This window comes from Lycium barbarum, chromosome 11 (assembly GCF_019175385.1).
Source record: "Lycium barbarum isolate Lr01 chromosome 11, ASM1917538v2, whole genome shotgun sequence".
Classification (NCBI taxonomy): Eukaryota; Viridiplantae; Streptophyta; class Magnoliopsida; order Solanales; family Solanaceae; genus Lycium; species Lycium barbarum.
In genome coordinates, this window is record NC_083347.1 from 7,236,869 (window position 1) to 7,297,816 (window position 60,948).

The 60,948-nt window shown below is 35.2% G+C and overlaps 4 protein-coding genes and 1 pseudogene across 4 annotated transcripts in view; all 5 read right to left on the reverse strand.

Annotated features, from left to right (window-relative positions):
- The window catches only part of LOC132620280 (cytochrome P450 CYP72A219-like), a 10,357-nt gene extending 6,380 nt beyond the window's left edge, over nt 1-3,977 (reverse strand). The window contains exon 1 of the mRNA XM_060334953.1: nt 3,597-3,977. Within this exon, the coding sequence (XP_060190936.1) occupies nt 3,597-3,867 (271 nt within the window). The 5' untranslated portion in view covers nt 3,868-3,977. The remainder of the gene's footprint in view (nt 1-3,596) is intronic.
- Nucleotides 3,978-19,495: 15,518 nt separating this feature from the next.
- LOC132620279 (cytochrome P450 CYP72A219-like) lies at nt 19,496-25,303 on the reverse strand. The gene is made up of 5 exons (XM_060334952.1): nt 24,932-25,303; nt 22,434-22,651; nt 21,498-21,742; nt 20,981-21,365; nt 19,496-20,166 (listed from the first exon to the last, which is right to left on the reverse strand). The coding sequence occupies exons 1-5, from the start codon at nt 25,215-25,217 to the stop codon at nt 19,741-19,743; spliced, it is 1,560 nt and encodes a 519-aa protein (XP_060190935.1). The 5' UTR covers nt 25,218-25,303; the 3' UTR covers nt 19,496-19,740.
- Nucleotides 25,304-27,294: 1,991 nt separating this feature from the next.
- Nucleotides 27,295-32,109, reverse strand: LOC132617618 (cytochrome P450 CYP72A219-like). The gene is made up of 5 exons (XM_060332664.1): nt 31,689-32,109; nt 30,431-30,648; nt 29,070-29,314; nt 28,552-28,936; nt 27,295-27,899 (listed from the first exon to the last, which is right to left on the reverse strand). The coding sequence occupies exons 1-5, from the start codon at nt 31,972-31,974 to the stop codon at nt 27,474-27,476; spliced, it is 1,560 nt and encodes a 519-aa protein (XP_060188647.1). The 5' UTR covers nt 31,975-32,109; the 3' UTR covers nt 27,295-27,473.
- A 21,464-nt stretch (nt 32,110-53,573) lies between these two features.
- Nucleotides 53,574-56,004, reverse strand: LOC132619382 (cytochrome P450 CYP72A219-like; annotated as a pseudogene).
- A 1,033-nt stretch (nt 56,005-57,037) lies between these two features.
- Nucleotides 57,038-58,247, reverse strand: LOC132616944 (epidermis-specific secreted glycoprotein EP1-like). The gene has a single exon (XM_060331734.1). It carries the CDS (start codon nt 58,194-58,196, stop codon nt 57,306-57,308), a length of 891 nt encoding a protein of 296 aa, XP_060187717.1. The 5' UTR covers nt 58,197-58,247; the 3' UTR covers nt 57,038-57,305.
- Between the last annotated feature and the right edge of the window lie 2,701 nt (nt 58,248-60,948).

Here is a 60,948-nt window from a genome sequence, read left to right on the forward strand (position 1 = left end):
GTCAAAGCAGAAAGTGTTTGTTTGTGGGATATCCATTTGGTAAGAAGGGGTGGCGGTTGTTTGATCTTGATACGAAGGATTTTTTTGTCTCTCGTGATGTAAAGTTTATGGAGGATGTGCTTCCTTTTGCTTGTCCGCAAACCACTGCCCAACCAGCGTCTGCTGGCAGCCAGGCCGAGCTACAGCCAGCGGCCACTGTCCAGCCCGCTAGGAACCCAGCGCCAGCTGGAAGCGAGGCTGAGCGGCTGCCAACAGCCACTGCACAGCCCGCTGGGAACCCAGCGGCCGCTGGCAGCGAGGGGGGGGGGGGCAGCAACACCGAATGTGGAAGGTGTCTTGGGGCGTGATTTTCGGGAGAAATTTCCCTCTGTTGTGCTTCGTGATTATGTGACACACTCAGTTTTTGCTAATAGTCCGTCCCCTACAACTCCTGTTAACAATCAATCCTCAGGTACTCCCTATCCTTTGGCACACTATATTAATTGTGACAATTGTTCTGTAAATTATCGTAAGTTTCTTGCAGCTATTATTTCGGGTAAGGATCCTAAGACCTTCAAAGAAGCCATGAAACACGAAGGTTGGAGACATTTAATGAAAGAAGAGATACGTGCATTGGAAGACAATGGTACATGGACTTTGGAACATCTTCCTCCGGGTAAGAAAGCAATTGGTAATCAGTGGGTGTACAAGACCAAGTTTTTGTCAAATGGAGATGTGGAACGGCTCAAATCGCGATTGGTTGTGTTGGGAAATCATCAACAAGCGGGGATTGACTATAATGAAACTTTTGCTCCGGTCGCCAAGATGACTACTGTTCGAGCCTTCCTAGCCATTGCAGCATCCAAAAATTGGAAACTTCACCAAATGGATGTTCATAATGCCTTTTACATGGTGACCTTGATGAGGAGGTGTATATGAAGCTCCCTCCCGGGTTTGAATGTCCAGATCCTACGTTGGTGTGTCGTTTGCGCAAATCGCTATATGGGTTGAAACAGGCCCCTAGATATTGGTTTGCAAAATTGGTGACTGCTTTGAAAGGGTACGGTTTCCTTCAATTTTATTTTGATTATTCTCTTTTTACATTTACTAGAGGGAATATTCAGATTAATATCTTGGTTTATGTTGATGATCTTATTATTTCTGGGAATGATTCCGCTGCACTTGCAACTTTCAAAGCCTATTTGAGTGACTGTTTCAAAATGAAAGACCTTGGGTCTCTCAAATATTTTTTGAGTATTGAAGTAGCTCGTAGTTCATCAGGGTTGTTTTTGTGTCAACGCAAGTATACTCTTGATATTATCTCTGAAGCAGGATTGTTAGGTGCAAAGCCAAGTGGGTTCCCTATTGAGCAAAATCATAAACTTGGCCTTGCAAATGGAGATTTGTTGTCCGATCCGGAGGTCTACCGTAGATTAGTCGGGCGTTTGATTTATTTGGGGGTCACTCGACCGGACATGGCATATTCTGTTCATATTTTGTCGCAATTCATGCAAGAACCCCGGATTGAACATTGGGAAGCGGCCTTACGAGTGGTCCGTTATTTGAAAGGCACACCAGGACAGGGTATTTTGTTACGTGCCGACAGTGAGTTGAATTTGCAGGGATGGTGTGATTATGATTGGGCGGCTTGTCCGCTTACTCGTCGTTCGTTGACAGGTTGGCTAGTATTTCTATGTCAATCTCCCATCTCTTGGAAGACAAAGAAGCAACACACAGTTTCTAGATCTTCTGCAGAAGCTGAATATAGGTCCATGGCTGCGGTCACTTGTGAGTTGAAGTGGCTGAGAGGTCTGTTGTTGAGTTTAGGTATACAACATCCCAAGGCGATCAAATTGTTTTGTGATAGTCAGTCCGCTTTGCACATCGCAAAAAATTCGATTTTCCATGAACGAACAAAGCACATTGAGGTAGATTGTCACTTTGTTCGTGATGCAATTAATGAAGGTTTGATTTCTCCGTCACACGTTTCAACATCTTCACAATTGGCAGACATTTTTACCAAAGCTCTCGGCAAAACTCAGTTTGACTTCTTGCTTTCCAAGTTGGGCATTTTTTATTCCCATGCTCCAACTTGAGGGGGGTATTGCGGTATAATATCCTTATATTATTTGATATTATTTGGTAGCATATTTGTAGGCAGATAATTACCATATATTAGTTAGTTTCCTTGTTTCACTAGGATCTTAGTTTCCTTGTTTCACTAGGGTTCAAGATTGTATTCTATATATATTCTCTCTTGGTGAATGAATGGAACAAGTCAAGATTGTATAGTTTCTACAATTAGCCACCTAGCCTTTTATCCTAATCTGAGTCCTCCACAACCTCCTATCTAAATCTAAAAATAAAATAGGTTCAATGCTAAAAAACAATAAATATTGAACCCATAAAACTTAGCTCTCGTTTAGCCATAGATTTTGGAAGCATATTTTGAAGATTTGTTTTCAAATCTTTGTTTGGCCATAAAATTTTGACAGATTTTGAAAACGAATCTTCAAATTTCCAAATTCTGGCTCAAACCTATTTTTGGGCCAAGATCTATGTTTTGACATTTTCAAAACTTTTAAAAACTACCCAAACTTTTGTATTTTACAAAAAAAAAAAAAAAAAAAACTATCTATTTATGAACTGACTAATTCTATCTACCATGTTCTTCCATTAAAGTTGTATCTACCATGTTTCCACAATTAACGCAGTCTCTTCTATAAAGTGAAGATTGTTCGTACAATGTGGGAAGATTATATTAAAGAATAACTAGTTACTACCGTTATTGTTTTCTTGCACAATGGATCTTTGTATTGTAATTTGAATTGTAATAGCTAGTAAGTGTGTGATCATCAATTGTTGTTAAAATATCATGTTCTGCATAATTTAGGATTAATAAGTATGTATGTTTTGTATGATTGGATATTCTTGATAGTTTTTAGAACTTATGAGTGTAAATAATGTTTCATGTTTTCCAAAATAAAAAGTGAAATATGTTTTGAAAAAGGGAAAAGGGTCAAAAATGTCCCTCTACTTTGAGAAAGGGCTAAAAATATCCCCGTTACAACTTTGGGTCAAAATACCCCTCCCGTCATTAAATTTTTCAAATATACTCTTGTCTTAACGAAAATCCCCAAATCCCCAAACTAACCTGATTTCATTTTTAAACCAGCTTCATTTAAACCCGACCCAACTACATAAAAAAACCTATAGGCAACCAACTTGTTCCCTAGTCTTACATCTAGAGCCACTAGGCACAGGAGCGGGTAACCCATATGTGTTTTTTTATTTAATTACGCCAGATTTAAAAATGAAATCAGGTTATGTTGGAGATTTCCGTTAAAACAGAGGTATATTTGAAAACTTTAATGACGGGAGGGTATTTTTGACCCAAATTGGTAGTGAAGAATAGCCCTTTTCCCAAAGTAAAGGGGCATTTTTGACGCCAAACACATTTTTAAAACTTGAAAAACTTCGCCCAAATCAAGTTTTTCAAATTTTTTTTGAGAAGCTATGGCCAAACGCTAGCTTAAATTCTAGATACGTCTCTGCCCGTAATTATTGAATAAGTAACCTGATTGTATAAAATTATTTTTGTTTTTTTGAAAACATACCATATTTCTTGATGGTTTCAAGAAAGAAAGGCATCATTCTTGGGGCTACATCATCATCAGACAGATTCATAGGCTTTGAGGTAGCTTCCTTAACCATCCCAGAAAGTTCTTTCATGTCCCCATACAATATTCTGTAAGAATTCCCTTTTAGACCTTGTTTTCTCAACAACTTCTCCAACTTCTTTGGAGTGAACCAAATCCAATTCAGCACTCTCCATGCACACACAAACAGAGTAATTACTATGGCAGCACAACATACTTTTACTATCATTTTGTGTGATCTTTAAATAACTAGCTTCTTGACTTGGTTATTAATTTCTATCCCTATAAATATATCTACCATGTCCCTAGGGAATCAATAAAACGACGTCGTCATTAATGACAAGCAAAGGAAAATATCTAAGGTTTCCAGTGTGAGCACGTAATGGGACCATTATAGGCAGAAAATCTAACCACTGTCGGTTTTCTTCTTTTTCTCACAGCTGAAGTAGGCTGCTCCATGTTTCACGTGCTGTTTTGGCTATCGTATTGTAATGTATATTCCTTCAGTCTCAATTGTGACACGTTTCGAGATTTGAGAGTCAGAATCCGTGAATTCGGATATGAAATTTTTGAGTTTTTTGAAATAAAAATTAAATATTTGGAGACAACTTAAGAAATTAAAGTCATTGATAAGGAAAAAATTATAGTCAAAAGAAAGACTTGTATGAATTTCAAAATCTAAAAGGTGCCGAGACGGATGGATTATTATTTTGTAGATACAATATCTGGATAGGTTGTATCTTTTGTTATTGTTTAATACTCTATTCGTTTCAATTTATGTGATATAGTTTGACTTGTCACGAAGTTTAAGAAATAAAAGAACACTTTTGAATCTTATCTTCTAAAATAAGCCAAAGATATTTGCGTGGTTATAAATTATCTTGTTAAGCGTAAAAGGTAAAGTTTAAAGTTAAGCCAAATAAGGATATGTATCAATCTTTTTGGGACAAACTAAAAAGAAAAGTGTATTACATAAATTGGGACAGAGGGTATACTTCCTTTGTCCCATATTATTTGTCATGTTTTGTTCTCAAGAGTTCATTTAACTAATCTTCGAAGCTGAATTGGAGTAGATTAGTTTAATATTTTAAAATTATAATTTAGATATGAGATAATGATCAAAATCACACCTCAAGTTTACCTGTTTGTAAGTTTCGTACCTGAACTATCAGGTGTTTGCATTTTCTACCTAAACTATTCACTAATTATTTATCAAAACACACATCCACTAGTATCTGATGGTGCGTGGTGTACATTATTTTTGTTTTTGAAATAATGGTGCCAAATGGCACTCTATGCGGATAATTAATGGAATTAACTAGAAAATTAAAAAATAAAATAAGAGATAATGGTCAAAAATATCAATTTATTGTGAGTTTCTGGCATTAGTCGAGGTGTGTTTTGAAAAATAGTTGGTAGTAGTTCAGGTAGGAAACACAAACATTTGATAGTTCAGGTGTGTTTTGATAAATAATTAGTAATAGTCTGGTTAGGAAATGTAAACAACTGATAATTCAGGTGGAAAACTCACAAAAATGTGATACTTAAGGTGCGTTTTTTACTATTATCTCTTTAGATATTCAAAAACTATATGAAACTACAGGCTACAATTCATCTCATATCAATATGATTAAAAAATCTTAAAATATTGATCAAAATTAATCTAATTTGACTCGCGAAAAATAAAACATGACAAATATTACGAGCCATATGAATTATGATTTTCTCCTATGCGCAAGTGTGCCTGTTGTGCTTACTACAATGTAAAAATGCTTCAATTTTTTGCGCGGATTACCCTTCTTTTGGGGTGGTCTTTTATTTTTGTCCCTCAAATTGGTGGTCTTTAATTTTTGTCTTTCGCTTAAAACTCTTTGATTTCGGGTTCGAATCCTCGCTCATTCATAATAAAATAAATCGCAAGGTAGAGTTTGGATTCGCAAGGCAGAATTTTGCTTGCAAACTCTGCCTTAAGTCATAAGTTGGACCCCAACTTATGCCTACTCTGACTTAAGCTAGAGTTTCAAACTATGCCTTAAGGTCCAACTTATGCCTTAAGGCAACCAAAAAATAAATAAATTATTTCACTGGAATTTTGCAAACATCTGCCTTAAGGCCTAACTTTTACCCGTCCAAAATTAGGCCTCAAGGCAGAGTTTTGTCTTAAGGCCTAATTTTGGGTAAAAGTTTGTCTTTAGCCAAATCTCTGCCTTAAGGCCTAACTTTTGCGGGAATAGGCCTAATTTTGCTACCAACTTCTATCTTGCGAAATCCAAACTCTGCCTTGGATTTTATTTTTTTAAAATTTTTAATTGAGCGGGATTCAAACTCGAAACTCATTAATTTTAGATGAAGGATAAAAATTAAAGACCACCAATTTGAGGGACAAAATTTAAAGACTCCCCCCGCGAGAGACAATCCTGCAAATTCTTTACGACCAAAAGCTCAACTACTTTTTTCATAATTCTTTAGCTTACACGTAGGGGTGTTCAAATGAGACCGAAAAACCGATCCGAACCGTTAAACCGAATCAAACCGACTTGATAAACCGAAAACCGGTTTGGTTTGACTTGATATGGTTTTAAATTTTAAAAAACCGATAACATTTGGTTTGGTTTGGTGTTAAACCAAAAAAAATCCGAACCAAAACCGAACCAAACTGATATATATATATATATATATATATATATATATATCAAATCCAATAGAAATTCAAATAATTAGTAAGAAAAGTGTAGCCCATTTAAGTTTAAGGTAAAATAAAAAGAAATTACTAAAGGTAAAATAGAATTTCCCCCTTATTCAGTTTTATGGTTCCTTCATTTACATGGTATCTGAATTACTACTAATAAGCTAGCATTTTATCCGTAACAAATTAAAGGGAAGAAAACGGCATAATTGGAATTTAAAAAAATTTGGTAGATGACTTTGTCTTTTTGTTTATCATTTTTTGTTTTAACTTTTGTGCTTTCTTCTCAATGCTTCATAAACACGATGAATCTAGATAACAAAAATTTCATAGGGGCTGCGTAATATCAAAAGGCTATATATAGGGAGGTAACTACAATCATAAAAAGTAAATGTTATGCTTCTATAATTCCTATACCCATAGCCATAGGCCTATACCTAAATAAAGTTAATGAATTAATTAAGAAGATTCTTAGATTTGAATGGATCACTGTCAAAGCCGTATTTAGTTACCTTTTGATTCAAAGGTTCTTTGTATTAATACATTCTTAAAATCCGAAAAAACCCGCAAAAATCGAACCAAATCGATAAAACCGACAAAACCGAAACTGATATAATTTATGCTTTAATGGTTTGGTTTGGTTTGAATATTAGAAAAAACCGACTTAATTTGTTTAGTTTGGTTTTAACTAAAAACCGAGTCAAATCGGATCATGAACACCCCCTACTTACACGTGTTGTTTCTAGAATGTCCAAGGGCTGTTTTATAAATTTATCATAACAACAAAGCTTTTCATTGGTTGTTAAAGAAAGCAATTATTTGTGCGTTTTTGTCCTATATATGCCCTTAAAGCAGCTGTGTTGTGCACAGGACAACCATTGAAATATCACCAGACTAGATACATTGACGAGGCATTAAAGATAAGAAAATGACTGAAACTAGTCTGCAGCAACATTTATTTTTAATTTTTTTTTATTATCAAGTAAGTAGGAAAGTTACAGCTCAAAGAAACATGAATGCAGGACTGGACTGGCCCTAGATATTAATCAAGTGAGGCTCGAAAAAAAAAAAAGAAGGGAAAACCAAAGGCCAGCAATGGATGAAAGCTCATTGAAGGCTAGAAGGAAGAATTAGTTATAGGTGACCTTTTAGTTGTGAAATTAGTATAGGTGACTCATGGGACTACTTAAAAACAAAACCCAATTAAATTTGGGATTAAGAAAATTAGAATCCAAAATGTATGTTTTCAAACGTTTTAATCTTTTACAAAATATAAAAAGATCCCAATTTAATTCAAAAAACCCACCAACCCCCTTCTCCTCCTCCCACCCCTCCCCCGCCCCACACACCCGCCCCCCCTCAATTTTTTTTTTAAAGTTTTGAATTTTTTATTTGCTTTTTCACCAGCCACCCCCTCCCCCTCCCCCTCCCACCCCTCCCCCCACCCCCACCAAAAAAAAAATTTAATTTTTTTTGAATTTATTTTATTTTCTTTTTCACCATCCGCCCCCTTCTCCTCCTCCCACCCCTACCCCCCAAACATTTTTTTTTTTAAGTTTTGATTTTCTTTATTTGTTTTTTCATTCCCTTCCTCCTCCTCCAATCCCCCCCTCTCCCCCGGCCCAAAAAAAATTACTTTTTTTACCAGCCCCCACTCCTCCTCCTCCCACCCCTCCTCCCCTATTTTTTTTTTATTTTCTTTATTTGTTTTTTCACCCCCTCTCTTCCTCCTCCCAACGCTCCCCCCAACCCTTCCCCCTCCCCGAATTTTTTTTTATCAGCCCCCACTCCTCCTCCTCCCCCCATTTTTTTAAAATAATTTTTTTTTACCAGCCCCCACTCCTCTTCCTCGCCCCCAATTTTTTTTAAATTTGATTTTCTTTATTTGTTTTTTCACCCCCCCCCCCCCCTCCTCCCCCCAACCAATTTTTTTTTTAAATTTTGAAAAGTTTTTCTTTTTGTTTTTTTGTACCCCCACCCTTTCGGAAAAAAAATTGTTTTGAATTTTTTTATTTTTATGCACCACCACCCCCCCCCCCCCCCAACAAAATGATTTTTCTTGAAAAAAAGTTTTGATTTTTTTTTTGGTTTCTTACTTCTCCCACCCACCGAAAATAAAAAGTTTTGAAAAGTTTTTATTTTTGGTTTTTTGCAACACCCCTCCCCCCCCCCCCCCCCCCCAACTCCAAAAAAAAAAATCTTGAAAGGAAGTTTTGAATTTTTTTTTTTTTGGGTTTAGGAAAAGTTTGGATAAAATCTAGGTTGTTGCTGTTATGTGTTTGTAGTGAAATAGATGGTTTTTCTATTGTTGTCCTGTTATGGTTCAGGGTTTAGAAAAATATATCCAACAAATAGTTTTTTGTTCTTGTCCTGGTATTCATATGGTTCTATTCGTAGAAGATAACCAACAGATTTGTAGTTGTTGCAACAAATTCTACATTTCTTGCAACAAGTAAACAATCTGTAGCAACGACTCACTAATCTGTTAGACATAGCTTCAGTTATTTGCTTCTGTTTGTAGAAGATATCCAACAGATTTTTAGTTGTTGCAACAAGTTCTACACTTGTTGTAACAAGTAGACAATCTGTTGCAACAACTACAAATCTGTTGGGCATAGCTTCAGTTATTTGGTTCTGTTTGTAGAAGATATCCAACAGATTTTTAATTGTTGCAACAAGTTCTACACTTGTTGTAACAAGTAGACAATCTGTTGCAACAACTACAAATCTGTTGGATATATCTTCAGTTATTTGGTTCTGTTTGTAGAGGATATCCTATAGATTTGTAATTGTTGCATAAAGTTCTACACTTGTTGCAACAAATAGACAATTTATTTATGAATCAGCAAATGTTGAGGAAAGATATAGTCAAATTGGCAGTCAAACTGACAATCAATCCTCAGAAAGAGATGAAGAACAGAGCCAAGAAGCAGTATATACAAATGACGAAAGTGAAGAAACTGATGATGAAGAAACTGATGATGGAAATGAAGGAGATGAAGTAGATCAAGGAAATTTGCTACACCCCAGAAGGTAGTTGCTAAAAAAATTATTACTTAAGTTGTCGTATTTGGAGGCTGTTGAACAATTTCTGTACTTTTTTTGTCCTTTATGTTATTTGTGAATGATGTTTATGAACTTATTTATTTTGATTAGTTGTGGTATTTGGAGCCAAGGTGGCTGTTGAACAATTTCTATTTATGAACTTATTTATTTTGCTTACTAATTATTGTAATAGATGCATACAATAGATTGCTTAGTTGCTTAGTTGTTGCAACAAATTACTCACCTTGTTGGAAAAAATCAAACAATTCCTTAAATTATTGTAAAAACTAAAAAATATGTCGCAACAGATGAGTTAATTGTTGCAACAGATCATACATTTGTTGAAGAAGTTGCAACAAGTTACTAATCTGTTTCAACAGATGGATCAGTTTAAACAAGTCACTAATCTGTTTAGACAAGTTGCCTAAATGATTGCAATAGATCATACAGTTGTTGAAGAAGTTGCAACAAGTTACTAATCCGTTCCAACAAGTAACTAATCTGTTTAAACAAGTTACTAATCTGTTTAGACAAGTTGCCTAAATGATTGCAACAGATCATACAGTTTGTTAAAGAAGTTGCAACAAATTACTAATCCGTTTCAACAAGTTACAAATCTGTTCCAATAAGTAACTAATATGTTTAAACAAGTTACTAATTTGTTGCAACAGATAGTACAGTTGTGGAAGAAGTTGCAATAAATTACTAATCTGCTTCAACAAGTTACTAATCCGTTCCAACAAATAACTAATCTGTTTAAACAAGTTACTAATCTGTTGCAACAGATCATACAGTTGTGAAAGAAGTTGCAATTACTAATGATTTTAGTATATATATATATATATATATATATATATATATATATTGATCACTAAAAATGGTTGATTTCCACTGTTTAACACTAAATATGGATGAATCAAGTAGTTCACACCAATTCACTCCAATGATTACTCCATTTAGTGGGTATTTTTCACGCCCCGAACCATGGCCTAGGCAGAACATGGCACTCAGTGCCTTGCTGCATGTAATTGAGTGAACCGCATGACTTGCTGAGTCTACATGGGACATGATCTGATGCAGAATATAAAGTAAACATGCATGAATTGTGAGAACATGGAATTCAGTAATCATAAGTCTGAAAATATTATTATTATATCATGAACGCGGAACTATGGTAATGTAGCCATTGAGGCTAACTCAATTGAACATGACAATTGACTAGTCTATGAAACCTCTAACACGAATCTGACTGCTAAACTGTTCACCGGGACAAGGCCCCCGGCATACCTTAAATGTATAACTGACAAAAATAGAAGTAAAGACACAACCCCGAATGAGATGGGGCTCACCAAAAGCTGATACGAGCAATGTCCTAACGAGCAAATCTGATGTCCTGTAAATCAATACCTGCATCGTGAAATGCAGGCCCCGGGCAATAAAAGGGGACGTCAACACATTGAGTGTACTAATATGCAAAGCAACTGAATGAAATAAACGTAGGGCATGAAAGTAACATGATAAGGGCGGAAACTGAAACTGAAACCTGGTAATGAACATGAATGCACATATAACATGAGTAAAAACATTTTAAGTTGGGAGAGCATTAATATAACCGACATGTAACCACCATGTTAACACGTGGTGTCTGATCTCTGCCCGACCAGCTAAGCCATCTTATACCTTGCCGAGGTACAAGACATGAACATGACATGAATGGATCCAAATCCCTCAATGAGGAAAACATGAAGGAATCGTCCTAACTGGGCGGAGCGATCCTTATCCTACAGTGGCAAACGTAGTTTCAGGTTGTCTGAGCCTTCTCGGTAATCTGTGCAACTCCCAAAAACATGAACATGATATAGTTAGCTAAGAAGCCCATGATTTTCGTGAAATAACTTGTAAACAACTTGTAATCATGATTTCATGAACTAACTTGTAAATATGGCTTCATGAAATAACTTGTATTTAGCATGTATGTATCTTGAATCATGGTATGAATATAATTATATAATACAAGTGTATGAAAACTTGTAGACATGTAGGATATTCATGAAATAAGCATTTTTATTTAAAAACATGCATGCAAGAACCCATGGAATACGAGATATGGGTTTTCATGGATTACGGACAGATTCTGAGTAATCAAAATGAAAAATCAAGAACAGAACAACGAGATTATATTACAAAGCTTAAGATAATATAGTATATGGACCTAGGGTTATCATGAACATGGCTAGAACCCTAGTTTTTGGAGAACTTATGTATAATCATGGAAGAAGAGCGTGGGGAAGAACGATGATGTTCCCACACGTAGATAGAAACCCTACATACCTTAGTCGCTCCAAAACTTGAAGAAAAGGTCTGAACTTTGAAGAAGAAACCAAAGCTTTGAACTTGAAACCTTGAGAAGAGTTTTCACTGATTTTCGTAGCTACTGTTCGTGGCTCAAAGGGTATTGCTCCGGACCTCATAGGTCCAATCTCCACCGTTCATATTTTAGACTTATGTGTTATGAACACTCAGTTAAAATTTGGGCTCGATCCAATGGTTGGATTATCGGAAAACACCAAATTAATGTGGCTGGTCGGAATGAAACTCAACAGAAAAATACTAGAGTTTTCTCCAACTTTTTACAACTCTTGATTTTTATAGGGTGACGGGATGGATGGATTTATTCTACTCTTTATAAATGATAAATCTTGTAGAATACAAAGGTTCTTGATTAAAATATTTACCTTGGAGGAAACCTTAGGAAATTAGATTACCAAACCAAATTCTTGAAGGTTTCTTGATTGCAAGAATGGGTTTCTTGAAAGATTGAAGTGCCTAAGTTCTTTGGGGATGGAGGTAGAGAGAAAAATAATAGTATCTTAGGGTTTATAATAGTGTTATGGACGTTTTTGATTCATAAAATAATAAAATAGGGAGTCCCGATTTGAGTAGGAAAAGGCTAAAAAACGTAACCCAAAATCTGAAAATTCTGCTCTAACTGGCGTTAGTAAAATAGGCATAACTCTTAGCACAGAACTCTGTTTAAGCTCTAAAAGATACCGTTGGAAATATATTCCAAAGGGCTACAAATTTCATGTTTTAAGTTTTCTCAAATTATCAACTAATCAGGGAGTTACGGGTTCCCGAAGTAGGTTGGTCAACCACTTTCGTAATACGGACAAACTTTCAAATTTTTCGCTAAAACTCTAACGATACGAGTCTAACATGAGTTCTAAGATACGGGGTGTTACAATATTGGACTTACTTAATCATCTATACTGACCCAAAACACCATCAAATTGCTTAAGTATATATATATATATATATATATATATATATATATATTGATCACTAAATATGGTTGATTTCTATTGTTTATCACCAAATATGGGTAAATCAAGTAGTTCACATCAATTCACTCCAATGATCACTCCGTTAAGTGCGTATTGGACTTAGTTGATCATCTATCCTGACCCAAAACACCATCAAATTGCTTAAGTATATATATATATATATATATATATATATATTGATCACTAAATATGGTTGATTTCCATTATTTATCACCAAATATGGGTGAATCAAGTAGTTCACATCAATTCACTCCAATGATCACTCCGTTTAGTGCGTATTGGACTTAGTTGATCATCTATCCCGACCCAAAACACCATCAAATTGCTTAAGTATATATATTGATCAATAGATATGGTTGATTTTCATTGTTTATCACTAAAGATGGGTGAATCAAGTAGTTCACATCAATTCACTCCGTTTAGTGCGTATTGAACTTAGTTGATCATCTATCCTGACCCAAAACACCATCAAATTGCTTAAGTATGTATATTGATCAATAAATATGGTTGATTTTCATTCTTTATCACTAAATATGGTTGATTTTCATTCTTTATCACTAAATATGGCTGATTCCCTTTATTGATCACCAAATATGGGTGAACCAAGTAGTATCTGTTGGAACAACTGTAGTATTGTTAGAACCCGTATTTTTGTACAGTGGAATAATCCGGATTTATTTATGATAAGCTAAGGACAAAATTATTTCGGGACATAAATTCGGGATTCTTGACCTTCGAATTTATTTTGAGATATACGCTGTGCATGAATTTTTTTTTTTGGTGTGGAACAATTAGGAAATTTGGGACCAAAAGTGAAAAATTGGAAGAAGAAAATCATCCACAATTTCCATGGTTGGCCCACACAAATGGTGTTCAATTTTAATTGGGACAACACATTAATGTGGGCCAAGGGACCTTGACCAAGTCTTGCTAACTTAAAAGATGACCACTAGTCTTATTTTCTCATTCCATCCAACACTTAAAAAGAAAAAGAAAAAGGAGCAAAGCTGAAAACCCCCCAAGGAGGCTCACGACCAGCCCCTCCCCAAAATTTACCTCCATTTCTTGTCTTTCAAAAATTATTCCATTGGTACAAACCCACCATATTGAGGTCCCTAAGTATCGTGGAGGCATCGTTGGAGCGATCAACCTATTATTTTTCATCTTTTGAAAACCCTAGGCTATTGGAAGTTGAAGAGAAAAAGGTAAGATTTGATCTTGTTTTTGTGTTATGAAGGTTATATTCATGTTGTAGTATCTTATAATGGAGGAAAAATCATGAAATATGGGATGTTGGAGATGAGTTGGGTTTGGGTGCTTGAGCCGTGTGGTGTGTGTGTGTGTGTGATGTGATATTGAATTGATGAATTAATGCTTAGTTAGTTTATTATGATCATTGCAAGATGAAGAACAATTGGGAATCATCCATATATGTGTATGTGTAGTGTTGATTGAAATGGGTCACATTATATGACAATGAAGGAATGAATGTCGCTTAATGCGTTAGTCGTCGTCGCTATGAATTCTAGGTTGGAGATGAATGGTTATTGATTCAAAATGATGTTGTTAATGTTGCGGACTGTTTTAGAGGTTATTGTATGTTTAATGTAATTGGTATATTGATGAGATAGCATTGTTAGAATGTAAATTGTAGATACAAACCATGATTTGGAAATGAAGAAAAAGTTAGAGGGGCTGTCTCGGTTAGGGGCTGTCTCGGTTAGGGGCTGTTTCGGGTAGCTTGGGAAAATTTATGGATTGTTGGAAAAGTTGTATAAATTGCTTAGAATGTCTTGAAATGTTTTGGTATGGGTTCGGGTTAGTATGTGAGCATATAAGCGTCGATTTTGGCTTGAAGGTAAGTCGTCAAATTGAATTTATGAAAGTTGATAAATGATGGCAAGAGAGCTATTGTTGTTGAATTACCTTTCGGATTAATTATTAATGTTGTTAGGTTGGTTGTTGTGGTTGTTGTTGATTGAGATGGCCGAGTTAAATTCTCGGGGCAGCCTATTTACAGGGGAAATGCTGCCCGAATTTCTGTAGAATTAGGGCGAAATTGGAATTTATTGCCCAATAAGTCTTTAGCTGATGTTTGGCATTTTATGGCTTATTTTTAGATCGTGGGCAGCCCGAAGCCTAGTTTGGACTTAGCTTGAGCTGGATCATATTGGAGAGCGTTTGAGGTATGTAAAGTAACCTTTCTTTTGGCATGGCTTAGTTAAAGTAGGTCATGATACGAGCCTCTAGGAAACTCTATTCTCGCAAATCCGAGCTTGTCTATGATTCGTATTTGTTTCCTTGGTATTCTTGGGCGCATATGCCATAACATTGATCCTTTTATCCTCGGAGTTTATAATTTGTAAAGATTTCATGAAAGTTGATTTTTTGGTTTCAAAGCTTGTTCTTTAGCGATTCCAAAAGTTCAAACGCCCATAACTTCCGCAGAAAAGCTCGGTTTGCTTCGAAATTTTCGTAGGAGTTTGTATGATATAAAATGAGTATGTTTTTCATAGGCGGGCTCAGTTCGGGTCTATACTCGTCCGTGAGTCCCGCGACGCCCTTTATGTAATTTCGGTAACTTTGGGAAGAAAATGTTGTAATTATTGTTCCGATTTCAAATATGACTATTTTACTTATCTTTTGGATTTATGATAATGATTTTATGCATATGATTCCTCACTACTCCGCTCGTGCCCTATGATATCGTTCGCCGGTTCCCGGGCCGGTTCGGTTGTCGTGCGTATTATGATACATTCCGGTGTTATGCTGTGTTTATGGTTCACCGAGCTCCTCGCTCGAGGGCCGGGTTCCATATATGTTTGGCGTTATGTTGTGATTGGCGTTATGCTGTGTTGTGATGTGTGCCGGGAATTCGGAGATTTGAAACTTTCTGGTGTTATGCTGTGTTATGGCGCCATCGACAGGCGGGCGGCCATATTTTCCTGTGCCCTATGCATAATTTATACTTTGGAAATAAACATTTTGATATTTTTGGATATGTATTATTTTCCATACTTCTGATTCGATTACTGTTCAAGATTTATTTCTGTACCTTCTGCTTTGCATACTCAGTACATATTTCATACTGACCCCCTCCTCCGGGGGCTGCGTTTCATGCCCGCAGGTACAGACGCACAACCTGGTGATCCACCTGTTTAGGACACCCCCTTCTGCTATTCGGAGTGCTCCTCTCATCCCGGAGCTTATATTTTTGGTATATATACTTGTTAGTGCATTTATACATATTCGTTCATGGGTACGGCGGGGTCCTGTCCCGTCATATGATTCTGTCGATCTGTTTAGAGGTCTGTGGACATGTTTGTGGGTTAGGGTCTTTCTGTACGGATGCGTGTATATGTTGTGTTTGGGCGATCCCATTCGCCGCGGCGGCCGGTCCACATATGTTTACATGTTGCTTTGTTGGCCCTGTGTGGCCTTTGTTGGTATTATCTGTGCGCAGGGTTAATTTGGATAGTCTGTAAAACAAAGGAAACTCTGCCGAATTTTTTCTGGAAATTATCTAAATTTGAAATATAGCCTTGTCGGCTTCTGCTATATACTTGAATGCGTTGGATAAAATTTGAGATAGCATTTGATAGATGTGTTTGGGTGCCCAGATCGGGCACTAGTCACGGCCTACGGGGTTGGGTCGTGACAAGTATCCTTTGTAACAACTGTAGTATCTGCTGCAACAACTGTAGTATCTGTTGCAGCAACTGTGTATCTGTTGCAACAACTCTAGTATCTATTCTAAGAATACACTTAGAATTGCCCATCTAATCCATGAAATTACTATCTAATCCATTAAGGATGTTAGTAGATATATATATATATATATATATATATATTTATCACTAAATATTGTTGTTTTCATTTGTTTAACACTAAGTATGGGTGAATCAAGTAGTTCACATCAATTCACTCTTAATAATCACTCGATTTAGTGCATACTGACTTAGTAGATCATCTTTCCTGACTCAAAATACTATCAAATTGATTAAGTATTATATATTGATCACTAAATATCGTTAATTTCATTTGTTTATCACTAAATACGGGTGAATCAAGTAGTTCACATCAATTCACTCTAATGATCACTCGATTTAGTACATACTGACTTAGTAAATCATCTTTCCTGACTCAAAATACATCACATTGATTAAGTATTATACATTGATCACTAAATATAGTTGATTTCCTTTGTTTATCACTAAATATGAGTGAATCAAGAAGTTCACATCAATTCACTGTAATAATCACTCGATTTAGTGCATACTGACTTAGTAGATCATCTTTCCTGACTCAAAATACTATCAATTGATTAAGTATTATATATTGATCACTAAATATTATTGATTTCATTTGCTTATCACTAAATATGGGTGAATCAAGTAGTTCACATCAATTCACTATAATGATCATTGGATTTAGTGCATATTCCTGACTCAAATTACCATCAAATTGATTAAGTATTATATATTGACCACTACTTATTATTGATTTCCTTTGTTTATCACTAAATATCATTGATTCTCTTTGTTGATCACTAAATATAGGTGAATCAAGTACCATTCGTTGCAACAACTATAATATTTGTTGATACAAGTGTAGTATCTATTGCAACAACTGTAGTATCTGTTGGATAAAACACAACAAGTTACCTACTTTCTGCAACAAGTCACTCCACTTGTTGGAAAAACCCAACATGTAACTTAGTTGCTGCAACAAGGCCTGTCAGTTGTTGCAACAGATTGCTTATTTGCTGGAAATCTTTTAGCAGTCGGATAAAACACATATTACTAGTTGTTGCAACAAGTCCTGTTACTTGTTAGATAAAACCCAACAAGTTACAGAGCTGTTGCTACAAATTCATTACTTGTTGAAAACTGTTCAACAATTTATTAACAACAATACACACATTTGTGATTTGAACACGATCAACATATCATATTAAACAAGTTCACAAGCAGCAAGAACAGAAATTACCATTCTAAAAAAGAATAACATTAAAGTGTCATAAAGTTCCAACAAATAACTATTATTACAACACAGTGCTATTAACAACTATGGAGCATTTTGGCTTGGACAACAACTACAAATCTGTTGGATATTTTCTACAAATAGAACTAAATAACTGAAGCTATGTCCAACAGATTTGTAGTTTTTGGAACAGATTGTCTACTTGTTGCTACAAGTGTAGAACTTGTTGCAACAACTATAAATCCATTGGATATCTTCTATAAACAAAACTAGATAAATACCAGGACAAGAACAAAAAACCATCTATTGGATATCTTTTCTTAAACCCTGAACCATACCAGGACAACAACAGAAAAACCATCTATTTCACTACAAACACACTACAACAACAACTTGAATTTTATCCAAACTTTTCCTAAACCCAAAAAATAAATAAATCAAAACTTCTTTTCAATATTCTTTTTGAGTGGGGGAGGGGGTTGGTGCAAAAAAAAAAAAACTTTTCAAAACATTTTTTTTAAACAAACATTTTTTTGGGAGGGGTGGGGGTGGTGGGTGCAAAAAAAAAAAGAAAAACTTTTCAAAACTTTGTTTAAAAAAGCAATTTGGGGGGGGGGGGGGGGGGGGGGTTGTGAGGGGTGGGAGGAGGAGTGGGTGAAAAAATATCAAAAATTTTTAAATTTTTTTTGGGGGTTGGGGGTTGGGGAGGGATGGGAAGAGGAGTGGAGGCTGGTAAGAAAAAATCAAAACTTTTTTTAAATTTTTTTTGGGGTGCAGGGGGTTGGTGAGGGGTGGGGGGAGGATTGCGAGGAGGAGGAGGATGAGGGGTGTGAAAAAATAAATTAAAAAAATCAAAAATATTTTTTTTCGGTGGGGGTAGTGAGGGGTGGGAGGAGGAGCGGGGCTGGTGAAAAAACAAAAAAAAATATCAAAACTTTTTAAATTTTTTTTGGCGGCGGGGGGAGGACGGAGGGTTGCGAGGACAAGGACGAGGAGGAGGGGGGGGGGTGAAAAAACAAATAAATAAAATCAAAAAATTTTAAATTTTTTTTGGAGGGTGAGGGGTGGGGGGAGGGTTGCGAGGAGGAGGAGGAGGGGTGAAAAAATAAATAAAGAAAATGAAAAAAAATTATTTTTTTAGGGGGGGTGGGGGGTTCGGGGGTTGGGAGGAGGAGGGGAGGGGGTGAAAAAAAATAAAAAAAAATAAAAAAAAAAATTGGTGGAGAGGTGGGGTGAGGGACGGAGAGGGGCGTGGGGGAGGGGGTCAAAGTGTTAAAAATAAAACTTGAGTGCAAAGTGTTAAAAATAAAGTTGAGGGTCAAAGTGTCAAAATGAAAACTTTTTGGCAACTTCAAAACCCCTTAATCACTAATAGAAAATTATCACCTCCACCTAATAATTAAAACTTGAGTCACCTCTCCTAAAATAAAAAAACTAAAGAGTCACCAATAATTAAATGCCTCAGGCTAGAAAGGGTACATGTAATCCAGAATTCACGTCTTAGATGACTTGTAGAGTAACTACAACAAGTAATCAGTACGCAGACCTTACCCCTACCTTAATAGATAGAGAGATTATTTTCTATAGATCCTCGGCTCAGAATAAAGCAATAACAAAGCAGGTCAAATAGGAAAAAGGAACAGTAACTACACCGATGAATAAGAGACAATAAATAATACTCTGTAACATGAAACAAAGGACAAGGACCTGCGGAGTAACTAAAGAATATTTAAAAAAAAAAACACTAGCAAAATAGTGAGAGAGAGAGAGAGAAGAGGAGGAAGTGAGAGATCCTCTGATCCACAGTAGCAAAATAATATATTTCTGGTAGAAGATCCAGAATTTCAAGTTTATGGATTCTGAGTTTGCCATCAAATTCATAGCTCATTGTAGTTACCTGGTTTCCTAATACAAATATAAGGTTTAAGCAAAAGTTATTTAACTCGTCCAAACCCATATCTAATATTGTAAATCCACCCTGAACCGAGTCTGAATAAAATGTATTACTCCATATTACAAGAACCCTCTCACAAATACTACCAAATTATAGTTTCTGGAAAATAAGCGGAGCACCATACTGAGGCTGAACAAATACCATAGGCAGAGGAGCATGTGTGTAAGATGGAGACAGTTCAAAAGAGAAGCTTTGTAGAATCATAGACAAAGCCATCTTTGCTTCTAACATGGCAAAATTTTGTCCAATGCATATTCTAGGACCCCAAGCAAATGGTAAATATGTGACTTGACCCTTTGTTGCACTTGATAGTCCTCCTTTAAATCTCTCTGGATTGAACTTGTTTGCATCTTCACCCCATATCTCTTTATCATGATGCAATAAGATCACTGGCATAGAGACTATTACACCAGCTTGTAGAGATAGTTCTCCTAGTGCAGTGTCTTCATTAGCCCGTCGGGTAAGTATTGTTACCGGGGGATATAGCCTTAATGACTCGTACAGGATCATCGTTACCTACAACAAAAATTCCCTCCATCAGTTATATCTAGCACGAACGAGACACATAAAAAGTAGTAGGGATCTAGTAACTCAGTTGGTTGGCTACCTGAATTTTCACCTTATTGGTGAGGATTTGAATCCCCACACTGTAATCCCCTTCCCTATTTCCCCTCCCCTACCCCCATGTAATAAAAAAAAAAAAAAAAAAAAGACACATAAAAAGTTACCATTATAGTTACGGTCACCGTTCACGGGGGCTTCGGTCGCCGGCTCCCGTATCATAAAGTCACCAATTTCCTTAACCTTTTGCAATGGGCAGGCATCAACTCCCATACATGGTCTTACGACTTTGCTGAGACCTGTGTTTTTGGTAAGTAGTCGCCAGGCCTGGTCGCTACGACCCCTTTTTACCGAAGTTACGGGGGTACTTTGCTGACTTCCTTAAATTTTTGGGGCTAAACTAATTCCTATGGATGGAGTAATCCTCTATCTTGTAACCAACATAAAGAGAAGTTCAAGAAATGAGATTATCCACGCTATTGAAGACATAATTCTCTAATAGCTTAAACTGATGGATGAGATGGTCACACAATTCAACACGGTGCTAGAGCAAGAAGAAATCATAAGCTCAAGTCTCACACCACCGATAATCAAAAGAAGCACGTGCTTTTAGAAGAGAACCCCCCCCCCCCCTAAGGAAACCATGACATCTTCTAGTCCAGCGTCATAGCTTCAGCTTTTTAAAATTCAAGCACTCGAGAAATAGCAATAGCAACGAAAGTAAATACCCATGGCACATAAATTGAACCAACAAAACTAGAATACTCACAACTTTTAGACGATTTAATCCATCAAAATCTGGTTTCTGACTCCCAAACACTTGCAAGACTTCTTCTCTGGCCCGTGTCTGCCAATCTTGATACCTGCTCAACAACACGAGAGTCCATAGGAGCCACACTGATGTAGTTTCTGCGCCAGCAAAATAGAATAGCTTGCATTCTTCAATGACTTCTTCGATGCTCATTCCAAAGTCCTTGTTTCCGTGCTGTTCAATTTCTTTATAATTCGATTCAAGCAATATGCCCAATAGATCCTCATTATCTGCATCCCCTGCTTCCATTTCCTTCAATCTCTTATCAATAATACCTCTTATTAAGGACTGAACGTCCCTTTTTATTTCCTTCATTCTTCTGTTCCTCTTTGTTGGTAAAAATCTTTATAAAACAGAAAACCAAAATGCATTCACAAAAATTAGAACTAATCAATTTGCATTTCCTAATGAACTCTGTTTCTTATAATAGAGTACAACAGCTACAATTACCAAATTCTTAGGAGAATTAAGTTACCTCCCGCCTGGGACATAAACGGAGCGTAGAGCGTTGAGAAAATGCTGTCCTTGTTCCTTTTGAAGTTCAAAAATCTTTCTACCTTCTTCATAACTACTGCCAAAAGCCGTCCGAGAGATCACATCACCACTCAATTTCTGAAGGTGAGGCCATATATCTATCTCATGTGAGCCCTCAACTGCAACCATGTCTTCCCATTTGCTCAGCATCTCACTGCAGCTCAAGTAAAAAGCTGGAAGCATATGCTGTTCGAGAAAATGGTGAAAGAGGAAACATGTCAATGACACAGCACTTGAAACATATTAGGAATACATAGTAGTAAAAATGTGATAGAGAAGCAAAAACATAGAGGCTGGAGCAATAGCAATTCAAGAAGCAATGAGGTATTGTAAGATAGCCAACATTACACAAATGATTCTGGGAACTGACAGATGTGCTGGAAAAGATTCAGAATATCATGGAGGAACTGCAGAGTCATATTGTTCATATATTGAGAGAAGGAAATCAGCTAGCTGATTATTTGGCAAATTATGCAATGGAGAACACACATTTACTACAGTTTACAGATTTTACATGCTTGCCAATACAAGGAAGAAGAATTCTCAACATAAACAAGACACAAATTCCAAATTTAAGGATCAAGACAAGAAGGATTATGCATAGAGTTGCATTAGAAGTTTCCTAGCTTTCATTTTGCTTCTTTGAACCTTTTTTTCCTTTGTTTTGTTTTTTGGACTTCTGCAGTTTTTTGATTGTATATAAAAATTTCTGTTAGGGTGAATCCTAACAGAATAAATTGCTTAAAAAAAAAGATAGAGAAGCAAGATCCCGCATGTTATCCATAGGTGGATTAATTAGGAATTGCGAACATAATAATTTCTGGTTGACCAATCACGAAGTTGAAGGAAGAAGAGGGGAAGGAAAGCAATGGCAAACCTTTAACTTCTCTAGATGGAAGGCAGGATTGATGATTTTTCTATGTTTGGTCCATTTGTCTTCCTCATGGCTTACTAGTCCTTGTACAAATAAGGTGGCGAATGGATTTGCATGAAGCTTTTGATACAAGTAGTTTCTGGAGAGTACTTCCTTTATAAGCTCAGGTTCCATGATCAATACTTGTGGTCTTGGACCAAACCATATAAAAGATTTTTTCCCTGCAAGCATATGTTCAGACTTTCAGGTATAACTATTAGTACAAATTGGAAATGAACATTTATATAACCAAAAACTAGAAAGACATGAACAGAGTTATCTTCAATAGATCAGCAAATCAGGAGAAGAAGGCTAATTAAAACTTCATCAAATCCAATCTTTCAAAACCTTCACTTTCAAAGAGGAAGAACCAATCTTTTAATTAGAGTAAGGACAAGTTTAATTTGGATTATGTTAGCTGATATGACCATCTTTCAATTAAATCAGCTTCATTAGTCATAATCATTGTTTGACTAACCTGATTATTTTTAGTGCTAACAGTAAACCGTTAACTTCAAAAAGAAGGTGATTTTTTAATAATTTATCTCTTCAAATAATCAGAACCATTATGATAACCAAGACCATACAGGCAACATATACAGTGGTTTCTTCATCAACTTTTCTTAAAGAGGTTTCACTTTGTTTTATTATGGAAAAGTTAAAAGGAAACACACCCTGTAAACTGTTCCTAGGCATGAAGGACTTTAAGTTAAATCATGCAAGCTTGTTTATGCATATTTACACTAATGTATTTTTTTTGTTTTTACATTATCAGTATATTTTAACTTGTCGTAGCGAGCACGCTGTATGTTAATTGTCCCATTTTTTGTTTTTTTTTTGTTTTTTAAAGAACGGTTAGACGTAGTCACTGACTATGTTATAAAATTTGAGGTCCAGCATGTGCACCTTCATAATATAAGATATAGAATTCCACAAAGTGGACACTGTTGGAGAGATGACCATCAATAATTTTAGCTCTACATGTTCAAGAGTGTGACCTTATCTAAAAGCCTAAGATATTAGAGGGGCACACCTTTTATTGACATAATTATGTCTTCTACACAACCCTCATGTGCGGGCTTAGTTCTTTTTTATGAGTCAAGCACACGTATAAATTCTTGTCGACAATGGGTGTGTGGCCGTGAGACTCTCCGCCTGCTCCGATAAAGCTAAAAACGGTTTAAAGAAGCACACTTTTTATTTATTTAGAGTGTGTTTGGCATAACGGAAAATGTTGTTTGGTTGCACTAAAGATTAAGGAAAATGTTTTCCTCCAAATAGGTGAAAATGTTTTCCATAAAAATTTGAGGGAAAACATTTTCTGGATTAACAAAAGCACACTGATGCATTCCCCAACCACCCCCCAAGCCCCACCCCCCGCAACCCCCAACACTGATGCATTCCCCAACCACCCCCCACCCCCACAACCCCAACTCCACCTTCACACCAACAAACCCAACCCCACCCCTCCCTCCCCACCACCCCACTCCACCCACCACCCCAAAACCCCTCAACCCCACCACCCCACCTTTCACCACCCATCCCAAACCCCACTCCAATACCCCCCTCCCCCCCCTTTGAATTTTCTTTTTATATATTTTATTTTACTTTTATAAAAATTTATAAGAAATGGAAAAAAAAATTCTTACCCCCAGCACCACCCCCCAACCCCACAAAAAAAACTTTTTTTTTGGTTGGATTTTTACACCACCCAGCCCCTCCTCCCACCCACCCCCACCACCCTCCAGAAAAAATTAATTTTCATTTTTAAAAAAGTTTTACAAGTTTTCCTTTTTCTTGGTTTTTACACCCCCCAAACCTCAAAAAAGTTAGTTTTCATTTTTAAAAAGTTTTTACAAATTTTTCTTTTTTTTATTTTTTGCATCACCCAACCGCCCCTCCCCCCAAACCGGCCTACCCCACCTTCCAATCCGTACTCCCCACCACGAAAAGTTGCACTCCTTGTTCAAAAACTTTATAGTGTTTTTGCTTTGAATATATGCAAATACTTTTAAAATGACATTTTTACAACTTACTTACCAAACCCAAGAAAATGAGTAGGAAAATTACTTATTTTCTGAGAAAACATTTTACTTCGTACCAAACACGCCCTTAATTATGTCTTATCTTCTGCAACATAGCATTCTTCTCCTCGGCATAAGAAGCAACTTTGAGTACACACTGTACAGTAACTTTTGCTTAAACAATATATTTGTGTTAGAAAATTAATTAAACATGTAAACAAACCAGATTTTGAACCCAGTTATTAAGACTTGAAGTCATCATTCTAGAATCCAGACCCATAAGGTTGAAATTCTTGTTCCGCCTCTAAAACGTGATTCTTTCCACACAACTAAAGCAAAGTATAATTCAAAATCTTGATCCAACTCTTCATTGGAAAAACTCATAGAAAAAGAGATTTCATACACAGGAATATGAATGAGGGATTTGTGAAAACATACCATATTTCTTGATGGTTTCAAGAAGGAAAGGCACCATTCTTGGGGCTACATCATCATCAGACAGATTCATAGGCTTTGAGGTAGCTTCCTTAATCATCCCAGATTGATCTTTCATGTCCCCATACAAAACTCTGTAAGAATTCCCTTTTAGACCTTGTTTCCTTAACAACTTCTCCAACTTCTTTGGTCTGAACCAAACCCAATTCAGCACTCTCCATAGACACACAAACAGAGTAATTGCTATGGCAGCACAGCATACTTTTACTGTCATTTGAATTGTGTCCATTTATACACGAGCTCTCCTCGGCTTCTTGTTATAATTCTGTCCCTTTCTTAATTATGAACACTCCTATTTATAGTTATAGGATGGAGAAGGACACTCATTTCGACCAATCTGAAGGTAATATTTGATTGGTCATGACATGTCACTAATACACGTGATGCATTTTTATTAGTTTTTTATTTGACTAGGTTATACTTTGTCATTTTGACATGTGGCATAATCCTATCGGCTCTTTTATTTGACTTGACATGCCACGTCATTTTGACACGTGTCACTAGATTTGGCCTCTTGAATAAGATGACATCTTAGACTTAGCAAAGTGGGCTCATCAATTATAGCCCAAATCAATAAACTAGTCCAACGCAATTGGACCATTAATTAAATTCATATTGACTGAACTTACATAATTAATCCACAATACTTATGTGGACTAGTATATTTTGAATTTAATATACAATCCGAATTTGCTGTGGATTTGAATTCAGTAAAATTTTGTTATCCACACAACTCATTCACTTCGTTAAGTATTACTTCCGCCCCTACAATGATGTCTACGGAGTCGTCATCAGTGATCAGTGACGAGTTTAACCACTATCAGTTTTTTTCCCAAGACACCATGAGTGGCTCTGATTTTATTTTATTTTCTAACAAATCAATCATACTCCCTCCGTTTTAATTTATGTGAATTCATTTGATCGGGAGTGGAGTTCAAGAATTAAGAGAAAACTTTTAAATTTATGGTGTTAGATGAGTCACATATATATTGTGTGGCTGTAAATTATTTCCTAAAGTTAAATGAACTCTTAAGGAAATAAGTTAACATAAATTGAAACGAGGAAGTAAATGGTAGTATATGTATTAGTAGTACCATCTTATAGAGATTATAGTAAAGGAATATAATTTATTGATATTTCTACGTTATGTTTTTCAAAAACCTCGTTGCAATTTTGGTGAAAGAATTATTGAGTCTCATTAAGTGCCGATAGCTGGTATACACATTTACTTTATTAGGATTTAGCTCACTAGATAGACATAGAATAAAATTTATTTTTATTTATTTCAAATCAATAAATAAAGATATCTTTTTTATATACATATTTATTCTCAGGTTATTTTATATGAATTTTCCAAACACTTGTTGGAAGTTACTCAACTGATTCAATACCTTGAACGCTGCATTCTTTTGTAGCTCTGTTTATTAAAGTTCAAAATATTTTAAAATCTCCCTTTTAAGGGAAGTGTGGCTTTGTCATTTACAGATGATCTTGATTTTTTTCTTTGATGTCTCTAGGTGACACTTTATAAGCTGAATATATGTTCCACCGGCAGCAAAATATTCGAATTTGAATCTTGACATGTCGGTGGTTGTTAACTGTAGGCATTTTGCAATTGGAACACGGGGACCTGGCCCCACTAAACTAAAGGACAGGGTCAGCTCAAGGCCAAAGCCACTAAGGCAATGGCTTTACGCCGCCAAATTTTTTGAGCCCCATTTTTATTAAGTTTTATGGCTAATTTATTTAAAAAATTATTGTGACTTACATTATTTTTATGTAGCTTTAAATATGTAAATTATTTTTCAAAAAACTTAAAAATTATATGTCCGAATTCACGATAAAAATAAAAAAAATTGACTCTCGAAATCCGAATTGTGTCATATAAATTGAACAGAGGGAGTACAAAAATTTTATCAAAAAAAGAAGAAGAGAGAGAGAAGAAACTTTTTTGACGATTATATAACAGTAATTAATGACTTCGCATCTAAAAAAAACTATAAAAGTAGATTTTAAATAAAAATATATTTGACTATCTATTTTTTTTTTAAAAGAAAAATTAGAGCCTATCTGAAGTTTGACTTTAGGCCTCCAATCTTATTGAGACGGCCCCGCGAAAAGGATAAACATATTGAGGTTTTTTCCTCTTGCAGAGGAGTCTGAACCAAATCTTGATGCTTCCATCTCTCCATGAACTCCCAACACTAAAACCATGTGAAAAGCATGTAACCAAATCACCGTCGGAATTGAAATTTAAAGTTTAGGAGTTATGAACTTGCCACCGAACCAATAGTTCATTTTAGTACTGAGGTTGCAACTAAATATTTATACATAGTTAATGAGTTTCCAGATACAGATACAAATACAAGATTTAAGCAAAAGTTACTGAGTTCATCGAAACCCGTATCTAATATTGTAACTCCGCCCACGATGAGTCTGAATAAACTCTAATATATTACAAGACACCTCTCACAAAAATACCAATTTATAGTTTGTGGAAAATAAGTGGAGCACCATATTGAGGCTGAATGGTTACCATAGATTGAGGAGCATGTGTGTAGGATGGAGACAATTCGAAAGAGAAGCATTGCAGGATCATAGACAAAGCCATCTTCGCTTCTAACATGGCAAAATTTTGTCCAATGCATATTCTAGGACCCCAAGCAAATGGAAAATATGTGACCTGACCCTTTGTTACACTTGATAGTCCTCCTTTAAATCTCTCTGGATTGAACTTGTTTGCATCTTCACCCCATCTCTCTTTATCATGATGTAATAAGATTACTGGCAAAGAGACAAATACACCAGCTGGTAGAGATAGTTCTCCTAGTGCAATGTCTTCATTAGCCCGTCGGGTAAGTGTTGTTATCGGGGGATATAGCCTTAATGACTCGTACAAGATCATCGTAACCTGCAAAAAAAAATTCCTCCATCAGTTATATCTTACCATGAACGAGAAATGTAAGAAGTTACCAAAATAGTTATCGCTGCCGTTCACGGGGGCTTCAGTCGTCGGCTCCCCTATCATAAGTCAAACTTCCTTGACCTTCTAGAACTTAGCAGGCGTTAGCACCCATACATGGTATTACGATTTTTCAAAGACCTGTGTTTTTTATAAACAGTCCCTCGGGCCTGGTGAGGGGTCACCTCTTATCCCGAAGTCGGGGCTTCTTTGCTGACTTCGTTAAATATTTGTGGCTAAACTAATTCCTATGAATGGAGTAATCCTATAGTTTGCAAACAATATAAAGAGAAGTTCCAGAAATGAGAGTATCCCCCTATTGAAGACATAATTATCTTATAGCTTAAACTGATATGAAATGGTCACACAATTCAATATGGTGTCGTAGTAAGCAGAAATCATAAGTTCAAGTCTCATCCTACCGATAATCAAACGAAATTCACACGTGCTTATAGGATAGTCCCCGTCGTTCCTAAGGAAACCATAGCATCTTCTAGTCCAGTATCAAAGCTCCCGTCTTTTAAAATTCAAGCGATAGCACTAACAATGAAAGTAAATACCCATGGCACATAAATTGAACCAACAAAACTAGAATACGTACAACTCTTAGACGATTTAATCCATCAAAATCTGGTTTCTGACTCCCAAAGACTTGCACGATTTCTTCTCTGGCCCGTGTCTGCCAATCTTGATACCTGCTCAACAATATGAGAGTCCATAGGAGCCATACTGATGTAGTTTCTGCGCCAGCAAAATAGAATAGCTTGCATTCTTCAATGACTTCTTCAATGCTCATTCCAAAATCCTTGTTCCCGTGCTGTTCAATTTCTTTAAAATTCGACTCCAGCAATATGCCCAATAGATCCTCATTATTGGCGTTCCCTGCTTCCATTTTCTTCAATCTTTTATCAATAATACCTTTAATTGAGGACCAAACATCTTTGTTTATTTCCTTCATTCTTCTGTTCCTCGTTGTTGGCAAAAATCTTTTATAAAACCGAAAACCAAAATGCATTCACAAAAATCAGAACTAATCAATTTGCATTTACTAATAAACTTTGCAGTTTGTAATAGAATACTGCAGCTACAATTTCCAAATTCTTAGGAGAATTAATTTACCTCCAGCCTGGGATATAAACTGAGCGCACAGCTTCAAGAAAATGCTGAGCTTGTTCCTTTTGAAGTTCAAATATCTTTCTACCTTCTTCGTAACTACTGCCAAAAGCTGTCCTAGAGATCACATCGCTACTCAATTGCTGAAGGTGAGGCCATACATCTATCTCATGCGAACCTTCAATGGATACAATGTCATCCCATTTGCTAAGCATCTCACTACAGCTCAAGTAACAAGCTGGAAGCATAAGCTGTTCGTGAAAATGGTTAAAGAGGAAATATGTCAATGACACTAATGCTTGAACAGAACTAGGAATACATAATTACATATATAGTGGTACCATCACCCTCTAGTCTAAGTGCTGGTGCAAACAAACAAAATTGTGTTCAAATAACTATTAAAGTGAAGCAATTTGGAATAACGAATCTCTTTATAATCAATAAATCCACTTTGATGTAGTACATCTAAGAAATTATTCCACCGAACATAGTCCTCTCTGGATGCAGGAAAAGCAACATGGACCAAATGCCCTGCCCAAGCCAAGGAACTTACGCAAAAAAGGTTCCTGACAAAGGATGATCCAAACAAGATTCGACTTATTTGAACCATAAATTTGTTGGTTGTAAAATAAAGTACCACATTGATAGCTGAAAAGAAAAAAGAGCTACTTATAAGGTGTTGGATACTCTTAATGATGTGAGGCCTTTTGAGGAAAATCATGCGGGCTTGGCCCAAAGCGGACAATATCAAATCATGTTAAAAGTATCTTTGGACCGTTAAGCCCAAAAATTGGGCGAAGAGCCAATGGTTTAGCTGGACGAGTATGAAGATGGCGGAGTGTGGACGCAGTTTCTAGGCTTCGGTGACTGTGAATACTTTGACAAGAAAAATGAGCTACTTATAAGGTGTTGGATACTCTTAGTGATGTGAGGCCTTTTGGGGAAAACCATGCGGGCTTGGCCCAAAGCGGACAATATCACATCATCTAAGAGTATCTTTGGGCCGTTTTAACCCAACAAAACTAAACCTAGGTTAGCATGAATCACTCAATATAGTCATATGCGGAATATATGCAAGTCCAGGTTGAAAATATGGCGGATGAACAATCTAGAACATTGAACGATGCTCTAAACGAGATTCGACGCTATAGAACCATAAGAGCCTTCTTCGCCATTCTAATTCAAGTCAGATAACAAAAATTACTCGAAATAGTCATATGCAGAATACATAAAAGTTTAGATTGAAAGAGATGCAAGAGCCCGCATTTTATTCAAGGTGGATTAAGTACGAATTGCGAACATAATAAATTCTAGTTGACCAATCAACAAGTCGAAGGAGGAAGAGGGGAAAGAAAGCAATGACAAACCTTTAAATTTTCCAGATGGAAAGCGGGATTGATGATTTTTCTATGTTTGGCCCATTTGTCTTTCTCATAGCTTACTAGTCCTTGTACAAATAAGGTGCCTACTGGATTTCCATGAGGCTTTTGGTACAAATAGTTTTTGGAAAATACTTCCTTTATAAGCTCAGGGTCCATGATCAATACTTGTGGTCTCGGACCCAACCATATAAAAGGATTTTTCCCTGCAAACATATGTCTCACGATTACTACTAGTACAAATTTGGAAATGAATTTTTATACAACCAAAATTAGAAGGAAATGAACAGAGTGATCTTCAAGAAATAAGCAAATCAGGCTCGTTAAAACTTCATCAAATTCGACGAAAGTTAAAACAAACTACATACGCCCTGCAAAAGTTTCCTACACATAAAGGTAAGGAATTGAGTAAAATCTTGCAAGTACCTAAATCTTCTTTCAACATTAGTGCCAGTGGCGGAGCCAGGATTTTCATCCAGGGGTTCAAAAATTCTAAAAGGTAAATGTACGAAGAAGTCAGGGGGTTCAACATCTATTATATATACATAATAAAATAATTTTAACTTTAAAAATAAACTGTAATTTTTCGCCGAGGGGTTCAGATGAACCGCCTGGACATACGCTGGCTCCGCCCCTGATTAGTGCCTAAAAACAAAGTTGAGGCGGTCAACTAAAAGAAACAATTTCTAATTACGCACTTTACATGTTGTCAAGACAACTATACTTTACCTCAACAAAAAAAAATGGATGTCTCCGAGATGAAACATGTTTTTTTTTTTTACACAAGAAAAATAAACTTTAATTCAAAATCTTGACAAATTAACCTCCGTATACAAGTCAGTTGGAAAAATTCATCAGAAAAGGATATTTCAATACAGGAAATGAATCATTTCAAATGATTGTAGAGCTACAGGGTTCTTATGCCTAAACTCCATATTTGTATTTGGTAGTTTATTAAGTATGTATATATGTTTAATTGCGAAGTAACTAAAAAGAGCTGCGGGTTTGATTTCAAGTTCATAATGGAAAAACTTCAAATCCTACCTCCGTCCACGTAAACGAATGAGAGATTTGTGAATGGACTTAAGTTATATACACTGACCGACGGTGTAAAAGTTAGTGAATTTAATCGTATATAACAAATTAGTTAATGTTTTCACAAGAGTATTGTCAAAAGATTTACCTGTATTTATCTGAATAAGTGATATGATTGTGTAAAAATCTTTTTGAGTTTTAGAAAACATACCATATTTCTTGATGATTTCAACAAAGAAAGGCACCATTCTTGAAGCTATATCATCATCAGACAGATTCATAGGTTTTGAATTAGCTTCCTTAATCATCCCAGATTGATCTTTCATGTCGCCATACAATAATCTGTAAGAATTCCCTTTTAGACCTTGTTTTCTCAACAATTTCTCCAACTTCTTTGGACTGAACCAAATCCAGTTCAGTACTCTCCATAGACACACAAACAGAGTAATTACTATGGCAGAACAAGATACTGTTACTATCATTTGAATTGTGTCCATTTTGTCAGAATAAAAACTAGCTTCTTCACTTCGTTAAGTATTTAAGTTCTGCCCCCCGACAATCATATCTACCAAGTCGTCATCAATGACGAGCAAAGGCAAACATTTCTATCTATCTACTATTAAGAAAGCCGGTTGTGCTCACTTTGTCCTCGTCCGTCCCAATTTAAAAAAATTGTGAGTAGCATATATATTAAATAACAATTAATATTGAAAAAGATTGTGAGTCTCATAATTCTAATATATATATATATATATATATATCCATCCGTTCCACCATATATATTAAATAACAATTAATATTAAAAAAATGTAAATTAATAATGTTAAAAAAAAAGTGCACCTTATATTAAAAATCAAACAATATTCACGTAATTTTCAAAGTATCTCATTAAGTCAATAATGATGGATTCATTGTCACATGCGTATTCATAGCAAACACTAATATAATAAAGTTTTAAATACGGAACACAAACTATAATGTTATATTAATCATGTTTTGAATATAGTATCTCATATTAACAAAATCAAGCAATATATAAAAAAAAAAAAAAAAAGTGAATCCCATATTAAAAAAAAACAATGTAAAAAAAAAGTGCAAAAAAAAATTGTGGGCCCCATAATTCTAATATATATATATATATATATACTATGTTCAAACAATGTCAAAAAAAAAAGTGCAGACTTTGTATTCATAGCAAACACTAATATAATAAAGTTTTAGATACGGAGCACAAATTACAATGTTATATCAATCGTGTTTTAAACATAGTGTGTGTGTATATATATATATATATATATATATATATATATATATATATTATATGCATAAAAATAGTGCAAACTAATAATGTTCAAAAGGGTGGGCCCATACTAAACAACACCAAGGAATATAAAAAAAAAACTATATAAAGCATGGATTTAGACTCATGCTTCGTCGTCCGTTGTCCCTTAAAAAAAGGGTGGGCCCCATACTAAACAATGCCGGACAATAAAAAAAAGTGGAACTCACCGTCTCCAAACTCATAGGAAAAAAAAAGTAGACCCTATATTATCAAAATCAAGCAATATAAAAAAAAAAGTGAACCTCATATTAAAAAAATATAATGTTAAAAAAAAGTGTTGGTTTTGTATTCGTAGCAAACACTAATATAATAAAGTTTTAGATACAGAACACAAACTACAATGTTATATTAATCGTGTTTTGAACATAATATATGTATATATATTATATGCATAAAAATAGTACAAACTAATAATGTCAAAAAAAAAGTGCACCCCATAAAGAGTGGACCTCATACTAAACAACATCAAGCAATATAAAAAAAAGGTGGAATCCATCATCTCCAAACTCACTGTAAATCGGTCACTCTTGTTCAAAGTGGTTGAGGGAGTTCTCTCCACATCACTAGGTCATGAGTTCAAGGGTGGTACAAAAAGAAAAAAGATGAGGAAAAAAACTCACTGTAAAAAAATGTAGATCTCATATTAACAAAATTAAGCAATATAAAAAAAAAAAGTGAACCCCATATTAAAAAAAATAATGTCAAAAAAAGTGCAGACTTTGTATTCGTAGTAAATACTAATATACTAAAATTTTAGATACGGGTACAAACTATAATGTTATATTAATCGTATTTTGAACATAATATATATATATATATATATATATATATATAGTGCAAATTAATAATGTCAAAAAAAAAAAGTGCACTCCATATTAAAAATTCAAACAATATTCATAAAATTTTCAAAGTATCTCATTGAGTCAATAATGATGGATTCATTGCCACGTGCGTATCAATCCATAAGTGGGAGCAAATGAAATTGCTTTTCTTCAAAAAGTTAAATAGTCAAACCATACAGTTTTTTTTATATTAGCCTCAGATCTAATCTACATATTAAATTATTGTATTTGCTTCAGCCATGTCATTTATTTGTTATGTTCATTAAAATAAATATACTTAAAATATTTATATTTTAAAATAAGATAGAATTTAATTATTTTTTATTTTTATTCTTACTTTAATAAATGTGAAAAGAGATTAATGTCGTAAAAAATATATCAAATGGAGATCAAATAATGAATAAGATAAATTAGTCAAATTATAATTCTAATCGACGTTTTCTTAAAAAACCATCCAAAAGACAACATGATAAGTAATATGAGCTAAACCGAGAATATTTATCAAAAAATTAAAAATAGTATTTCTTCGTTTAAATAGAAAATCAATTTCTACTTTGTTTCATTTTAAACATGTAAAATTAATTTAATAATTTGAATTAGAATTATCCAAATCAAAATTTTATAAAAAAATAATAAGTATTTTACACCTTTAAATTAATCGAATTAAAATTGAAAGTATCAACTGATGCTTAAATATTGCTATTGTTTTATCTCAAAAAGAGAAAAATAGTTTCCTTTTAAACAAGTCTTCTCTTTTAAAAAATATTAATAAATTTGCCGATTTTGTATTCGTAGCAAACATTTATATAATAAAATTTTAGATACGGAGTACAAACTACAATGTTATATTAATCATGTTTTGAACATAATATATACTCTCTCTCTCTCTATCTATGTGTGTATATATATATATATATATATATATATATATATATATAATCACTATTCAAAGACAACTACATACACATAAATGCACTATAATCTAAAGTGTTGGCCCGTACGCGGACCGTTTAGTTTGTTTATTATAGGCACAGATTTCAACACACTGTCGGTTTCTCTAAGACTTTATAGACACTATTTGATTAGACACCAAACCTAACTTTAAGAACAAAATTTGTTTTAAATGTTGTTGGAGTTTTAAGAAATAAAAATAAATTTTTTGAGTGATCTAATATAAGTCTTAAATATTTATGCAGTTGATTCACTCATAAATTTATATTATTTTTAAATATAAAAGAATGACATTCTGTTTTAAATAGCCTAAAAGAAAAAAATTGTCACGTAAATTGTGAAGGAAAGAATATTTTATTTCTTCCGGCAAAGTCGGTGTACGAACAGGGCTACTGCAAGAATCCCGCATTTACTCAGGGGTAATTAGGTAAATAAATTCGATTATTGGACACGTGTTACATTTTTCTAAAAGGTGGGCTTTTGCTCGAAAAATGAAAAAAGATTACTGTTAGGCAAGTCTAAATAGTCCCTGAAATTTATCAGTTTTCATCATTTAAATTTATCAAAAGTAAGAATTTTTTATTTCCGTCAAATTAATATTAAAGAAATTCTGATTTTTATATTTAGCAAGAATTGTGAGAAAATTTAACGAGAACTCATATTTATAGGTATATTAGATAGTGATGCCCGCGCTAAGCGCTGGCCCGACATTCTGGCTTAAATGTACTTTAATGCGAATAATATCACTTCACGGTCTGATAATTTAGAAAGTGATAATTATAAAACTACAATAAGTTAAAAATATGATCCTATAAGAATAGGATGGTAGCAAGCACAAAACAAAACGAAGCTTAGTAAAATTAATCAACTGATAACAATTCTAACTCTTAAGAATGAAAAACATGTTATGACTGCATATCCTTCTGTTCAAGATGTGTTTAAATGGGAGCAACAAGCCGAAATATATTTTTCCCATCAAGACTAATTTACACAAGAAAATGGTGAAATTTTCTAAGAATGTCTTTTTGCTTGCTGCTTTTGCTTTAGTTGAAGAAAGATTTGTTCAAAGACCAAAAGGCATAACCAGCTCACAAGTATCTTTCAAGACATGTCCCTATCTATTTTAGTTTTCTGAAAAATGGAGAAAGAAGGTGCAACACGTTAACGTTGCAATCTCAGTTTGATATAAAATACCATTTCAAAGAGTCAAAGATTGAAGCACCAGTAAATTTATACATATAGTTTTTTTGCCCATGTGAACCACCATGTCTCTCGAAATAATATAGCTTATGATTTTTGTAAAGGAAGAAATTACAGAAGGATGCAACTAAGCATATTAGAAGAAGCACAGATGAAAAGCTCAAAAGTTAAACTAAAGTTTGACAAGAACACTGATAGAGCGTGCCCGTGCTCAATATCTGACAGACTCATTTTTTTCAACTCTACTGCGAAAACATAACAAAACTAAAGAATTAACAAATCAGAATTCTTCAAATTCTTTAATGTATGAGGATATGTCCTCATCTGGAACTACCACATGGAGCCTTGAAGCTTTTAAATCTCGGGTATCAGTCTGCATCAACTGCTAAGAGTTTTCAAATCTTTCGACGCATGAGGGCACATCCTCATTTTGAACTACGACATGAGCCTTCAGCTTCTAAATGAAGTGTCGACCCTGGTATCAATCCGGTAAATTGGCCGCTTCATTTCAGTATCAGCAAAATATATGAGCACTACCTTTATATGTTACCAATGCTCTCTGGAAACTCCGTCCTCTTAAGTGTAGCTGAATGATTTGTTTATCATCATCCTTCTTTTTCCACGTTTCTCCACATCCACTATTAACCAAATAAGTGGGAAAAAGTGAAGGTGATCAATGAAACAAATTAAAGATGATACTGTAAATGAAGTCAACTGATTTCATGATGTAGAACAATTTTCAGAGTTCCATAATTTTCACATGGTGAAGTATTAGAAATTATGGTACCAAAACTAATACCTTTAACTTGTTTGTGGCACAATTTCCTCTATAACAGAAGATTAATAACTTGCAGTTTCTTCTAATTATTCAAAAGTCGAGAATATAAAAATTCTGAAAGAAAATGGGAAACAGTCAAATTTCAGGAGTTTTATTATCTCAATAGTGGAAAACTCAACATGATACGAATTGAATACATCCTCAATTATCATTTGGCCAAAGCATTAGTTTCAGTGAGCTCAATAATTCACAAACAGAGTGCCATATAAAAAGTTGGGTGTATACCTTTACCTATCCGGTACAACTTCCACTAAAATAGAGGATGTATCAATTAGTTTTTTTTTTTTTTTTTTTTTTTTAGTAATTAAAAGCTAAAAACATCAAAAATCTTGGAGTAATATTTTGTCTGCATTATTGCACCATTTAAGCAAAGCTAAAAAATGATTTCTGAAGCAAACTTTCAATTTCTGCCTTATATTAGTACTAACTACCACAATAGTTTCCTTCAGTACGCAGGGATATCTCCTCCACAATCCCACGACGATGTAAAATAGCTGCAAATAGACTAACATTAATGGGTGAAATTTCCTTCACATATGATGCATATAAGTTGAAGATCAAATTAAAAAGTAATAAGTCAATGTCAATGTAAAAGCTGATCGTGAGTTAAACTTGACGATAGCTATGGACATACAGAGAATAGATAAAAAAAGTCGAGGAGGGAATGATCCATTTATGAGTTCACAACTTTTTTTGGTTCAATGGTCCTATGTTAGGAATATTCACAGGCCGTGGTAAAAATTGTATTCAACAGTTGGATTCTTCTACAAACAGCTCCTTTTGCTGCAGGCATGGTCCATTTTAGTTCGACCAGAGAGGAACATTTATCATAACTGAAAGGATAACGCTTCCTAGATAAGCATGGTCTAACCTGTATGCTTATAGCTGAAGTGTCTTGGTGGCAGTCTAGATGGCCTGTATGAAGTCCCCTGGAAAAAGTCACAACCAGAACAGATTATTTACGCACCCGTTCTAAATGTTTTCTAACTTGAGGGTAAAACTATATAGATCAGAAGTTTTAGTATATCCACTAAATAACCCTGTCAATTAGCTTTCAAGAATCTGTGAACCAACTTTTGCATTTTCTCAAGGTAAAAATAATTCAACAACACCAGTTCACTTATATAATAAAACATATCCGAGGATGCAAGGCTATGAAAATGCATTTTCAGTAGCTAGAACGTGTAACTGTCGATATGTCAAAGAAACTTTACTCACTCATTTATCACTTAACCACCAGAACAACATCAACTACATGGAGTGAACCCAAACACCAAGTCCACAACTTTATTAAATATATAGAGAGCATATTGATGCCAACCGGCATCTCATGGAGGCACAGAGCAGCCATGGCAATGTCATATTCTCCCCAACCTTGTACTCAGGAATGTAGTCTTTGGTATTATTGTTCATTTTTTCGAGTCTATGGTTAAGCAAACCAGCAGTATCTCATATAAAAGGCATGATATAATAGCATTGACCTTATATAACTTTTCATGCCCCATTGCTTGGTCAAATTTTGGCCAAATTTCTACTAAATGCATCAACAACGACCTGCAGAGAGAGAGAGAGAGAGAGAGATTACATGAACAAAATTAGATTATTCGAGAGTAAAAATGGAAAATATCCTTGAAATCCTCAGCTTTCATAACCAGCAATCTAAAAAGAGTAAAATTCAATAAATTGAGTTCATTCTTTACCTGATGTCTACTTAAAACATTACTTTATTTTCTGATTCTTTTCGATACAGAAACCTGCATTTCAAGAATAACCAAATGATAGAACTTTCTTTTGTGGACAAAGTAAATGATTGAACTTGAACTACATATAGGCTAAGATAGTACTTATGCTCCAAATCCACACATCACATGCTTACAAAGATTATAACTTGCTGCCATTTTGAGCTAATATCTCCATACAAAAATTAAGAAGTGCAATGTACGCTTTCTGGTAAAAGAAAAATATTAAAGTAGAAAGAAAAGTAGCATCTTTACTTAACAAATGCAGTATCATGTATTGTGAATCGTACTTTAATGCTTTATTGCTAATTAGCACCTCATAAATCCCGAATTTAGTAGCCTGAGTCAAAATTATGGAACCTCAAAATGTGCAATCAGACTCACAGTTTAAAACAATAACATATAGATCATCCATAAAACTTTGGAACCATACGATTACTTACCTTAATGGAGCATATTGAAGCTACAAAGTTATGACGAAACCCAATTTTCTTCTGTCTAAAAAAAAAAAAAGTGTCGAAGATTCCGTAAAGTGAACTGCCTTTTTAGTTATGGAGATGAAAATAAAATTATTCTAAAATAAAACAGGGAGCTATTAATTAAAAGAAAATGAAATTAAAGAATACACCAAATGAGGCAAAAAAAAAAAAAAGAACATAATAAATCAGTTAAAAAATTAGTTTAAGTGCAGAAACACGGATGAAAACAATTTGTATTTCACATGTTGAGTCGCATATCCAATTAGTAAAGCATCTTTCTTACCTTGCAGTTAGTAAGGAAGTGGACTTGTTAGCCAACAATTAGTTTCTCTGGTAATTCAATTTTGGCTCGACTTTTGCTATGGCGATGTACTATTTCTGACTAACAGGTAGGTATTCCTGCTTTGAGTAATTTTTGTCTTCTCTTCCAATCACTTGGTGATTTCATGGTTTAATGTTCTTTGTATACGAACATTTTACCCAACAACAACAACAACAGCAAGCCCAATATAATCCCACCATGTGGGGTCTGGGGAGGGTAGAGTGTACGCAGACTTAACCCCCACCTTGAAAGGTAGGGCGGCTGTTTCCGAAAGACCCTCGGCTCAAGAGAGGAGAACAGGAGAGGAAAAACAAGACAAAAGGTTAGATAGGACCAAGCATATCGAAAACAATATGAAAGCAAAGAATAATAAAAGCGAGAAAGTCATGGTAGAACAGTCCGAAAAGAAAGGAGCATTAACTACTATAGATAACTAAGATAACCAAAGTACAACGGCCCAACAAATATAAGCAGCAATCAAATGCAGAAATCAAATGGCAATAAACAAATGAGCAAAACTACAACTACTATGGTGAAAGGATTAACCACCTAGCCTTCTATCATAATCTGAGTCTTCCACAACCTCCTATCTAAGGCCATGTCCTTGGTGAGCTGAAACTGTGCCATATCCTGTCTAATCACCTCTCCCCAATACTTCTTCGGCCTCCCTTTGCCTCTCCTGAAACCGTCCATAGCCAACCTCTCACACCTTCGCACTGGGCATCTGTGTCTCTCCTCTTCACATGCCCAAACCATTTCAGCCTCGCTTCCCGCATCCTGTCTTCCACCGATGCCACTCCCACCTTGTCTCGGATATCTTCATTCCTAATTCTATCCCTCCTAGTGTGCCCACACATCCACCGCAGCATTCGCATTTCCGCAACTTTCATTTTCTGAACGTCAAATTTCTTGACTAGCCAACACTCCGCCCCGTACAATAAGGTCAGTCTAACCACCACTTTGTAGAACTTGCCTTTAAGTTTTTGTGGCACTTTCTTATCACACAGGACTCCAGAGGCGAGCCTCCATTTCATCCAACCTGCACCAATACGATGTGAAACATCATCGTCGATATCCCCATCTCCCTGTATAATAGACCCAAGATACTTGAAACTTTCTTTCTTTTGAATGGCCTGAGTACCAAGCCTCACTTCCTCGTCAGCCTCACGTGGTAGGCCACTGAACTTGCACTCCAAGTATTCTGTCTTGGTCCTACTCAATTTAAATCCTTTAGACTCCAACGTCTGTCTCCACTGAACATTTTACCCAACACAGGTTACAAATGGCAAGTGCAACCCAGGGTAGAGAGCAATCGCTTCATAACATGACAAGTGATAGTAGTATCCACACACGCTCAAACTAATACATATAAACTCTATTAAAAAAAGCATCTGTAAAAAATGTTCTCTCTAACTTTTCACTCTGACTTGGGAGATGTGCCCACCTTTTCTCTCTCCTTCTAAAACTTTTTTGGAAAGACCTTCTGGTTCTTACCATGGGCAAGCAAGCATTTTTCATTTCAAGGGAAAAATCTTTTGAACTCGTCAACATGGGGGACACAGAGAATAGATGGTTCTCCCTCATCGAAAGGAGCAAACAATTCACCAGCAGAATCAACATCGATGAGAACAATCTTCGGTGGATATGTGATGCTATGAGGCAAGCATCACGGGGGGCAGGGGATCTCTACAGAAGATGGGGTAGAAAACAGCAACAATATCTCTACAGGGTGTATCAGAATTTCAATATCTACGGCAGATTTCTTAGAATTGAGGTATGGTGCGGTGAAAGGAAGTCGGCGGTGATCATTCCAGAGGTGAATTACAACAGCGGTTGGGTGGATTTTGCAGGAAAAATTCTTCGTTTTGTAGGGCACTCCAACATCACTGGTCCTTTTCGTCCAGCATCCCCACTTTTGAAGACATTTTTTGAAGCGGCTAAAATTGAGAGCTGGCCAGATCTGTCTTCATCATCCACTACTAATCTCAAAGACCCAGAACACCCACTCTCCAGATGTTTGATAGGTATCTTCAATGACCCTTTCAACATTAGCCCTAACACAAAAACCATTCAAAAATGGTTCCTGGGTCGATGGAAAATTACAGCTGGCCTGAAAGTTACCCCAATGGATCGCAAAACCTTTCTTTTCGAACTTCCTTCGAGACAAGAAGCGATGAGAATTAAGGCTGGGAGCTGGTTCTGGAATGGGAGACATTTGGATTTGCAATGGTGGTCACAGGACCTTGGTACTAAATCAGAATCCAGCTGTCCGGAGTTTCTTTGGATCAAAGTTTTTGGCATTCCCCTAAGTGCATGGACAACGGAAACCTTCAGAAGTATTGGGGATCAGTGTGGTGGCTACGTCGGGGAAGATGAAGACACTAGAAAGAGAAGTCACCTTATTTGGGCTCGTTTATGTGTTAAAAATACCGGCAACCAAGTTCCGACGAAGGTCAGATTAATCCAGGGGGGATGGAATTTGAAATTGTGGTAATTACGGAGATCCGGGCAACCCCATTACCCACTGGTCCATGCCAGCATCACTTGTCAACAGATACAGCAGAGATAAACTCAGGAATATTGGGTAGCGTGAAAGTTGATAGGGACAGGACTTTGTGGGACCCAATTCCAGTGAAGAAGCAGGTAAGGGGACCAAATTTAAATTCATCTGGCCCTACAAAACCCATTCTTCAGCAGCAGCCTAAATACCAAGGTGTTAAAGGAAAAAGTTTATTGGGCCATCAAAGTGGTTACTACCCAAAAGGCCCAAAACAAAGCAAAGGAAAAGGCCCAACTATTATCCAACCTGGAAGGCAAAGTCTGTTATTAATAATAACGATCCCTGTTTGCTAAGGGATTATTCCATAGAGCATCATAATTCTTTCGATCTTCTCTCAGAAGAAATTCTAGCATCATCTATTCAGGGCAAGGAAGAAAGGGGGGAACCATCCTATTCCCAATTCGATGCAGATGACGAATCGGAGCCACCTTCTCGCCCCTCTGAGAATGACTTGGATTCAGATTTTTCACTACATTCCTTTAGTGAATTTCTCCCTCTTCCCTGGCATGATAGAGAAGATATTTGCATGCAAGCGGTAGACAAGCCAACAGTGGTGGAAACATCAAGGTGGACTAAAATTACGATGGTTAAAGCTTGCAAATTATTCGGCGTAAACGCCACAGGTTTTGAGCATGACCTCTTTGATATTATTCTAAGGATGGAGGAGAGGCGCAAGGCACAATTATTGGCTCAACAAAAACAGGAGGCACAGGGAGCTGCCAGTCCTAAAAAGGGGAGAAATAAAGGGAAAGCAGAGCTAAAAAAACTGGAATGGGGTCTTCAAGACAATTGTGAGAAGAAAGGCCGGGGCAGGTTCCACAATTCTCAACCTAGATAAGAATAAAAATCTTGAGTTGGAATATGCAGGGGCTAAGCGACAGAAATAAAAGGACTTTGGAGTCATTGATTCGTAAATGGAGAGTTGATATTGTCTGCCTTCAAGAGACTAAAATCGAAAACTGGACCAGCTCTCTAATTAGAGAGATTTGGGGCTGCAGATGGATATCTTGGGTTGAACATAAGGGTATTGGAAGCAAAGGGGGAATGTTAATTTTATGGGACAAAAGGCAGTGGCAATGTGTTGATACTCAAACCGGGGAATACTCACTGACCTGCAGATTTGAGAGTCTAACTGAAGACTTCAAATGGGCCTTCACAGGGGTATATGGTCCTCATTCTAATCCAGTAAGGAAAAAGTTTTGGCAGGAGTTATCAGCAGTCAGAGGACAATGGTCGGATCAGTGGGTAACTGGAGGAGATTTCAATGTATGTAGGTACGAAAGTGAAAGACTCCACTGCTCCACAAGGTCCAGGGCAATGTGTAAATTTTCCAACTTAATTTTGGACTTGGGATTAATTGACTCCCCTCTAGAAGGAGCACAATATACTTGGTCAAGAGGAGAAAATCATTCTCAAGCATCAAGAATAGATCGATTTTTATTTTCTAACGAATGGAGTGATGCATTTAAAGATGTGAAGCAACTAGCGTTGCCAAGGGTGGTTTCAGATCACAAACCTATCATCCTGGAGTGTGGAGATTGGGAACCTTCACCCTCCTATTTCAAATTTGAAAATATGTGATTAAAAGCAGATGGTTTCATGGACATGATAAAAGAATGGTGGCAATCTTACTCTATCACTGGCTCCCCTGATTTTATTCTTTTACAGAAGTTCAGGTCCCTAAAGAAGGACATATCTGTCTGGAACAGAGAAGTGTATGACAAGCTAGAAACCAGAAGGAGGAAAGCATTAGATCATTTGCAGCACCTTGATCAAGCTGCTGATCAAAGACCTCAGTCAGCAGATGAAAAGGAAAAAGCTTTTACCTTAAAAATGGAATTGCATCAGATTGCCTTAGCTGAAGAGATTTCATGGAGGCAAAAATCCAGATGCACATGGCTTAAGAAGGGTGATAAAAACACACAGTTTTTCCAGAAAATTGCCAACTCTCAAAGAAGATACAATTGCATTGATAGACTCTTAGTGGGGTAAAACATCGTGGAAGACAAGGTCCAGATCAAGCTGGAAATTCTGGAATACTACCAGAAGCTTTACAAAGAAAGGGAACATTGGAGACCCACTGCAGATTTTGAAGGTGTGGCCTCTTTATCAGCAATTGAAAGTGAGAGTTTGGAAGCACCTTTTGAGGAAGTAGAAGTTCTGGCTGCTTTAAATTCATGTGCCCCAGACAAAGCACCAGGCCCGGATGGTTTCACTATGGCATTTTTTCAAAAGGCATGGAGCTTCATCAAGGCAGATCTAATGGAGGCGCTCAATCATTTTCATCTCAATTGCCATATTGAGAGATCTTGTAATGCATCTTTCATAGCCCTCATCCCTAAAAAGAAAGGGGCAATAGAGCTAAGGGACTACAGACCCATTAGCCTAATTGGTAGCGTGTACAAGATTTTTGCTAAGACCATGGCCGAAAGATTGAAGAAAGTCACAGGGAAGCTGATTTCAGAGCAGCAAAGTGCATTCCTCAAGGACAGACAGATAACAGATGCTTCTTTAATTGCTAATGAGGTTCTAGACTGGAGGCTTAAAAGCGGTGAAGCAGGACTATTGTGCAAATTAGATATTGAAAAAGCTTTTGATCAACTGAGCTGGAAATACCTCATTGACATCCTCAAAAAAATGAACTTTGGTAACAGGTGGCTTAGGTGGATAAAATTTTGTATCTCAACTGTGAAATACTCGGTGCTAGTTAACAGGAGTCCTGTAGGCTTCTTTTCCCCGGAGAAAGGCCTAAGACAAGGAGACCCCCTCTCTCCTTTCCTCTTCATTTTGGCTATGGAAGGCCTTACACAGATGCTGGGTAGGGCCAAGGAGCTACAATGGATTCAAGGTTTTCAGGTGGGCAGAAATCCGACTAGCTCAATCAATGTTTCACATTTGCTTTATGCAGATGATACTTTGATCTTTTGTGGTGCGGAAAAATCTCAAGTTATCAACCTCTTACTTCTGTAGTTCGAGGCATTGTCAGGTCTACATATCAACATGATAAAAAGCATCATCTATCCTGTTAACAAGGTTCAAAACTTGGAAGAGTTAGCAGATGTTCTTTACTGCAAAACTGGCTCACTCCCGACTACCTACCTAGGTTTACCTCTGGGAGCCAAATTTAAATCCATTGAAATCTGGAATGGGGTGTTAGAAACAGCGGAAAAAAGGCTTGCTACCTGGCAGATGCAATACCTTTCAATGGGAGGCAGATTGACTTTGATTAACAGTGTTCTAGACAGCATCCCGACCTACATCATGTCTTTATTTCCTATGCCAAGCTCTATCCTAAAGAGGTTTGACAGGATTAGAAGGAAATTTCTTTGGGAGGGCAGCAGTGAAACCCACAAGTTCTCACTAGTCAAGTGGCCAATAGTGACTCAGCCAAAATCTGCTGGAGGCCTAGGAATCAGGAACCTCATGCTGCATAACCAGAGTCTATTGATGAAATGGTTGTGGAGATATGGACAACCTGAAGCGGGTTACTGGAAAAAGATCATCATTGCCAAATATGGAGCCCTAAATCATTGGAGTCCAAAGAAGAGCACATGTCCACACGGTGTTGGGCCATGGAAACACATCAGCAGCTTCCATCAGGTTCTCTTCCAGAATATATCCTACAAAGTTGGTAATGGGCTTCATGTGAAGTTCTGGGAGGACAGGTGGATTGGAAATGTAGCTTTAAAGGATTGCTATCCTGGTTTGTACCGAATTGCTATCAATCGGAAGGCAACTATTGCAGAGTACAGAGAGAATAATAACTGGAGGCCTGCACTTAGAAGGAATCTCAATGACTGGGAGATAAACGACGTGATTGCTCTTCTAGCATCACTTGGGGAATTTACTATGGATGATCAAACACCTGACAGGATTTTATGGGAAGTTTCTAAACAAAGGAGATTCACCGTCAAAGAAAGTTATAATCTTTTGTGCTCTCAGAACGGTCTGTTAGAGGAATGGCCATGGAAACATGTTTGGAAGACAAAGATGCCTCTCAAAGTCTCATGCTTCACATGGTGTGCCCTCAGGGAAGCTATTCTTACACAGGATAACCTCAGCAGAAGGAAAATAACTCTAGTTAATAGATGCTATTTTTGCCACAAAAGCTTGGAGACTGTCAACCACCTGCTACTACATTGTCCAGTCACTGCTGAGATCTGGAGCTTCTTTTTTGCTATTTTTGGGTTAGTATGGACCATGCCGCAGTCCATAAAGGAAGCATATATCAGTTGGAATCATTGGAGAGTTGACAAAGCCATCAAAAAGGTCTGGAAGATGGTTCCTGCCGTCATTTTTTGGGTTACTTGGAATGAGAGAAACCGCAGGTGTTTTGATGGGATTTCAACTCCTCTTCATACTCTAAAAGCTAGAAGTTTAGTAGTTGTGTTCAGTTGGAGCTTTCACTCCCCTGTTAATAGCATTGGCAATTACCTGGACTTTGTTAGCTCCATGGTTCTTGCATAAGTCTAACTTAGTTTCCTCGCCAAAAGCTTACTAGATTCTGTTTTTGCTCCAAAAGCTCCCAAGCTTTTGCTTTTGTAAATGGCACCTTCTAGTTGCCTTTCTTAATGGAAACTTCTTACTTCATCAAAAAAAAAATACATATATGAGCCTGGTGACACATAGGCTTTTAAGAAATACAAAACCCAATTACCCGAGTGGATTTCAGGAAGAGCATGATCATGTAGTTTCTATTTGACATCTTGGAAAATTGCTAAAAGCTTGTGGTTCCAAGATCCCTTTTTCATGAATTTCAACCCATTAACAGCCCAAAAAGAAAAGAGAACTGTATAGACTAAAGTTGAATGAAACAGAAATATCTCACTACGATACGAAGAACTGCCTTTGTCCTGATCCAAATAGAACAGCATACCCCAATATCAACTAAATTCATTTGTCTGATATTCTCCCTAATGCCGTTTGGATTGCTACTTTATTTTCTCACTTGGATAAGCTGATTTCCTGACCATTGTAGCTTAGCATTTGTTACAAAAGAATTTCGCTATTTTGAATACACGCAAAACAAATAGCACCTACAATCATCAGTGATGTTAAAAGGCTCACCTTGTACTTGAGTGTCATGGAATCTCTGTGACACCTTCAGCATTGGACGAATTTGAATGACTTGGACAGAGGGAGTTGGTGTCTTGGTCTTTCGGAAGTGAATAGCATTACAAACAAATAAGAAAAAAGGAAGAGAACAAAAATAAAAAATTGATAGTCCAATCAAGGAACACGAAGTAGAATCTCACCTTTGAAATGACAAAATACAACACATATACTTCACAGGGAAAGTAACTAAACCAGTTCCAGCCTTTCAATCCCAATTATTGCTTTTAAATTGTTTGGTCCAATTCTGAGGTGAAGATTTGATTTCATTTCTTGTTTGATGATAATGCAAAGTGCTAAGTCTTGTAATTGATTTACTATTATGTGGATAGTATAAGTTAAAGCTGTAATTTTGATTTTTCACAGTGTTAAATTTTTTCAATATGTGTGCCATTATTATGCAAAGGCCATTCTAAGTTGCTAGGAATTTCATTCAGATCACCCAAACATAGATTAAACCCAGATGATGGATAAAACAAAATGGACAAACTTTGAAAGAGTGAAGACCCATATTCTATTACTAATAGAAAAGTGAAAGAAACAAAGATAACTCACCAAAGCGAAGAGCTTCATTGAGAGCGTGCGAAATTGGGAAGAAACAGTAGTGGAACGAAGAGTGAGAGAATAGGGCTTTTACATGGATGAAGACATGTGTTACTTCATCAACCCATACAGTCATTCATTAGCATTTAAAGGAGGATTTAGGGCATATTCTTTACTTTGCTTGGGTTTTGGGGAAGCCAATCACACCACAACAAAATATCTAAGAAAATCAAACAAAAAATAGAACTCCAAAAGCATAGATCAAATCTCAGAAGCAGAGCCAGAAAAGAACAAATAATTAGAAACTCAAAATGAGCGATAGAGATAAATATGAGAAAAGATCAGAGGAATTAGAGGAAGAACCAGGAGAGAAGTCCTTATTTTGTGACACAGCATACCCATGAAAGCCAAAAGACCAGCATACCCATTTGTAAATCAGGGAATTACCATAGTACCCTTGCGCGGCCTCCCAACTCCCATTTTTTTTCTAATATAGTAGAGAATATAGTGTACGCTACTTTAGCCTATGATGTCTAGTACAGTTCTTTAAGGTGTAATTTTTTATAGTTCTGATGTACTCTATAATAGCTAAAATTTATCAAACATTTAACTGAAACTAATTAGCTATACACTTTTGATAAGTTTAAATGACTGATGACCGAACCATATTTAAAAGGCTACTTTAAACTATCTGCAAATAAAAGTTACTCCTTTTGTCTCAAATTACGTGACATGCTTTTTTTTTTTTTTTTTGTCTGTGCAAAAACCAATGTTACATTTCTACATTAGAAATTATTTAACTTCAAAATTTTACTTTTATCCATAATAAAATAATTTATAACCACACAAGCATTTAATACTTGTTAGACCCCAAATTCCGAAAAAAAAAAAAAACTTTCTTAAAAAATGTGCCTCGTCAAATGGCATCATCATTTTTGTCACTTTCTCTAAGTTAGACTAAATAAATATGTAACTTTTCTACTATATAGAAAGGCCGGTTGGCCTTACTATAGTCCGTTTCCAATTTAATAATTAAACAAATTGAGGGTTCGTTTCCAATTTAATAATTAAAAAAATTGTGGGTTTCATACATTATATATTATTAAACAACATCTAATATTAAAAAAAATTGTGGGCCCCATATTTCTAATATATATATACATCCGTTCCAATTTAATAAAAAACAAATATGGGCTCATATATATTAAACAACAACTAATATTAAAAAAATAGTGCAAATTAATAATGTCCCAAAAAAAGTGCACCCCATATTAAAAAATAAAACAATATTCATGTAATTTCCAAAATATCTCATTAAGTCAATAATAATGGATTCACTGCCACGTGCGTATTCGTAGCAAACACTAATATAATAAAGTTTTAAATACGGAGCACAAACTACAATGTTCTATTAATCGTGTTTTGAACATAGTGTCCCATATTGACAAAATCAAGCAATATAAAAAAAAAATGAATCCCATATTAAAAAAGCAAACAATGTCAAAAAAAAGTGCAAAAAAAAATTGTGGGCCCTATAATTCAAATATATATAGATATAGTGCAAATTAATAATGTCCAAAAAAAAAGTGCACCCCGTATTAAAAAATCAAACAATATTCATGTAATTTCCAAAGTATCTCATTAAGTCAATAATGATGGATTCATTGCCACGTGCGCATTCGTAGCAAACACTAATATAATAAAGTTTTAAATACGGACCACAAACTATAATGTTCTATTAATCGTATTTTGAACATAATATCCCATATTGACAAAATCAAGCAATATATATATATATATATATATATATATATATATATATATATATATATGTATATATTATATGCATAAAAATAGTGCAAACTAATAATGTCCAAACAGGTGGGCCCCATACTAAACAACACCAAGCAATATAAAAAATAAAAAAAGAAGAAACTATATAAAGCATGGGTTTAGACCCATGCTTCGTCGTTCGTTGTCCCGAAAAAAAAAAGGGGTGAGCCCCATATTAAATAACACCGAGCAATAAAAAAAAGGAAGAAAAAAAAAGTGAAACTCACCATCTCCAAACTCATGGGAAAAAAAAAGTGGACCCTATATTATCAAAATCAAGCAATATTAAAAAAAAAAAAAAGTGAACCCCATATTAAAAAAAATATAACGTTAAAAAAAAGTGTTGGCTTTTATTCGTAGCAAACACTAATATAATAAAGTTTTAGATTCGGAGCACAAACTACAATGTTATATTAATCGTGTTTTGAACATAGTATATGTATATATATTATATGTATAAAAATAGTACAAACTAATAATGTTCAAAAAAAAAAAAAAAAAAGGTGCACCCCATAAAGAGTGGACCTCATACTAAACAACATCAAGCAATATATATAAAAAAAAAAAAAAAAAAAAAAAAAAGAGGAACCCACCATCTCCAAACTCATTGTAAAAAAAAGTGAACACCATATTAATAAAATCAAACAATATAAAAAAAAAAAAAGTGCGGACTTTGTATTCATAGTAAACACTAATATACTAAAGTTTTAGATACGGAGTACAAACTACAATGTTATATTAATCGTGTTTTGAACATAGTATATATATATATATATATATATGCATAAAAATAGTGCAAATTAATAATGTCCAAAATGAAAAGTGCACTCCATATTAAAAAATCAAACAATATTCATGTAATTTCCAAAGTATCTCATTAAGTCAATAATGATGGATTCATTGCCACATGCGTATCAATCTATTAGTGGGAGCAAATACAACAGTTTAATATTTATATTAGATCTCAGGCTAATATAAAAAAAGAAAGAAAATTGTATGGTTTTTTATTTGTTATGTTTACTAAAATAAATATACTTAAAATATTTATATTTTAAAATAAGATAGAATTTGATTACTTTTTCATTTTTATTCTTACTCTAATAAATGTGAAAAGAGATTCATGTCGTAAAAAAAAATATCAAATGGAGATCAAATAATGAATAAGGTAAATTAGTGAAATTATAATTCTAATCGACGTTTTCTTAAAAAACCATGCAAAAGATAACATGATAAGTAAAATGAGCTAAACCGATAATATTTACCAAAAATTAAAAAATAGTATTTCTTCGTTTAAATAGAAAATCAATTTCTACTTTGTTTCGTTTTAAGCATGTAAAATTAATTTAATAATTTGAATTAGAATTATCCAAATCAAAATTTCATAAAAAATATTAAGTATTTTACATCTTTAAATTAATCGAATTAAAATTGAAAGTATCAACTGATGCTTAAATATTGCTATTGTTTTATCTCAAAGAGAGGAAAATAGTTTCCTTTTAAACAAGTCTTCTCTTTTAAAAAATATTAATAAATTTTTACCGATTTTGTATTCGTAGCAAACACTAATATAATAAAGTTTTAAATATGAAGCACAAAGTACAATGTTATAATAATCGTGTTTTGAACATAGTATATATATATATATATATATATATATATATTATCATTATCTAAACACAACTACACATATAGAGATATATTATAATCTAAAGTGTTGAGTCTGTGCACAGCACGGACATAGTGTTTGCTACGAATACGCACGGTGTTTAATATGGGGCCCACAATTTTTTTTTTTAATATTGCTTGATTTTGTTAATATGGGGTTTACTTTTTTTTTCCCGTGAGTTTGGATGTGGTGGGTTCCACTTTTTTTTTTAATACTGGATGGTGTTTAATATGGAGCCCATATGTTTTTTTAATATTAGTTGTTGTTTAATATATATAGAGTCCACAATTTTTTTTTTACAATTTTTTTAATGGGCTTGTTTAATATGGGGCCCAATTTTTTTATTTTATTTTATATATACTATGTTCAAAACACGATTTATATAATATTGTAATTTGTGCTCCGTATCTAAAACTTTATTATATTAGTGTTTACGAAGAATACAAAGTCTGCACTTTTTTTTTTTTGACATTGTTTATTTTTTTAATATGGGATTCATTTTTTTTTTTATATATTGCTTGATTTTGTCAATATGGGATACTATGTTCAAAACACGATTAATATAACATTGTAGTTTGTGCTCCGTATTTAAAACTTTATTATATTAGTGTTTGCTACGAATACGTACGGTATTTAATATGAGCCCACAATTTTTTTAACATTGTTTGTGTTTTTAATATGGGATTCACTTTTTTTTTTTAATATTACTTGATTTTGGTAATATGGGGTTGTGGGTTCCACCTTTTTTTTAATATTGGATGATGTTTAATATGGGGCTCACATTTTTTTTAATATTAGTTGTTGTTTAATATATATGGGGCTCACAATTTTTTTTTACAATTTTTTTTTATGGGCATGTTTAATATGGGGCCCAATTTTTTTTTTTATATGTACTATGTTCAAAACACCATTGATATAACATTGTAATTTGTGCTCCGTATCTAAAAATTTATTATATTAGTGTTTGCTACGAATACGCATGGTGTTTAATATGGGCCCATTTTTTTTTTTAACATTGTTTGTTTTTTAAATATGGGATTCACTTTTTTTTTATAATACTGGTTGGTATTTAATATGGGGCCCACAATTTTTTTAAATATTAGTTGTTATTTAATATATATGGAATACACAATTTTTTTTTTACAATTTCTTTTTTTAAGGCCTGTTTAATATAGGGCTAATTTTTTTTTTTTTAATGGGGCCCATCAACAGACGACCAAGAGGGACGACCAAACTCCCTCTTCTAAGTAGTAGTAAATCCAATTTTCTTCTCCATTGTTTACCCACGATCTCTAACGTATTATATATCTTAATCTCACATCTCTGCTACGTTTTTAGCCGCTAGAAACGAAGTAATTACGATGCACTTTCCGTGCAATCTTGTTTCTCTCAAACTACTCTTCCAGAGTCTATATAATTTAGAGGCTTAATACATCGGCAGCCACGTAAACATGCCAAAATATTTCAGTTATAGACACTCGAACTAAGCTTTATTTAAATTGAACACCACTCCTTATAAAGTGTTACAATTAGACATTTTCGATTCAAATTTTGAAAATTCTTTTGGGTGTGTTTTCATTCCTCTACTAGGTAGTTAACTACATTAAATATGTCATCTCCTTTAATTATACGCCTTAATAAGTCGTAAAACCCAGACATTTTCTACTTGAGGTTAATGTCTATAATTAAAGGAGATGACATATTTTATGTAATTAACTTAACTATCTAATTGACGAATGAAACACAAACAAAAAGTTTTTCAAAATTTGAACCGAAATTGTCTAATTTAAACACTTTAGGAGTTGAGATGTTCAATTAGAATAGAGCTTCAAGTGTCTAAATGGAATATCTTAACAAGTATTTTCACCAATGAAGTATATGCCCTAAGGTTATTTGCACATATTTCTTTCTAACTTTGTATTTTTGCATCCTCTCAATGCCTTCGTTCCTTTACTCCTTGTTCAGATTCCAATCCCATCTTTCTTTGTAACCCTAGAGGCTAGCACATAATCAAGAGCATTTATTCTTCTTCTTTTTTTTTTTTTTTGGTTTTCCACCTGCATTGGAGCCGGATTAAATTTGGATTCGTGGCCGGATTAAATGATAGTCCCACATTGGGGGGCAAAGCACTCCTTAACAATAGTGACTTCGTATCCAAGGGAGCTCGAACTCGACACCTCTTGATTAAGGATTGTAATCATGCACAGAAACTCCAATGTATTTTCCCATCCGCTCTTCTATCCCATTTTCAGTTTCTTATAATTCATGTATAGTAGAATCTCCAATTTGCCTTTGATTTTAATGTTAGCTTCCCGTTATATTTTGCATTTCTAAATTAATATTTGATGTCATCAATGTAGGAAGTACAATGTCGCTCCAATGATAGTTTTTGCCTCATAAATTAAGCATTTATTATAAGAAAAATGTCAAAGCTTCATACTTTAAATACAAAAGGAACTGAAATGACAAAAAAAAAAAAAAAAATAGAAACACAGGAATTCTTTACTACACGAGGGTCTTCTCTAGTGGAGGAAAAGTTTACATATTTGTACTCAACAATTTGTCTTAAGAGAAACATATGACATATCTGTCGAGAATGCATTAAAAATATATGTGCTGAAAATATGGTAAAAAGCACTGACCAAAATGATGCGATATCAACATGATAGTAGCCACTATATGCATCATTCATTTTAAACCAAAGCACTGAAAACACACCACTGAAAACACTCACCACTGAAACACATTATAAAATCGTCACTACATGAAAGAATAATCACCATTCTATAGTTTGTGGAAAATAAGTGGAGCACCATACTGAGGCTGAATGGTTACTATGGATTGAGGGGCATGTGCATAAGATGGACACAGTTCGAACGAGAAGCTTTGTAGGAGCATAGACAAAGCCATCTTTGCTTCTAACATGGCAAAATTTTGTCCAGTGCATATTCTGGGACCCCAGCCAAAAGGAAAAAATGTAACTCGGCCATTTGTTGCACTTTTTAGTCCTTCTTTAAATCTCTCTGGATTGAACTTGTTTGCATTTTCACCCCATATCTCTTTATTATGATGCAATAAGATCACCGGCAATGAGACTAGTACACCAGCTGGTATATATACAACAACAACGTACCCAGTGAGTCCCACAATGTGGGGTCTGGGGAGGATAGATTGTACGCAGACCTTACCCCTACCATAGGTAGAGAGGCTGTTTCTGGAAGACCCTCGGCTCAAGAAAAAGCATAGGAAAGGTTAGACAAGGGTAAACAATTCAAAGCAATTATGAAAATGAAAACAACGAAAGTGAATAAGCCATGATAAACCATTCTGTGCAAACAGATACTTGCACAAATCAAGGGGCAAGAAACTAAAGATCAATGCAACTACTCGCAAGAAAGGATAAACGCGACTACCTACTAGCCTTCTACCATAATCTGAGTCCTCCATACCCTCCTATCTAAGGTCATGTCCTCGGTAAGCTGAAGATGCGCCATGTCCTGTCTAATCACATCTCCTCAATACTTCTTCGGCCTACCTCTACCTCTTCTGAAACTGTCCATAGCCAACCTCTCGCACCTCCGCACCGGGGCATTTGTGTCTCTCTGTATCACATGCCCAAACCATCTCAGCCTCGCTCCCGCATCTTGTCCTCCACCGAGGCTACACCTACCTTATCTCGGATAACTTCATTCCTAATCCTATCGCTCCTCGTGTTCCCACACATCTATCGCAGCATTCTCAACCAGCTGGTATGGATACTTCTCCTAATACAATGTCTTCATTAGCCCATCGAGCAAGTGTTATTGCTGGGGATATAGCCGTAATGACTCGTACAAGATCGTCGTCAACTGCAACAAAAATGCTCCTACTTCAGTTATATATATCTAGCATGAAAGAGACATGTAAAAATTTGACGTTACAGTTATGCCCATCGTCCGCTGGGGCTTTGGTCGCCTGCTCCCCTATCATCAGGTCACCAACTTTCTTTGAGCTTTTAGACATGGCAGACGTCAGCCTCCATTCAAAGTCTTACAACTTTTTTTGAGACCTGTATTTTTGGTAAACAATTGTTCGAGCCTGGTCACTGCAACCCTTTTTGTGAGGAGACACCCCTTATCCTGAATTTACGAGGCTACTTTGCCGAGTTCCTTAAATTTTGTGGCTAAACTAATTTTTATAAGTTGGGTGCTCCTTTAGCTTGTAACCAACATGGAGAGAAGTCATAATTCTCTAATAGCTTAAATTTGTAGATGAGATGATCACTCAATTCAACGCGGTGTCAGAGCAAGCATAAATCGTGAGTTCAAGTCTCATCCCACCGATTATAAAAAAAAAAATTCACGCGTGCTTGGAAAAGAAGCCTCATTCCTGAGGAAACCATAGCATCTTCTAGTCTAATATATATCAAATATTAGTATCAAAGCTCCAGTCTTTTCAAATTCAAGCACTCAAGCAATAGCAATAGCAATAACAATGAGAGTAAGTACCCGTGGCACATAAATTGAACCAACAATATTAGAAGACTTACAACTTTTAGACGATTTAATCCATCAAAATCTGGTTTCCGGCTCCCAAAGACTTGCAAGACTTCTTTTCTGGCCCGTGTCTGTGATCTTGATACCTGCTCAACAACACCAGAGTCCATAGGAGCAACACTGACGTTGTTTCTTGGCCAGCAAAATAGAATAACTTGCATTCTTCAATGACTTCTTCGATGCTCATTCCAAAGTCCTTGTTTCCGTGGTGTTCAATTTCTTTATAATTCGATTCCAGCAATATGCTCAATAGATCCTCATTATAGGCGTCCCCTGCTTCAATTGCCTTCAATCTTTTATCTATAATACCTCTAATTCTTTTTAATTTCCTTCATTCTTCGGTTCCTCTTTGTTGGCAAAAATCTTTGAAATTGTTTTATAAAACAGAACAACAAAATGCATTCACAAGAATCAGAACTAATCAGTTTGCATTTCCTAATGAACTTTGTAGTTTGTAATAGAGTACTACAGCTACATTTTCTAAATTCTTGGCAGAATTAATTTACCTCCAGCCTGGGATGTAAATTGAACGTGCAACTTCCAAAAAATGTTGAGCTTGTTCCATGCCGTTGTGACTTCTTATATTTATTCGAACGTGTTTTAAGTATTTTTGCATGGCCATGATAAACTATAGTATGAATTGATATTTAATATATTGCGGAAATTAGAGGAGGATCAATTGACCAAAAACTAATCAACGCGTTCTGTATATTGGACATAATTATCCCTACGAATTTACACGTATATGGCTCCAAGTGGATTATATGTTTATTAAAGCACATGGCCAGATAAAGCAGTGAAAACAAAACCTCGAATTATTCGGGTACAACTTAAAAAGCACTATAACCCCACTCGATAGACATATGATATTTTTTTATCCGTATTAATAAAAAATTAATAATTATAAAATATGTATTTTTTCACACGTATTTTCAGCTAATCATGATTAAACGATATATCCAATAACATACATACCCAGTATAGTCCACTAATTATTAAATGATATATATATATTTACTTTTATGTTAAAATTAAATTACTTAATTTCATATAACCATCGAGTACAAATAAGTATTTATGGGTTCCTTCTTTGTTGCACCAAGTTATTGAAGACGGCTATTTTCATCATTTGGTGGTATAGTCCTGTATCAAAGAGTTGGGGCTGCCAGTGGAACACAATTTATTTTTCAACTTTCTGTTCTCCTTTAATTTTGAAAAAGAAAATAAATCAAATTAAATGATTTTCCATGAGATGACTCCACCCATTTTGCACGGCTGAGACCCTTCGGTTACAATTTTAGATTAGAGATTGCATGTTTGTATTTGTTGGCTTATTTCGAAACGATATGATGAGAGCAATAGTTAATACACTATGAAATATTGCAAAGTAATCATGAACAATTAAACATGAGTTTTAAATACAAGGTTATTCACATTCGTAAAACACGTACCCCGCGAATATTAAACTTATGAGTTCATTGAACCAAAAAGTGACTAGATTAGAGTTATGGCCCCTTTTGCGACCATAACACCATTGGTAGAACATTTCAAATGCTTGAGAGTGGTAAAAAGATGAAAATCAACAAGTCATCGAGATCTCACTTTTAAAAAGCATCTTAAATATAATTAGATAACATAATGAGATACACCCTTCAATTCAATCAAGAAAAAAAAAAAAACTTTTCAACCAAAACATGAGGAGTATAAAGAACGAGGAATGAAATTGGCACTAAAAAGGAAGTACGACAACTAATCTGCTGGACCAACTGTGGACCCACTCATTTTATCCACTTATTATCCTGGACAACGAAATCCTTATCTTGTAGAGCTGCGTTTCTAATAGTATGAAAAAACAAGCATGTCTTTTTAAAGCCTGCTGTAAGTTACCCTCCAACGGGGTGAATCTAGATCTCCGTCGGTGAAAGTGTAGGCCTTTAGATTTCCATCTATTTCTAGACGAAGGTATGTTAAAGTAGTGTTGTATTTAGTAAAAGCCATAACATGTGAACTTCTCTTTGTTGATTTTGCCAATCTATAATCCAACTTCAGCCTTTGATTCCCACTATTCAATTTTACTGATTCCAAGCTGCTATTGCCAAGATCAAACCAAGCTAATTCCACGGCAAGTTTGGTCCTGTTGTAGACAGCGAACAATTTCGGTTGCACTACCAAGCTGTATGGCCCGTTCGCGTTCTTTGTCACTGAGGCCCGGCTCACGAGCTTATTCGGGCCTGACAAGCGGAGCGTTTGGCCCACCAATAAGGTGTCAGTGGGATAGTTGAAACTCTGCCAGACGAATTTACCCTTAGAGTCATGAAGGACAATGTTACCATTTGGTAACAACTTGAACCCCGTTACGCCCTTGTTGGCCGTGTTTGTTTGCCAAGCAATTCGACCATCAGCGTCAGCCAAGACGAGATTTCCATCAGTTCCGAATGTGAGAGTTGCATTTTCTTTAACGGGATTTCCTCTGTTAGCTTCCCATACCCAACGCATGAGAGATTCAGAACGGACAGTGCCCATTCGCAACGCTAGTGTCCATGCATTAGGTGTTGTGTTGTAGAAACAGAACTGGAATGGGTTAGTGAAAACGTTAAGAACACGGTAATCTGCTCTGTATTCGACAGCATAAGGTCCTAATTCGCCTTCATTGACGAATTTGAAGGTGTTTTCAACTGGAACTTGGGCAATGGAAGAAAATATTTGGGAGAAAAGAAAGAGAGAGACGAGAAGTGTAGTAGGCCATGAAGGAGACATCTTTGGTTTCTTTTTTTAGCTGTATGATAATTGATATGATACATTTGCTTCTTTTGATTGATATTTATAGATGAATGGAGAAGGATAAGTAATTAGTTATATACTGTTTATCCGAATCATTATGCTTTTTGCATGACTAGATATTGATAAACTATAGTATTGTAGATGATTAATTATAAATGTATAATAGTAATGCACAAGATGGGACAAATTTTAGTCAAAATCAAAGCCGGTCAATGTTGAGGGCCTGTCCGCATAATTATGAGTTTACGTGTGCGCGGAAACAAGTGGATAAATGCCTTAAAAGTTAAAAAGGATTATTTATAGGGCATAACGTCTAGGAGGTATTTACCTGCAATAATTATAATTTAAATTAATTATATTATAGTTGTACTATGTATTTAATTAGCTACTGTAGCTATATTACATATTTAAGAAAAAATACTACACCAAAGAGAAAAATACATTGCAAATAAAGTCTTCTTTTTCTATCTCATTTCTCTAAATCTGGCCGTTTCGTTCTCCAAGCCTGCTCGAGCCGCTCCGACGAAATCCAAATATTCTATCGAAAGTCTTTTGGTTGCCGAAATCTGACGAGCCGCTGACTTGCGACATGCTTAAGGAAAGGAAGTACGTGGAGGCGGTGGCATGTGAGGTGCTTCAATTCAGACCACCGGCACATATGGTTCCGCACCTCACAAGCGAATAGTTCCGGTTAACAGATGACGACGTCATCCCCAAGGAAACCGTATAAGTAGAAGATGGGTGCAACGTATAAGTATGAAGTATGTGCATAGTGTTTATTGTCTCAAATTTAAGGTTAAAATGTATTCACATTAGGTGTTTATATAAAATTATATTATATTACTTTATTATGGTCATTAAATTAGTGAAACATCAACTGCAGGTACGTTTTACCCATATTCAAAATATACAAAAAACTAAAGATAATTTGCATAAGTTTCGTAAGAATTCATGTATTATTTTATATTAAATTAAATATAGAGCAGGATTTAGGAATATGAATATTATCTATGGTCTATACAATGATTAAAAAAATAGTGGAATGACAAAATTAATTCTCATAATAGTAAACAAATTCCTATTTTGGTTAAAAAGTAGGCACGTATTTTATATTATACATTAACTATATTCTAATTTCTGTGTATTTTATATTTTAATTAAACATCCCACAAGAGATAATTTCTACATAATTAATTCATATATTACAATCTCTGTATTGCTAATTATTGTATAACTTGTGCTTAGACTAATTTTTTTATTTCTTACCCAGTGTTCGAAACACGGGCCTTGCAACTTGTAATCAAGCCGAAAGTCCCCCTTTGAAGTTAAAATGTTGCCTATCAAATACAATTCATTTGTCAAACCTCAAATTTAAAATATCCGATTAAAGATGAAGAAATACTTATCATCTTATCATAATCTTTCGGCGTTCTTTTCTAAACCAATCAATCTCGAAGTTCCCTTTTTAGGTACTCACCATGATGAGAAGGTATGAAGGTAAAGCGAGATAGTGATCCTTGCTTTTTTAAAAGTTGACCTATGCCACTTGTCTCCTGCTTTGGTCTTTGGATAAATTATGGTTGAGGCGGCTCGATCCAGAAATTAATTGGGATGGTGTTTCTTTATAATTAATCTATATATAATATAAAGCTAGGCATAGACAAGGTGATGTGGCACATCTCTATGGCCTCCATTGTTATTTATCTTTTTTCTCCTTTTTTTGACTTTTTACTTATATTTTTCATTTATATGTCATGTAAAGAAACTTAATAAATCACTCATTAAACTTTCTTAATTATGTTTAATGTGCCATGTCCAATATTGACTCTTACAATTCCTCAATACATGCACGTAACCCAGATTTATCAGTTAGTGATCAATATTTACTATCCTATTTAGTGCCTATCATTATTATACATATTATATTTAATCACTACAAAGGCAATATATTACCAATTCATACCTCACATTTGAAGGCACAACATATGATCAATCTGGCAGTAATGAGCGAAACTGCAAATGCATCCGATGAAGGACCTTGTAACAGTTAAAGCTTTAGAAATCGCCAGTTAATTTTTTTTCCGGTAGAAATCTTTTTGTTGCTAACTCATTTTCATAGTACTATGATAGTAAGGTGAAAAGTTATTCAGAGACAAAATAGTATTTCTTATGCCAGGTTTGGAATATTATCCTTTTATCTTTTTGTAACTTTTTGGCTTGGAATATCATAACTTTGATGTAATCTTATTTGCTCTAATATCCTTTTTGGGTAATTCAAATATATGATATTTTTTTTGATAATAATTATCTTCAAACGCAGTTTGTTTTTTTCTATATCTGATCTTATTTGGGGGATGAACTAATTTTATTTACTTTGTTTTGATTTTTGTCGATTCATCAACATGTAATTATGATTATCAATTGATCTTATTCTCTTCTGTTTTGTTTCATTCTGTTTTAGGATCTGGGGCTGGAAGTGAAACTTTTTATTTTGATCTCTAATAGGAATGGATTTTCTTAAACCGAAAGTAAATTTATCAAGGTATTATAGCCTCTAATATCAATTGTGTTCTTGAATTTCTGTAATTATTTTTTGGGAATATGACATATTACCTTAAGATACCCTGCTTTTGACTGCATTATTTGATGGTAAGAAATTTATTCTCTGTGTCGATTTTTCAATTAATGTACATATTATTTTGTAATAAAGGTTATTCACAAGCTTAAA

Bases quoted from the DNA above. Each gene is read 5' to 3' on its own strand.
- LOC132620279 (XM_060334952.1), bottom strand. From the start codon at position 25,217: ATGGACACAATTCAAATGACAGTAAAAGTATGCTGTGCTGCCATAGCA. The intron at 21,743-22,433 runs GTTTGCCATTGC...TTTCTCGAACAG, and splicing joins TCCATCTAGAGAAGTTAAAG to CATATGCTTCCAGCTTTTTA. The intron at 20,167-20,980 runs GTGAGTATTCTA...TTTTTGTTGTAG, and splicing joins GATTAAATCGTCTAAAAGTT to GTAACGATGATCCTGTACGA.
- LOC132617618 (XM_060332664.1), bottom strand. From the start codon at position 31,974: ATGGACACAATTCAAATGATAGTAACAGTATCTTGTTCTGCCATAGTA. The intron at 30,649-31,688 runs GTATGTTTTCTA...ATATGTTTGCAG, and splicing joins TGAAATCATCAAGAAATATG to GGAAAAATCCTTTTATATGG. The intron at 29,315-30,430 runs GTTTGTCATTGC...TTTCACGAACAG, and splicing joins TCCATCTGGAAAATTTAAAG to CTTATGCTTCCAGCTTGTTA.
- LOC132616944 (XM_060331734.1), bottom strand. From the start codon at position 58,196: ATGTCTCCTTCATGGCCTACTACACTTCTCGTCTCTCTCTTTCTTTTC.